This window comes from Centroberyx affinis, unplaced genomic scaffold, assembly GCF_046629955.1.
Source record: "Centroberyx affinis isolate AG114_WGS23_722 - 3 ecotype Tasmania unplaced genomic scaffold, CSIRO-AGI_Caff_v1 ptg000915l_1, whole genome shotgun sequence".
Taxonomy (NCBI): domain Eukaryota; kingdom Metazoa; phylum Chordata; class Actinopteri; order Beryciformes; family Berycidae; genus Centroberyx; species Centroberyx affinis.
This window is the reverse complement of record NW_027279498.1, coordinates 154,957-216,480: the sequence shown is the minus strand read 5'-3', so window position 1 is coordinate 216,480 and position 61,524 is coordinate 154,957. Positions and strand designations below refer to the sequence as shown.

At 44.2% G+C, this 61,524-nt stretch overlaps 3 protein-coding genes and 1 pseudogene across 7 annotated transcripts; 1 reads left to right on the top strand and 3 right to left on the bottom strand.

Moving 5' to 3' along the window:
- Positions 1 to 1,666: 1,666 nt before the first annotated feature.
- Positions 1,667 to 34,982, top strand: dnajc17 (DnaJ (Hsp40) homolog, subfamily C, member 17). Of its 4 annotated transcripts, XM_071521683.1 has the most exons (12): positions 1,667 to 1,687; positions 1,764 to 1,851; positions 7,801 to 7,870; positions 9,543 to 9,601; positions 9,700 to 9,787; positions 10,406 to 10,482; positions 11,239 to 11,359; positions 12,310 to 12,359; positions 14,477 to 14,554; positions 16,318 to 16,398; positions 17,081 to 17,200; positions 34,747 to 34,982. In XM_071521683.1, the coding sequence occupies exons 2-12, from the start codon at positions 1,771 to 1,773 to the stop codon at positions 34,864 to 34,866; spliced, it is 945 nt and encodes a 314-aa protein (XP_071377784.1). In that variant the 5' UTR covers positions 1,667 to 1,687; positions 1,764 to 1,770; the 3' UTR covers positions 34,867 to 34,982. The 4 variants fall into 4 exon arrangements, with proteins under 4 accessions (XP_071377784.1, XP_071377785.1, XP_071377783.1 ...); XM_071521684.1 differs by having other exon boundaries at positions 1,682 to 1,851; positions 34,750 to 34,982; XM_071521682.1 differs by having other exon boundaries at positions 1,682 to 1,851.
- On the bottom strand, positions 21,354 to 26,344 carry LOC139645834 (cdc42 effector protein 3). 2 transcript variants are annotated; one of them, XM_071521686.1, is made up of 3 exons: positions 26,079 to 26,344; positions 25,808 to 25,967; positions 21,354 to 24,265 (listed from the first exon to the last, which is right to left on the bottom strand). In XM_071521686.1, the coding sequence occupies exon 3, from the start codon at positions 24,126 to 24,128 to the stop codon at positions 23,502 to 23,504; it is 627 nt and encodes a 208-aa protein (XP_071377787.1). In that variant the 5' UTR covers positions 24,129 to 24,265; positions 25,808 to 25,967; positions 26,079 to 26,344; the 3' UTR covers positions 21,354 to 23,501. The 2 variants fall into 2 exon arrangements, with proteins under 2 accessions (XP_071377787.1, XP_071377788.1); XM_071521687.1 differs by having other exon boundaries at positions 25,808 to 25,937.
- Positions 34,983 to 37,619: 2,637 nt separating the features above from the next.
- On the bottom strand, positions 37,620 to 39,976 carry gchfr (GTP cyclohydrolase I feedback regulator). The gene is made up of 3 exons (XM_071521731.1): positions 39,850 to 39,976; positions 39,222 to 39,316; positions 37,620 to 38,455 (listed from the first exon to the last, which is right to left on the bottom strand). The coding sequence occupies exons 1-3, from the start codon at positions 39,883 to 39,885 to the stop codon at positions 38,326 to 38,328; spliced, it is 261 nt and encodes an 86-aa protein (XP_071377832.1). The 5' UTR covers positions 39,886 to 39,976; the 3' UTR covers positions 37,620 to 38,325.
- Positions 39,977 to 60,420: 20,444 nt separating this feature from the next.
- LOC139645826 (cytochrome P450 1B1 pseudogene) overlaps positions 60,421 to 61,524 on the bottom strand; it is a 2,707-nt pseudogene continuing 1,603 nt past the window's right edge.

Sequence of the window (61,524 nt, the reverse complement as noted above, 5' to 3'; positions counted from 1 at the left end):
CTCACAACATTCGGTTCAATGAGATGAACATTAATTTGATTATTTAACGTGATTTTGCATATATGAACCATATCGTGATATATATTGATATCGAGAAAAATCCTTATGATTATCATGATATTGATTTCAACCATATCGCCCAGCCCTACTATGAAGGTGCCTTGCTAATTTAAAACAAAAAAGGGGAGACCATTTGATGAAAAATGATCATGCGAAGTTGGAAGTTAGGAAATCAAAAAATACCCAGGATGGCATCTTAAAAACTTTCACAGTAGTGACGAAGGTAAGGCTACAACCTTACCTCTGTCACTACCGTGAAAGTTTTTCTTTCAATGTGAAGTAGTGACTTTCAATGTGAAGTAGTGACAGAGGTTACAGCCTTACCTCTGCCACTACTTCACATTGAAAGTAATGCTTACACATGCCAGGCTGCTTTGTTGAAATTGAGCAACAAAAGCTGGGCAAATATTTGAGCCCATCATGAATAAAATCCATAACCCACTGGCTGAGCTAGTTGGACAGGATCTTGGCAGTAGGTGAGAGCAGCTTTTTGCTTCATCTTTATCTGGCTTAGCAGTTGAAATGAAGCTCCCAATACTTCCAGACATTTCCAAACATGTTCACAAATAATACATAGCTTTTCCGTTAACTTGAATTACCCAATTGTCAGTGGAAAAGGAGAGCTATTACAACACATGCCAACATATGCCAAGACAAGCTTATTATTCTTGTGCACATGACTCCCACTGCTTGTAGGAAATGCTGCAACAATAGATTACCAGGGAAAGAAGCTGGCTCATCTCTTAAAGCCACTGACAGACCCACATCCAGAAAACATAAAGACCTTAAGTCAAAATTCATCTTCAGTGGTCATATACATTTTTTTTTATACCATTTGTCCATTTGCTGTATTTTTTGAAGTTAATAAAATCTGAGATTATGGATGTTGATTTGATTTGCTACAGAACTGTCTATCCTGTAGGTGGGGAAATAACAGTGGGGAGAATAAAGAACAGATGATGACTGATCAGAGCAGTCATAACATTCTCTGTCCTTTATACATATGTACAAATTAATGAAATAACAGTGAAGTTAAACTACTCCTCATTTTGCTGGGGATCCTCTGGAACCATCAAGGACTCCTCAGAGTCCATGGACCCCACTTTAGGCAATACTGGCCGAGAACTTTTACTATACTATACTTTTACTTTTACTTCTTTTTTTTTTTTTTTCAATATAGCTACAAACAAGTAAAACAAATGAAAAGGCCAGGGGTGAAATGTAGTTATTACTTATTAGTAAGTACTTAGTTATTACTTTTTTATTTTATATTTTTATTACTACAAATGTAATAAGTTGATGAAGTTTAAGTAAAATTTAAGACTTTTTCAGGCCAGATAGTAAACTTAAGACCAATTTTGAAAATACACGTGAAAATGAAAACACTTGTACACTACTCAGAATATATGCATGCGTGACAAGAAAACGCAGCATAAACCGTATTTTAAAACTTAAAATACTATAGGCCTACTTAACTGTGTTCAAAACATTTGGAGACTTTTCCAGACCTGAAGAGAAACACTGACTAAAAAAAAAACTACATTTCCCAAGTTCCAATGTGGTGTACATCCGAGGTGAAAGGTCGTAAACGTCAAACTCATGCTGCCGGCTGCAACAACAACAAATGGTGAATTAGCTAAACGTTAGCATCGCGTTTGCCTTACATTCATTATTTTCTACTCTAGCTACGTGGTTCATTGCAGAGAGAAAATGTCGGGAAAAGCAAAAGATCTCCTCCAGATGGACTTGTATGGTTTACTTGGTGTGGAAGGCACTGCTACAGCGAAAGAGGTGTGTTAACCGTTACTGTTTGCTAACAAATTCTTGTTAGCAAGGCTGGAGCACAATATTTGCCTGTATACTAAAGTAAACTAGCTAATTTTTTTTTCAGGTATAATTAAAGTGTAATTGAGGATGTACGTGGAGAGAGTGTATGTGTGTGTGAGAGTATTGTCTGTAAGCAGGAGGTTATTTGGCTAACGTGTGTGTGTGTGTGTGTGTGTGTGTGTGTGTGTGTGTGTGTGTGTGTGTGTGTGTGTGTGTGTGGGGTGGTGGTGCTAGAATTTTCCTTAGGGCTTTTTTCCAGTTCAGTTCAGTGAAAGAAGATTACAGCTAAATAAACCAAACCACACGACCACAGTGGGCTTAAGGGCTAAAAGCTAAATCATAAAGGTGTGATATATTGAAACGGCCACTAGGTGGCGATGCTGCAGTATCAATTTGCGGGACCAGCTGCTGCAGACAAGCAATGCCCTTTGTGTGAGAGGGGATGCGGGATCAAGACCATATGGATATGATATAAAGTTATGGCTTTGACTCTGCAAACTCTGTATTATTCTATTATTTAATACTAAGCCAACCCAGCTGATCACATATGAGATAGAAGTAGGTACTTGTAGTCTTTATCTGATGAACCCTGAGAAATTAATCATTTAATTGGCAGAAGACACCTGTAATGCTCCGGGCAACCTATTTACAAAAGGTTACGATGAGTGTGTGTCGACAACAAGTAGTCATGTATCACATTTGATTGCTTGTTTATGCCTCTGCCTAATTGAAACAGCCAGAATTTTGCCTCAGTGACAATGAGTCAGCGCTGACATGGATTCTGAATTTACTCTGGGAAGGTTCCCCGGTTCTCTCCTCCGTCTCATTTTCCCAGCCCAGAGACATTCACTAAGCTGTCCCCAACCCAGCCCTTTCTCAACGACCACCTCTCCTCACAGTTTCCAGCTTCTAGAATCCACAGGCCAGAAGGGGAATTAAAATCACTGCCAAAATGAGGGAAGAAGTTAATTTCTTAATTGGATTTCAAAGTCCTATCCTTCCCAGAGGAGTATGCTGGAGGAAGTTAGCGGTTGTGGCTTGGGCAGAAATGAGTCTCCAAAATGCAGAAGGCTGGTTCTGTGAGGTCTGTCGATGGTCGGGAGAGATAGTGAAGTTTTCCTGTGTGCAGTGCGTAGAGGCTGGGAGGGCTCAAAACCAATCAAGTGTATGAAGACAGATGTCATCAGATGGGCTACTTAGTCCCAGTTGGTTGGCCCGCTGCTCCACCGCCACTATCAGGCATGTTGTTTATCACAGAGAGAGGAAGAAGCTCATCCCAGAGCCTGTTTATGTGGGCTTAGCCGCAGCTTGTAAAACATTGCCCTGACGTAGGAGATTTGCCTCCTGCTTCTCCTCCTGGTTCCATTTAGCATCTCGTTCTGCTATCACTGCTATTGACCTGCCTCTAAGCTTGGCTGGCTGATAGATGGCTGGGAAACTGGCAGGTCAGAACCTATGATTTAATGAACATGGATGACTGGGGTTTGCTCTATCCTTGTATTGCTGAGGGAGGCTGTTGCCGAAAGCCAGAAGCCATTTATGGAGTCGTGCTCATGCATATCAGCAGGGCTTTAAGTGGGTGTTTTACCTACCACAGATTACTTGTTGAAACAATGTGAACAACCAAGACCACACACCATTTCTTGTGGTTTATTCAACTTCTTAAAATGGAAATGAGGCATAATTGAGTGTACCTGATGTGCTGCAGTGTAGCCTAATGCTTTATGTGGATGCAGTAACTACCAGCCTGTATAGATTACTTGCAGGCAGAGCACTTGAGGACAGGTGTTATCAGGACATCGCAGGAGTGCATGCTGACCTCATTCCACTCGACAAAGTTTTGTCTCTTCGTGTCTGGCTGCTTAGTCAAGGGCAGGTAGATTGTTATTGCAGAGGAGTATGAAGTGACCCCATGCTGCGCTGGCGGTCCGTGTTTCAATGTGCACTCTCCTTGTGTACTCCACTGCCTGCCTGACTGCCTGCCTACTGCCATCTGTGCAGAGGGAGACACTCTCTTCAGGTGGGTGGGCACCTTAGATGGCCCCGCCGCTCGTGATAATTGTATCACTGTCCCAGACAAATGTGCCTGACAGGCAAGTTATGCACGCTCAGTATGGCTTTTGGAGGCAGCACTGGGATTACATCCTGGTGGCGCAGACATGCACGCACCCTTATGTGCACCCAGGTTCACACGCACACAGGCTTTCGGAAACTCAAACACAGGGCGACAGCAACACACATTGTCTCTGTGTCTCTTCATTACATCCAACTTTTCTACTTTCTTTTAGCTCTCCCTTTAGATCTTTGTCTCTCTGTTTAGGCCTATCTCTTCTTTACCTCTGCCCTTGCTTCTCTCCTTCCTTTGCCCTGTTGTGTATGTTATTACTTTCCTCCAGCTGATAATGTCCTGTAAATGGCAGAGCGCTGTAATTAAGGAGGATGGGCCCATGGCAGAGCAGGCAGCTAATCAGCCACACAGGCTAGGGGCCCTGGTGGGGCTACGCTGCGGCTGCACCAGGACCAGTTTGTCAGCTGTAATTGGCACCAAAGACTGGTGTAATGAGGACAAGATGTGGGCATGCAGTTAAGACTGTGGCAGGCAGGCAGCAGGGCGGCACAGAGAGCCTGTTTTTCACCAGGCTCTAACCATTAGGCTACTGTTGGCCTGCTGGTGGAAGATCAGGGCTCAACAGACTTTCCTTGATTCCTTGGTTCCCCCTTCCACAAACTGAATTGTGGGAGTCAGTTGAGATTTCTGTCATTCAGTTTGCCTCAGGAATGAGACAAGGAAAAGGAACACACGACACAGTGTAGATAAATTTGAATAGGCAGAAATGGAAGATATAATAAAATAAGACACTAATACTTTTGAGATTCAGCTTTCACTATTCCGTGAGTAGAAGGGACAACAATTGTTTTTAGCCCAGCTCTTATGGTTGTCTCTTCAGATGGTCTCGCCCATAATTGATTCAAGAGCTAATCCTAAAAGGTCATGGTGAACTGCATAAAGATAATTGCTACAATCATTGACCATAATTGTGTGGCCTGTAGGGGGATGGCACTTGATTTGAGAGCTCATATCCGCTAATGCACAAACCTCTTCCGAAGTTGGCCTGCATTAGCTTACAGTTTGTAGGACCACGGATCTTCAGCGCCAATTAAGGCTCGCGTGTTACAGCATTGATGGGAGCAATCATGCATTATTAAAGAAAACAGCACTGGAGGAGCAGTAGTCATTTAACAGCAGAGAGACAAGATAGTGAAGGATGCTAGAGGGAAAAGGGAGAAGAGAGGAAGAGAAGGGTGGGGACAGGAGGATGGAGAGAGAGAGAGAGAGAAAAGCAAGAGATAGAAGAGTTACAGTAATTAACTGCAACTTAATGCAGACAAGCCTGTATGTTGACTGGATCTTAAACTGAACCCAGTGAGAGGGAGATGATGGTGTAGTGAGTCTCACTGGCAGCTGGATTGAGCGACAGCCTCACAATCACGAGTGTGGCAGCTCTCCACCAGAACAGCATCGATGACAGGTTGTTCTTGTCGGAACAGCTCAGCCGGCCAGACTTTTGTCCTGACAATGTCAAACATCTGCTGTGTTTACGACAGATGTGGAGACGTGTTTATCATGTCAGCTGGCTGCAGGTGATGAAGAACAGGGGATGTGCAGTGTGTGTGAACTGAGGACACGGCTTGACCTCTTAAAGCAGGCTCTCCTTCTTTTTGTGCCGTCGAAGCGCTGATAGGGCTGTGTAATACAGGGAGCTCTCCACCTCTTGTCACTGACTGCCCATTGTTTAGGCCAGCTGCAGCTGATGCTCACACACGCGCGCGCACACACACACACACACACACACACACACACACACACACACACACACACACACACACACACACTCACACTCACACAGACACAGGCGTACACATGTGCCACACACATAGGCACACACTCAACAGGCTGAGAAAATCTGTTGGCCATGTGCTGGACCTTTAGCATTCAGATTACAAGAAGCAATAGATGAAGGGAGAGGAGAAGAAAGCCATAACGGCTTCCCTTCCTTCCTCGCTTCATCTGTCCTTGCCTTCTCGCCCTGTGCTTCTCGCCAAAAGCTTTTGGAGTGGAATGGTGAAAGCTGTGATAGGGGGCACAGAGAAAAGAATAGGGAGAAACAGACAGAGGGAGGAGGCTAAAAGGGGGAAGTATGGCTTGGGCCAACAGTAAGCATCTGTGTTTGGCGCCAGTCCACAACCCTGCGTGTCAGCATGGATCTGTAGGAAGGCTGTGTGTGCCAAGCAGCAAGACTGCTGAGTGAATATGCCTTAATGATGTCTAGTCTCCCAAAGCCCTCCCAGTGAACCCAGGTTCTGATTTACCATTGCAAATCTAGAGAGACAAAATGTGAAGTCAACAGTACTCTATTGCCCAAGAGATAGAAAAAAGGGGTTGTGACATTTAGGAGCAATGTTTGAGCCATGTTAATCTCCAGAGATTTCTGTGGAGGCTTATTACGCTTTCACATAATTGTGTGGAGGCTTCGCTCTTCTCCCTTGGACAGTGGGCAATGGGCACCCAGCCTAATGTGCCTAAGTTTACTATTATGGAGACTCATTGGAGTTGCTGTTAAAAAGTCTTGGACAATGAAGATTACACCATTCTTCTCAGTTCCCTCACAGCCTTGCTTTCCCCCCAGTCAGTCAGCTCTGTATGTTTTGGCGTGCATTCCAGAGATAAAATTGTGCAAAACAACACACAGGGAAACACTGCATATGCCAGAGGACACAGCGTCCAATGCAAACGTTTCCCAGACATGAGGAAAGGAGCTCCCAATTTCTCCGGGTCTTAGCATACTGGTGGGAGATTGATTTGCACTAAGGGGGGTATGTGAAAGCATGCATAAAGTTGGCATGGCTGGTTAGGACTGGTGAGTGTGCGTGTGAGAATTTGAGTGTGTGTATGTGTGTGTGTGTGGGGGGGGTGATGTGTGTGTAAAAGTCTATGCATGCAATGCGTATGTGTGAGTGTGCGTCCAAGGCTGTGGCAGCAGTGCAAAAAGCTCCAACGCGTCCCTTTGCAGCCCCTCTGGTCTCCACAGTCTCCCCCATGGGCCCTGCTTCCCCTCTGTTTCTTCTGAGGAGTTGAGATCTAATGAAAACCACCTTGTCATTAACTGGTCCCAAGAAGGACCAATGAATGGTTAACATTCCATGCAGTGACCCAGAGTTTTAAAAAATCAGCTATAACTAAAACCTCACATGACATTACAGTGCTCCAAAGTATTGTTTCTTTTTTCCAGCTTGGTTCTCCATATTCCCCCCCCAAAAGTTTTGGCTCAGAGCCTAAGATATTAATGGCTGCCTTCCCAATTTTGTGATAGACAATGGTGCACTGTTTGTGTATGTTATTATAACATTTTTTCAAGTTTGAATAAAGACGGCCTAATACTCAGCTGCCAACTCAGGCCACATTTATCTTGCAAACTGGCAATGGGTCTCATGAATACTTTGGAATTCTTGTGCGGGTAATTCACCGTGCAGTATGCGCCTCGGTGGTTAGGTTCCATTAACAACGTGTCAAGAGGACATAAAGCAGAGGATGGGCTCAGGTGTTGATTTGATCCAAACGATACAATCCCTGATTCTCCATTAAATGCAGACCACATTTCACCCCTAGTACTTTCCTATCAAACTTGTATTATTTGTGCCATTATTTCAATGGGACCATCAATTTTTTACACAGACTTTGGTTTTCTGGGCCAAGGACAGCTTGATAAAGAGTAATCCGTCTGGAAGTAAGAGTTTTGACTTTCACATGGCCAAAACTGATTTGTGCTTAAGTGGTTGATGCCTGCTTTGTGCATGCTAATCATCATTTCCACTGTGCATATTACTTCAGGTGCTCTCCTCTTTTTCTCTCAGATCAAAAAAGCTTATCGACAGAAAGCCTTGACGTGCCATCCAGACAAGAACCCAGACAACCCAAAAGCAGGTGAGTCAGTAAGTTAATGTGTTTTTCACAATGTCTGTTCACCGCCTCTCCATTCAGAGTCATAGACCTGACTTAATAACGGCTGTCAGTCAGACAGTAGAATTAGACCGCCAATATTTAGAGTTTGTTTATTGCTGCAATAATTGCATCGTTTCCTGAAGAATTAGGCTTAACATCTCACCAAGCTGCCATCAAGCTCCCTGCTGACATCCCATAACCAAAATCTAAGAGCGGAGCCCACAGCAAGCTCAAACCTGCCAGACAGCCTAGCCACAACACTCCGCAGGAAGGCTAGCCAGCGCCTGTCTTCCCGCCGGCTCTGTAGCCAACCAGGGCCAGCCAGACACCACCAGCACCACCATCGCCACCAGTGTGTCCACACTCCATCCCTCCTTGGCTTTGGAGTCCTTCTGCGGCCTGTCGCCAACCAACATGTCAACAATTAGACAAGGAAATTTCAATGAAGCTTTTTGTCAGGAGGGAAAAAAAATGCACCTTGGACAAAGACTGGTCGTGAGGCATGTTTTCAAGTGAGGTTTGTGCGGTTGCTGGATGGTTCAGACAATTCCTGATTATGTCAGGAAAAAAAAAAACTGGGAAATTGGAGGTGGTGGTGAGAGGAATAATAGAAAAGCAGGGGGTCGGTTTCCCAGAAATGGAAAAGAAGTGGTTTGGAGGGCCTCGCCACTTTAACTCGCACATGGACAGACTCGGTCTCTATTGCACGAGAGCACGGCAAATCTTGGGACTCGCAGGCCTTCGGGGGATGGTTGTACACATGAGAGGTGACGCAGAGGTCATGATTCTTCACCGAAGACACCCCCCACCATCTCTCATTCTCCCCAACCCCCCCGTGTTGTGACACTCTGAGCTGCCTAGTGGGCATGGCGGGTCTCCCCAGTTGGATTTCATTCCAGCCCATTATATGCGTGTAGGTAACCTGACCTCCTCTGCTGGCAGTATGATCCCCAGAGCCTCCTGTTTGTGTGCACTGCCGGTCCCCACAGGGAGTAACTGTATCGGTCCGTTAGGCCTCCCATAAGTGAATGATTAAGCTCGGCTAGTATTGTGCAGTAGTGTGGCGGTTATATGACGGGGAGTGGGATTGTGGTCTCACTGTGTGTGTGTGTTTCAGATGACAACTGGGGAGTTGGAGTCTTGCGTGGCAGTGGTGATTGTGGCAGTGGCCCCTCGAGGTGCTCTAATGGGAGATAGATGGAGAGGCCTGGGGTTTATGTGGGAATGCAGGGCCGTGTCATTGGAGGAAACAGGTTTCGTGAGACTTCAGGCACCTTTTAATGCAGGAAATGTCTCCATTTATGTCAGCCCCAGAGTCCCAGCGCTGGCTTGGAGACGTCACGCTGAGATACACACTGCCTCCTTTCACATAAGCCCCTAGTTGGACTCACATTCTCCTCCCTCTCTCTCCCTGTCACCATCCCCTTCTCTTGCCTCCCCTTGCGTATAAAGTGTTCACCAAGGTACCACTTGGTGCCATTTGTTTGTGCATTGTTAACCATATTGTTGTCTGTAAAGCTCTCATTCCCCATGTAAAACCTTGGTTCCCTGAGCAAGCATTCTCCTCCATACCAAAACCTAAAATCCTGTGTGTCTCTATATTGTAACTAATAGAGTTCTTGATCAATCTTCCTGTTTTGTCTCTTTCTTCCAGCGGAGCTCTTCCACCAGTTGTCCCAGGCTCTAGAGGTGCTGACTGATGCTGCTGCCAGGGTAAGACCATTGATGTCTCTCAGGCTGTCATACATAGGTGTTGACTCATAGTCACACACACAGAAACGGTTCATCATTGTGTCCCATGCTCTTTTCAGGCTGCCTACGACAAGATCTGTGCTGCCAAGAAACAAGCAGAGGAAAGGAACAGGAAACTAGATGACAAGAGGAAGAAGATTAAACTAGGTGAGTCCCTTTTACAAATCTCAAAGCATCTCAAGGCTCTTCAGTAAAACATATCGATATGGTATTGAATAAGTGTTATATAAAAAAGTATTTTTTTTTATTGTCATAGATATTGTAGGGTCAACACACCAAAATGTGATTCATGAGATTTTCTTTTTTATAATGCATAAGAGAACAACATGGATAGTCCAGTAGCAATGCAAGATAAAACAAAAACACAAGAATCATAACAGTTGCTACACGAGTCTGGCACTACACCAGTACACCACAAACCCATTCCAAAATGTCCTACGCCACAAAAGTGCATGTGGCACTTTGTGAAATGTAAACAGAAATTTGGAGATACTTGTCACAGCTGGAGACATTCTGTTTGTAACTTTGTAACTTGTTGAAAAATAAACTATTTGGTTAGCCCTCATGACAACAGAAACTGTTTTGTCTGCTACCTCCTGGAAATTAGATTTTAATGATTTGATGGTTAGCATAAAAATAGCACACATATCTCCAGTGATGGTGTATCTTCAAAGTTTTTAGAAATACTGTATATGAGTGAGATATTGACTCAGATTTTTTTGAGTTGTCCATACCTGTGTGTGTGTGTGTATGTTATTCTGACAGACTTGGAGGCCAGGGAGCGACAAGCTGAAGCCCAGAGCCAGGAGGAGGTGAAAATCACTAGAACACTAGAAGAAGAGGTAAGAGACTATACAGTGACCAAATGAGAGGTGATATCACTGTACCGCTGAATGTCCCGGTGAAGATGCAGAGAATCAAAGACAAAACATTCACAACAGGCCTCAGCCATCTGCTGGGAACAAGGTAGATCACTGCATCCAGGAAATAATGAAGCACACCCAGGTGCTTTTATTCTGTTATTCGTCAAATACTCCCTTCTGATTGAGTTGGAATCCTCCAAAGACTTGGGCCAGGAACAAAGGCCCTATCTGAGTGCATTTTTTTTTTCACTGCCATATCATAATTATAAGTGAATCCATTAGGTGATATTGCATGACTTGGTGCACTTTGTTTGTAAAGCCAATGATAAATAAAAAAGGGTGTGCGTATTTCCGAGGTGAGTCATGGCTCGCGCACAACATGCTTAATGCATGTAATTATGGGGCCATGTGCGTTTGGGGAAGGGGAGATTACCAGTAGGTGGCACTGTTCCATTTTCTGTCTCATGGCAAGGTGTTGTTGCCAGAACTGATTAAATGAGGTGACTTGCTCTCTCTCCCTGAAGCACGCTGATATGGATACCTGTTGTGAAACACAGAATAGGAGAGTGAATGTCTTACAATGGGAGACTGATGCGGTTGAAGAATCAAATATACACTTGGCTAGTTTGAGTTAAGCTATATGATGCACTCTTGATATATGATGCTCTCTTCCCCATCATTCAAAGCCAGTCTGTCTGTTTGTGCACTTTACTGACCGTGTGTCTGTTCCACCAGATTGCCCGTTTGAGGGAGGAGGGTTCCAGGCAGCTTCAGGAGGAACAGAGGCTCATCAGAGAACAGATCCAGAAAGAGAGAGACGGACAGCAGCAGCGCACAGCCGACTACACTCACACAAGTACTGCTACTACACCAGCAACAGCCTAGCCCAACTCAATGTTTAGCCTAGTCCGGTCCGTCCTAATCAAATCCAGTCCAGCGCAGTCCAGTCCAGCCTAATTACATCCAGTCTAATCTAGTCCAGTCCTATCACTACCCCAGAACCCTCGCTGGACTCCCCCCACCCTCCCCAACTCCATCATACTGTCAGTCCAAGCCTGTCTAGCAAACCACAGCAGTCACCAGGCAGCCTGTGGTTGACCAAATATTATTCACATAAAAACAATAACAATAACTGAAAGTATATTTGAATTTATGGTACTTTGGAAAACTGCAGAAAGAAAACATTGTTTGAAAAGGTCTATTTTAGGGTCTTGGCAGTGAGGCGTCTTGGCTACGTAACACAGACATGCCATGTGTCGCACACACAGAGTTGTCCATCAAGTTTTTTTTTTACCTCTTGATAACATATTTGCATTAGAGCCTGAATGTCTCCATCCTGGAGCCATGGGAAAAGACTCTGTAAGAGTCTAGTAAAGTTGGGGTATTTAAGGGAGTACTGGGTCTTGGCCCTACACTAGACCCCTTTTTGCGGCCGGACAATTACTCACGCACAGTCAGCACGTCCTCTCTGAGTCCCTTGTGTTTGCACGCGATCAGGCCTCCCCAGCCGTCTGCTGGACCAGTGCTCTGTTCCCGCTCGGGAGACACAACGTGGGTCATCAGACTGTAACAAGAGCCAGTCTGGTGAAAGGACTGGAGGGCCAAACATTTACCACAGGTTGGCCAATTTAAAATTGCTGTCCAGCCGCTCGAGAATGAGACAACAGCACGGTCCCTTGACTGCAGTGGCAAAAAAACACATCCTTGACCGCACGTCTCGAATGGCATATTTCTTGCCTGAACAATTGTCTCTTTGTTTTTTCCCCTTCTCTGTCTCGTCTCCCTCCTCCTTATGTTTTCTCTCAGACTCAGGAGTGGAGAGATGTTCCAAGAGCAACTTGACCCCCAAATTAAAAGTAAGTCTCTCTGCTATGGACTTCTAGTCAGGGGATGAGGCTGGGACGAGAGGTCAGGGTGCAGGTTGAGATTCTTGGAGAGTGAGAGAGGGGGGTGGGGGTGGGGGGTCTCAACATGCTCAGGAGGAACTGCTCCATCTGAGCGAAAGCGCAGACTGAACGTCAGTGGGGATTTTGATAGAAACGAAGACATTTGTTATTTGGAGACCACATACGCTGTCCCAGCACTGAGCACATTGGCTGTTCTAACGGCCCTTCCTCCAGAGCAGGCCCGCCGTTGTCAGGAGACCTGTCACTATGCCAAGAGAGGGCTTATTATATTTCCTCCTGGAAACCGCCTAGCCTGCGCATATTAACGGACACTGGGGATGTTAGCTAATGTGTTTAGACATTTAATCTGGTTTTAAAATTTGATAGCCATCTAGTGCAGCAATGTATTCCCTAACGTTTGTGTGTTCAGTTAGAAAAACAAACAGCAGCCTTAAGTCAGACAGTATTACATGTCATGTTCACCTACATGGGAACATAATTGCATAGATTGATCTCAAGGGTTGTTGTGACTGCACATAGGAATATCAGTCTGGGAGTTAATAATTTCAGGTTGTTTTCAATATTGGTTGTGAGGCAGTATTGCTACATGTAAATTAAATACACCTGAATTTGAAAGTTAATGTGTTGACACTTATATTGTATCTAGGCTCAGAGCCGTGTTGTTTCTTTGGTTTTCCTTGTCCAGTGAGGCTAACACTTCTAATCCTATCAGTCTTTTATCTTTTACTTTGAGCCAATGTTCCACTAATATCCATCCTCTGTATAGTTGTTTGAACTAGTAGCAAGAGAATGTCTGCAGCAACGTGTTTGGCGTCGGCTGAAATCATGGACATCACCCAAACACTTTTGTGCCTCATTAGAAGATTAATGGGCAAGAAGGTTATCATTGGGTAGAGGTGAGCGCTTTTGGAAGCAGAACGTACATTTTTGGCATAATTGTTGGTAAAAGAGCCTATGTAGACAGGGCAGTTCCCAGAAATCCTGTTCCTCTGACAGTTAGCAGAATGCTGGAGCTGAGTCAACTCTTCAGTGCTTGCCATTTATAATACTGCTCCAAGCAGTTAGTGTGATAAGGGCTCGACCCCGCTGTGCTGTGTAAATGGATATGAGAAGTTGCACAATATCTCTCTTAAGGAGTATGGGAACAGAAATCACCATTTGGTGATGGGATTCCAAGCACATAGCAAATTGAGAAATGATCTTGCTGCCTTTTGTAGAAATTGTTCATTGAGGCTGTTCAACTTCTATTCAGACTTAGAATAATGATAGCTTTATTTGTATATGTTTCCTAAAACAAAATTTACACACTGCTTCACAGTCAAAACAAACAAAAGACAAAGACACAGGGTTACACAAGCAAAGAAGAGGACCACAGCTCAAACAAAGACACAACCATTAAGGTGAGAGTGGAATATGGATCCTGCTTAACGTAAGGGCCAGTAAGGGTCTGATAGGAACCTTGGAAGGGGACAGATACAAACTCTGGCTATTAAATTGTCCAGGACAATTGTCATTGATTAAGTATCAGCATTACAGACATTTCCTCTTGGCCACATACCCGAGGAGGACTGTCTCCCTCCCTGCCCACCACAGAGCACATTCCTTTGGCATCGACCTGGTTTGGATTACTTGGTCGTTAAAGTGGCTGGTGTTGTGCTCTATTCTGTGGGCTTATAGTTAAGCAGGTGAGTCACGGTGCAGTCTCCGGTCCACGGGTCCACGTGTTAATTTTTGCTCTTTCTAGCTGCCCGGCACCTCCGGCTGAATGGAAATTGACTGCAGGTCTCACAGGTGGTGCCAAGGTGATGCTCGAACAGCTTAACAACACCTCCGCCCATAGCTCCGGTCTCTGTCCTGATGCTGTGCTAGTCAGTGTGTCATCAGAGCCAGACGTAGCCGGCGTGTTTTGTCTCCTGATCATAGCTTAGATGAATCAGTTATGTGCACCCACTGGTTAGATATTATCATACAGAGTAAGTGTTTGCATGCACTATTTGAATTCTATAAATCCTCTTGACCAATATTGACTTCTCCTTTCTGTCTGTCTTCTTTCTCCCTCTTTCCAGTTGAAGTGGAAGTGTAAAAAAGATGATGAGACGAATGGGGGCTACTCTCAAGACGTTCTTTCCAGACTTCTACAAAAGGTGGGTATCCCTAAAAGTCAAATAATTAGTGCCGCAGTGCTATAAGGGCCACAAATAAATGGTACAAAAACAGTCTGATAAACTTCACGACTCATGCTCTGCACACAACAGACAGTAACGGTGAGGTCCCACCTTTCTGTCTCCGTGTCTCCCGGACGGGAGAGAGCTCCTCTGTAACAAAACCTGCCTACAGAGTCCGGCCATGTTTGAGGTCTGCATGACATCAGCGTTGTAGATGGTTTTATTCTTCCCCTTAAACAAGGCCCATTAAGTTTTGTTGCAGTGAAAGTGCTGAGGGCAATGTTGTAGTGCCCTTTTAAAGCCATGCACGCCATTGTTAGTGCCCCTGTTACCAGGCGATTTAGCTGTGCCAAGGGAGTCGCTAGGAAATGTGCTCTTCTCATGCAACCCAGTACCACCTTGTGCTGTGATCCGCCACAGGGGCTTTTGGTAGGGCGTAGGTTGGCCTGGAATGAGGATAGGGCAAGTGTCTCTGACGTCAGCCCGCCCGGAAATAGGCGTTTGAATTTCTCCTCCGCACGCACTCAATCAATAGTCCCAGGCAAGGAGGGCCGGGTCAGAGCAAAGACTACGGAAAAAAGAAGATTGTTGCTTTTTAAATTCTTAAGCAAAGGGAGTGAAATTGGGAAAAATATTCTGTTTGAGCTGGCAAGCTATGATGAGTGATGGTTAATGGTTTGGGAGAGTAGAAATAGCCACCTCTGTGTGGGAAAGCAAGTATGTGTGTCTATGTGTACGTGTGTGGATTTGTGTACTTTGGCCATTCAAAATATTACATGTTCTTTTAAGGGAAAAAGAGACATATTAAGATATTTAGATTTTATGAAATGGGGGGCCTTTTGAGAGTCTCCTTTGTCACTGTTGGCCTGCTCTAGAGTGTCCTCAGCAAGCATTAGCATTCCTGGCCCGTCTCGTTCCCAGAGAGCTACATTTCCAGGGAATCATGTGATTCTCAGAGGCCTACTCCTTGCTCCTCTTTGCTCCCAAGCATCTGGTCTGGGTGGGGGGAGAGCTTAATGACAGAGGGCCTTTGTTACAGGTGACACAGGCCCGTCCGCTACAGAGACAGACCCTGAGGAACTCCACCACAGGCCAAAAACCCTTCGCTCTTATTATGACTGCATCTGAGAGGGACCAGGTTTTCAGCCACCCCAGCCAAAACCTGTCCCCAGCGTTCCCCCCTCCTTCCATCTCTCTTGGGCAGAAGTCAGGGAGTGACCTTGGCTGAGACACTCTTCCCCTGCCTCCCTTCGTCTGTCCAACCCTTCGTCCCTGTGCTTAGTCTTAGTGGCAGGGAGCTGGACGAGGGCCATAGCTAATTTCAGCCTCCATACCAGGACATGGTTTATCGATGGTTCTCACTGCACAAGGAGTAGCTAAAATGATGACATCCAGCATTGCTCAGATGTCCCAGACTGGTCTCTGTTGAGATGTCACAGAGGTCTCATTTTTGTACATGATGTTACTTGAATGTTCTGTGCAATGTCTCTGGCTCGTTCCCAGACATAAGAACCCTATCATTAGAGATTTGGTTTTATTAACCAAACACATATTGGATCCTCACTTTTATTCCAGAAGTCTGTTGCATTCACCAGTGTTTTGAATTTTTGAGTCTGCGTATGCTTTGCATTTTCATGGTTATGGTTTGTGCTGTGACAGGAAATACTAATTTGAATGTTCTGCATCTCTCTTTCCCCTCTGTTTTACTTTTCTTTCATTCTCCCTTTCTTTTTTACCTCCAGTACGGGGATGTTTTGAATGTGCTTGTATCGAGTAAGAAGAAAGGAAGTGCTGTGGTTGAATTTGCAACTGTCAGAGCAGCTGTAAGTACCTAACTCTTCCCCGGTCAGTGTCCTCATTCTGCTTATTCCATAATGAAAATCTTTTTCAAAGCAGGCATTTGCGTAGAACCACATTTGTTTACTACTCACTAGCCTTGACATCCAAGGTGACCTGCTGAGTTTGATTATTACTAAGAATGACACCTGTCACAGAGACACCCTCAGGCCACACTACCCGACTCCATAATGATGTTGTTCTAGTCATCTTGTACACTGGAGCTCTCTGTGCGCTGATGGGAACCAGTGGACGGAAGGACTTGAGCCGCCTCATTGTTCCCCAGTGTCTGGGTCCTCGGGCCCTTTGTTGCGATGGTGTGCTGTTTTGTTGTGGTTCCTCCACCACGTCGTGTGGTTTTCCCTCCAGAGAACAAATCTGATGTTCCACCGTGATCCTGGCTCAGGGTCTGTGGTCTGTGCCTGCTCATCTCTGGGTCCCAGCCATGCTCAGGGGGTTTGGGATAGTTAAAGTTCACCCCCCTTCCCATGTTTGCATGTGTTTTTTCACATATGTATATATTATACTACAGCACAAATGCCCAGGTGAAAGATATAACAAAACGTTATGAAAATCACAAGGAGAAAGAGTTGTTTCTGTCCTAATATTATAGTGGTAGAGAAACCATCCTGTCAGCAGATCCACTAACAAATTGTTTTGTTTCTTTAGGAACTGGCATTTAAGAATGAAAGTGGCCTTAATGGAAACCCATTGAAGATTTCGTGGCTTGAAGGAGAGCCGGAAGTTGTCACTCCAGTATCACAACCTGGCCAGTTTATTTCTTCACAGGTATGAGTAAAATACTAACCAGCCAGCAATACTAACGATCCAACTTCTCCACAACCCAAATATGCTTAGTTGTAATTCCCTCCCTCTCCCATGAAGCATAATGTCAGCCCTATGTTACAAAATCTTCCCATGTACACTGCTTCCAACACAAATACTATTTCCTAAACACTGTCCCACAAAGAGAGGTATGTAAACTTTCTGAGGTTTTATTTTCGTATCAGTGGTGCAAATATTGCCCCAGTGCTTGCACCCCTCTCGTCTGGCCTAGAACAATGTGTTTGGTTAAATGGGGCTCAGTTTGTTTGCCTTGGAGTGGCGAGGAGTTGGCCCGGCGCTGGCCCAAGGCCCCTGGTCCGCCACTCATTAACGGGCCTGACCTGGGAGACCCCAGGAATGCTGTGCTTCACACAGCAACCCAAGAGGAGCGGCGTGCTATAATGGTAGCCTGGCACGAGAGGCTGCCCAAAATGTCCATGCTGGTGCCAAGTCAGCTTATGTCCCCATAGCTGCTGACAAAAAAGCAAATAGATTTTTTTTTCTATAAATATTTTTAGTGTGTTTGTGTGTGGTGGCGGTGGGGCCGCTCAGTTTGAATCTGCACTAGTAAGTAATCTCAAATTACAACTTGATTTGTAGCCATGGATTTCTGCAGAAAAGCAGAATACCTTATTGAGGAAAACTGTCTAAAACATTTCCCCTCTGATGAAAATATGTTGCCTCTTGTGATTTGGAAATCACAGTAGTCAGTATTGCAATTTTGAACATTTTTTTTTAATTGATTTTGCATGCCTAATATTTTCTCTTTCACTGCCAGCACACATGGAGGCACCACACACACATTAGCTCCTTTCCTGTCCAAGGATAATCTCATTTCAGCTATATCCATTGAGAATATAGTTTTTCTTTATAGACATTAGATTAGTATGATGTCATGTTTTATTTTTTCTCTTCACCATGTCCGTTGTAGCTCTCCTCGATCTCCGCGATCATTAACTGTACAGTAAGGAGTCTGTGTGGGACCGTGGATCAGTAGACTCTCTCCCTCCTCCACTTTTCTGTTTCCCCAGAGCTGCCGGTGAACTGGGTTTCACCCCTCGACCCAGTGCGGTGTCTCAGGCCCCCTCGTCAGGGCCAGCATGTGGGGCTCACAGCCTGCGCACTGGGACTTGTCACACTAATCTGTTTTAATGTTATTATGGTAACCGGGTTTGCCTTACAGATATCCGAAGCTGATTGCTTCATCTCTATCTTTTTTGCGCTGCGCCCGAGAATGAAAACATGACTATGGCGGGGTAATTTTCACATTAGCCCTCAGCAAGAACGCACCTCGCTAAAGAGGCCCCACATGACATAATGGGTGAACCAGTGTGGATATTAGTAATAATGTTCCACATCTGGCCTGGGGTCAGTGGACTCCGAGGGGGGTGGAGAAAGAGAGATAGATAGTGATGGAGGAGAAAGAAAAAGGGAATAAAAAGAGCCTTGGAGGTCCTATCCCTGGGAGTCTATCAGGAAGCCAAAAGTCAGATCCCTCTCCCATCCTCTACCCCTCTATAGCTCCGTCTCTCCTTCAGCCAGCTGCAATCACATAGGAGCAGCTTGGGCGAAGACTTTCTTCTTTAACCTCATCAATCCAGCTCTAGTGCTGAGGGGGTCAAGGTCTCACTGTAGGGAGCCCAGAGACACACACACATATGACCTCAGCTTCAGCTTCACTTCCAACTGCTGGGCTTAATAAATGAGTCTGGGGCCAGTGTGAGGGACCTGATGCAGCTGGGGCCCCAAACTCCCCTTGAAGACCCCCTCAGGGGTCCAGAGACCTTGAACATGACTTAGTATACCGTGGTGTGTTAGATTTACGCTGCACTCACGGAGACACACTGAGGAGACCTGTTGAACTGTTGAATGCGAACTACATGTTCCTGGCTCTGTTTTTGTTCTACTTGTCCAAAATGGAGACAAGGACATCATTTTATTATGACATGATTTGTAATGGGCCCTAGTCCATTCACCCAGTTTTTCTCGCCATGGATATTAAGATTCAGAATGGGGAGGCCCTCGTCTCCCACAGTATGTGGAATTGCTCCCCATGCTCCTGACTTAATTCAGACCCCTCATATTTGGATTGGATTTAGTTTCACCTCCAGAGTGTGCTTTGTTGTGTATCTTTGCCCCTTGCCATAATAAATTCTCATAATGAAAGGCTGGGAAATAAGTAGGTTTATGAACAAAGTGCCGTAAATCATTCTCATATAAATGCGAGCATGTTTTTTAGACTGCCATTGTAACGTACACACACTCCTGGAATCCTGAATGAGTCATGTTGCCCGACACAAAGCATGAATGAACTTGAAGTAAAACCATGAACAATAATTTAACATTAATTGTGGCTTGTGTGGCAAAAGAAACTATGTACTGTAGGGCTCAAATACATCTAAGTGCAGAGGTTTTGTGTGAGCTGTCCCCAATGAGCTGTAAATAGTTGCTGCATCACAATAGGATTTCACATCTGTGGCCGACTGTAAGGATTCCACACAATATGACTAATAATTCATATGTCACCTCCCAGACTGCCTCGGATATGGATTCAATGTCTGCCCATCTGCCTCATCCCTGTCAGAACTAGCACTCATGCCCCTGGAAGTGTGACACCATCATGAATCACTGTGTCACGATTTATGGTTTATTGTGTAGTTTAATATACTGTATTTTTAAAGTGCATCTATAGCGAAGGATTTAAATCTTGGCTTTGTACGCCTGCTTCTTCCATCTAGAGGCGAAGAGTCATCGCAGGCTTGTCACGACACAAACCAGATGTAGCAGATCAGCTATTCTGGGATCGTTTTTCCAGCCCGCCGGTTCGCTCGTGCTTGAAAGTGCACTCTCACCTAAAATAGCCCCTGAGTCTGGGAGGGATGCATGTGGCTGTGGAGTTGGCGTATCCAACCCTGGAGTGAGCTCTCTCCGGATGGAGATAACGGACTTCTAGGAAGGAGACCAGCACACTTCCATTGAAGACTATAAAGCTATGAATGGACCCAAAAGGAGCAGATTAGTTATTTGTCATTGGTTGCATAGTGCTATTAGGTTTGTGTGATATTAGCTTGTATGGGGTATAGAGAGAGAGGAGGTGCAGAAATTGAACATGAGGTTGGAGGTCTGGGTGAAATAAAGATCTGTCTATGTAACGGGACATCAAAAGAACAAAAGGCCACACAGTCTGTATAAAAGAAACAATCTGATTTAGGATTGCTTTAAATACTCTCCTTAGACATGTTTGCATTAACTCATTAGACATGGAATGAATTCCCTGGTGTGATTATGGTGTGGTGAGCATTTTCAAATATTTGTATGTTTGAACTTATTCCCAACGCCTTGAGATGGGCCTAGTCCATCACGCATATCATGCAATGGGGGAGCTATTGTGAGTTGGCTTGGCCCTAAACTCAACTTTAAATGTAAGAAAAATGTGTGAACAGGGAGTTCTATAATATGTCCTGACATGATACAGAAAGTATAAACAATATCAGTTTCATGAAAAGCCCTCCTTGTGTGAGAACCCCTGTGAAACCGTGCGGCATATTTTGGTAGCGTTAGGTTGTGCTGCCAGATGCAGTTACAATAGAAAAACCCATGTCTCATTTGTCAAAATATTTCTGAAACAGTTAGTACCTGATAGAAAAAAATAACTCATAAAAGCCATTCTTTTTTTTGTGAGATGATAGGGTTTCTTGGTATTTAAGATGATAGCAAGTTTAGATTTTTTGGAGGGGAGAAGTGGTACCAGATGTGATGGGGATACACAGCTTAAGATGCTCGGCCAGTTTGTGTAGCACCAAGATAATTTGTCTCCAATTACAGCCTCTTTCTTCTCACATCACTCTTGATGCTGCCCACTTGTTGAGTTTAAGTTTATGTGACTCCTCGCACTGAGCAGCGCTTGTGAAGACGACGGGGTGTCATAACGGCCAAGGACGCATGTAAGTGTGTGTGACTGTACGAAGCCTCCCTTTTTTCAGCAAATGAAGTCAGTGAATATTTGTTTGAGATTGCAAAATTTATCTTTCTCTATTTAACAAATGATATAAATGAGGCTTTGATCATACAAGCCATTGTAGCAGGCATGGGAAACACTGTTCAAAGTAGTGTGTATGAATGAATGGTTTATTCTCCTGCTTATCAAAGTGAAGTATCCTAGATAAAAAAGGCTGACAAAGTGCCGGCACACCCTAGTTAGCCATTGACTGCCACCTTTTTTGATGCAGGTGTACCTCAGTGTGGTGCATGACAAACTACCCAGCAGTTGCTTCAAGGTTCAGTTCACTGTAATACTTGTGACTCAAAACGAAACCCTGCTTGACATGCCTGTCTAATTTAGGCCTGTGTGTCTCTACCTGGCATGTAATATGGTGCCGCTTGTTGTCTTGGATAGTCCAAGACTATAATTCTTCTAGAAACAGTTAGGTGTAAGTGACAGACAAGGCTTATTGCCTCCACGGCAGCTCCTGACTGTTAGAAAGCCAAACAACTGTCAGTCCATCACAGTATGTAAACAATCTCATACAAGCTCTCTAAAATGTTGACACAAGCAATTCTATCCCCAAAACCACCAATCTTGGAATTTGAAAGTTATTTTTTCATTTACTTCCCAAAAATACAAAACAGTACATATTTCAATACAAAAATGTTTCACAATGTGTTATTGTCATAAAACATACAATAAACAGGGGCAGTGACATCCAGTTTAGAAAGGGAGATGCCCAAAACGGATATACAGTACAGATGTACCCACAAACATAACTGTTTCTGTTTGGTCGTACATGGTGTACTAAATCTATCGCAAGACGTTTGTGAGCAGCATGGCGCTGGTGGTTAGTGGATTTTGCAGCACGGGCCGAGGGGCACCGAGGAATGTGACTGGTTCTCGCTTTGCCCCACAGCCTCTCCTGACAGCCCCTTGCTTGGGCTCAGACTGGGGCTCTGTCTGGACTCTCCTCCTTCCAGAACTGGGGAAAAGGGACCGGGATTGGCAAGAGTAGCATGCACAAATTTGTATGTGAGCATGCGTGCTTATGTGTACGTGTGCATGTGTGTGCGTCTCCACTTGTGTGCCAGTGTATGTGCGAGTGAGCATTTTTCGCGTGTCGGGGGTCTGTTTGTTCAGCAGTTAGTGTTTAAACCCTCATCAGGAGTCGTAATGGATGTCTCTGGTCCCCCTCCCTCGACACCCCCTGCACATGTGGAAGTATCGCATTACCCCTTACCACTTTCCTTCTCTTGCACCACTCACCAGAGCATGGGACTCCGATTTACAGCTAAGAAAACAGCCTTCTCTGGCAATCTTTTTTTTTTTCTGAGGTCTTGGACCTGCGGCCTGGCTTGGGTTGCAGCCCGACCTGCCACCACTGGCTGGCTTTTATTGGAAGCAGAGCGAAGTGTTTGTTTTCACTGTATTGTTGGGAAGGAGAGATGGGGGGTACCTTGGTCTACCTTTGAGTGGGGCCTCTGGGATGCGTGCGGAGGAGAAATTGCCCTCTGCACACAATAGAATGGCAAGCACGCCAAGAGCCAAGACGTCACAGCTCGAGGACCTTGGATTCCAGCCGCAGCTTTTCTTTTCTTAAACATAGAACTCTTAAGTCTTAACAGTCATCTTCAATGCTCCGCCGAGCAATTTGGGGGGATTACAATAGGAAAGGAGGAAAGTTGGAGAGGCTAAAATTGTCTTGCTTGGAGCTTGACATGAGAAAGAGCTCAATTATTAACTTAAACATTGTATCTACCTCTGAAAGTAGTGATGCTAGAAGAACATTAACTTTGTGTCATGATTCAACCCTTGAAAGGGGATTGTGTTTACTCTTTAACAATCCTATTGACCATAGTACACTGCTATGGAAACACTACAACAAATGGACAGAAAACATGGTGCTCTGCGAACATGTATGCAGCTCATCTCAGAAGTTCTCTGAGATTATCTGATTCACAAAGTAACCTGTTTTACTGGAATGTTGAAATAAGCGTTAAACCAGAAATTCCTGTCCTGTGTTTCAGGTTTGCCAGTGGAGTAGATTTATCTCCCTTAAAGCTATGGTGCTGTCAGTTCTGTCCACAGGTCATTTGTTACTGCTTGGTACATGATCATCGTCGAAACAAATGTCTCCACATTTATTTGAACAGTGACAATCACTTTTAGTCAGAGGATGTTGGTTTGTCCATAACATCTGAGCTATTTGTTTCCCACAGCAGTCACTTATCCAGCTTCTATTACACAATGTTCTGTAAGACTTAGCTGCCTTCTCCTCTAATGGTGGAGCTTCTCCATCACCTGGAGAACATCATCCAGGATGGAGGGGCCCAGGTCCAGGCTGAAGGAAAAGCCACTGTCCTCCTCTTTCTGCTGACCTGCGGTGTCGTCAGGACAGGTCGCTGTGGAGTCCCCGTCCCTCCCTGAACTCAAGCTGCCCCGACCGGGGCTGTGGCTCTGGTTGGGGCCAACAATGATCCCATGTCGGTATCCACCGTCCCCCTCCATCTCCCCTTCTCCTTCCTCGCTGTCCAGTAGTGGCATAGAGCTGCATTTCTTCCTCTTCTGGGAGGCGCTGTGGTGGTGGACCGCGGGCCAGTCGGGGCTGTCTGGGGCCTCGGGCTCATCCAGGTTGAGACGAGGGGGCTTGGGTGGTGGAGAGCAGGCCAGGAAGAGATTCTGCTCGCTCTGGGAGCTTTGTAGGAGCAGGCTGTGGCCCATCTTTAGGAAGGACAGGTCTCCGAAGCTGTCTGTATGGGCATCGTTGCCAATATGTGAGATGTGTCGGAAATCAGCCAATGGAAGGCTAATCATGTTGACAGACAGCACCTCCCTGCGCTTGGAACCTTTCCTGGACCAGCGCCCAGAAGCTGGTTTTCGGTACAAAGAGGTCCTCAGTGGCATCTTGGCAGATCTGATTGAGATACACTGAAATGTTTTTATCTATCCTTGCAATTCCTTGTATCTCCCTCAGTTGTTTGGCAGTGAATCCTTTGAATGAGGTGACGCTTAAAAGCAGAACCCCATCCACAGCAAAAACACTGTTTTGGAAAGGAGAGAAGCAAAGAGAAACAAATATTATAACTCTCTGATGTTGAGTTCTTGTCAGAGAAGCTAATTTTTCATCAACACTACATCATAAATCAGTTTTCTGATAATTCAGGTTTGACTCTTATCATGCAAGAGTATGAAGCAATCTGTATATTTGTTTGTAGTGTAGTCCAGCACCAGATGTAAGTATTGGATTATATCAGTCAGCTTGATGTGAATAGGCAGCCATTGTTTAGACAATGCACCTGCTCTGCTTGATTTTGGATTAATGTAATTCAGCAATATTTGGCAGCAGGGGGATGTTCCAACACATGCTTTGAGGCATTCAATTCTAAATATTTACTTTTCAAATCCCAGTTATTTCCCATAAATGCAGGTGTGGTCTGCTGCATGTCCTCCAAAGGAAGTCTATTAGCCTACTTGAGACTTCCAGTAACAAAGGCAACAAAAAAAATGCACATTCCCAAGTGGGAATTGATATCCTGTCCGTATTAAGTACATCATATCTCTCCGCATTTTGTTTTGGGAGAACTTGAGGTTTTTATTTCTCAGTCAACAATCATGATGATAGCTTGAATTTAGAACACATGTTTAGCATTTTCTGAGAAATACAAATAGCTGGGATGCACTCTGTATTTTCTGCTGTGGTGTGAGAGGTGTGTGGTGATTCAGGATGTGACCAAAATGTGTTAGGAATCGAAATGGAATAAAGCTTTCTTATTCCATAAACAATGTCACACTATGGGCAGGCATTATATTTCAAAATAAATAATACATTTTTCACGAAGTTTAGGGTTACATTATTAGTATTTAACTTAAACCAATACAACATGAAAGGAGACATTTTGGCAAATACATAACAAAACAGTTAACAATTTGCACACTTGAAAGCAAAGTCCAAAAAAGAAAAAACCCTAGCTGTGAGGCTCCAGTAATTTTGCATTTCGTGAGCTGTAATCATTTTATTGAGTAAAGCAGAACTCGGTTCATCAACACTGGCATGTCGATTGGACAATCTGCGTGGTTTCTGTGATTTTACGGTCTCCCAAACAACTTTGCCCGCATTAGATCTGTGTTCGTGACTTGAAACACTCACTCTGTAAATTTGTAAGGCACTACAGCAAACAGGTTTTGTTGGCCTGTAAAGGTTTTATCGGCACTTTAGTAGCAGCGGGAGATTGGAGAGTGTGGACACAACAGCATTCCTTTCTAAACATGTCAGTTTGGCCAGGGAGGAGCCTTAGAATTTCAGCCATGAGGATCATGTTCAGGAAACACTTCAGGGCCAACTAAAAATTAAAGAAGCTCATTAAAATAGATTTGCCAAGAAACAGATTTTAAAAAATCTTCCTCTATGCTGCCATTTGTGATCCACCTTTGAGACAAACGCATTAGGGAGCCTGCTACCTGTCCGATTGAAAGTCTAACCAGTGTCTTAAACGTAGTGGACTGGAATTATTTTCTCATGCAGTTGGTTGTCTAGCAGTATAGATAATAATAGAATAGGTAAAGATTGATTAGTTGGTGCTTACCTGTCCTGCTGAGCAAATACTGGATGTTTTAATCCCACACATACACACACGTCTGTGTCAGGAAACTAGGCTGTGGCTGGTACCTGCACACCCTGACAGGCTCTCCCTTGACATGATGGGGCTTGTTCGACTGTTTGAGAGGTGAGCACAGCGCACAATCCTAAGACAGAGAAATGGAGTGTATGGAAATAGCCTCTTCCTCAAATGAAACAACCAAATCAACCTTCACACTAAGACACTTCATTGTAACTATAAAGAATCTGTCTCTTACCTTTGTCTGTACTGCTGATTAGCTGAGCGCTCTCAGTCCTTGAAGATAGACACCCTCAGTATGTGATCTTTTCTCGCTATGCCCTCCCACTGTAATCTCCCACAAGTGCTGCAGAACCTCACTCTCCAGGTGTGTTGACGGTGAAAGTCTTCTTTGACTAACAGATTAGCCAGGTGAGGTCAGAGTACAAGAGGGCCAAGGTATCCAGATTTTCGTATGGTTTTTTTTTTTCTCCCCACTTTAGGATGTTTGCCAGCCGTCAGATGATATCATCCCTGTTGCTGTGTGAGTTGCCCTTTGAGTCATAGGTGTTAAAGTAGGTCCTGCTGGTTGGTTGGCTGTACCCACTACCTAGGAGAGAGAGAGAGCACAGAACAGGGGCTGCTGATTTACCGACTGTGATACTGAGAAAGATGGAACTGTGGGAAAAAAACTACAGCGCACAGCTAATGTCAAGAGTAGAGCGGTGTGTGTTTTGAGAAAGGGGAACGGTGAGAGAGGTTGAGAGTGTATAGGTTAGTGAGTGTATGACTGGTTGTGTTTGTGTCTGCGAGTGTATGCGTGTGTGTGTGTGTGTGTGTTTCAGAGTGTGTGTGTGTGTGCTTGTGTCTAAAAGGAAGTTGTAGGGAGGGTGAGGGGCTACCCAGAGGAGGGGGTTAACTGGTCACTAATCTCCATGTCATTGTCCCTCTGCTCTGCTGATTTCCTGATTTCCTGCCTGCTGTTGGCTTGTCTAAAGCCCCCCAGGCCAGCCCACCCCGCAGGCCCTTCTGCCTGACTGGAGGCCTATAGTTTCACTATCCAATCAAGGCACACAATCGCACACAGGCATGTATGTACAGGCAAGCTGAGTTGCACAAGACGGATAACTTGTTGCATTTCCAATTCTCACGCCTCCAGTGTGTTGTCTTTGCCTTTGGAATGCTATGCCGATACTGTAATGGAAATTGTGTCAAAACAGCGACCTTAATTTTCTGCCATATGGAATATAGTTATGGATAAAGCGTTTTGTTGTGTTCCCACAGGCACTAATTGTGACTTGAGACTTTGATCGTGCCTTTTTTGTTGAGATTTTTTTCTTTTTCTTTGGGCGTACATCTATCTAATCTTCTACACCCTTTTGTCTTATGTCTTAAAGAGAGCACATTATAATCATTATAATATAAACGCCCCACCAGCCTCTGTTGTCCCCGCCAAGCCTCATAATGAACATTGTGTTCCAGCAGAAAGGAGACACGGCTGTGGCTCCCTGTCTCTGGAGTCTGAACGCCTCCCCTCGCTCGCTGAGGTTAAACATCCAGGGTGTGAGGGGAACGGACGAATCTTATCTTTGATTACTCCTCCAGTCCTTTCAAACAGATCCAATAAACAATAGGCCTGCCGCCTGGTCCTCTCCCATTCGCCTTGTCTGCACTCGGCTGCCAGAGCAGTCTGCGAGACCAGACACAATTACTCACGCAAATGAAATTATCATAACATTTATTCAAGACTGGAACGGAGCATTTTTGAGCATCTCTCTTCTGCGAAACCCCCTCCTTCTTCCACCTTCAACCACAAAACTGGTTTCATGCTAGTAGACAATCAGGGTGAAGAGCTGGTGTTATCTGTGGTATTTGGGAATGACCTCACAAGACCTGCCGTTTGACCAGGGTTGGGGATGTAGCCTTGCTCGGCTGGTTATGTTGTCATGCTATGTAGCCTCTGGGCTGATACGCTTGGCCCTCGCTGGCTTTCTGTCTGAGCTTCTCCTCTCTGCCCTGACCAGAGCGGGTACTGTGGTTGGTGCAGCTATGCCGGGCCTGAAATCTGGGATGCTGCGTGTTTTTGTTGTTGCAGGATAAAAAGTGTTTCCAGATATTGCTTTGACTGGCGCTAGAAGCCCAAACTGAGGCTTTAGTGGATATTCTTTTGGCCCTTTGTTGTGTGTTCTCCAGCCTCCCCCTGTCTTGAGGCCCTAAGACAGTCGGCATTTAGAGCAGTTTTATAGCAAGCGGTGTCTGATTCTTCTCATATGAAAAACATTGATGACGACAAACATAGGATATACTGTACTTTCATAAAGTTCTGCTAGTAGTACACCATCAGCGAATTAGCCAAAGTATGTTAAGCATAAGATTGGACTGAGGTCAATTGAGATTTTATAGAACTGTGCCATCCTTTACTGAATCTGTCACTAAAACAGTTCTTTTTTGTAGTATCCACTGTTTGTAATATCCATTCATTCAGTTTTTGAGTACATCCAAGTCCGCATCATTCATCATGCAAGCCAGTGTCGTCACTGTTTATCTCCACATTGATGACTCAATGATGAGCCTTATGGAGTTGCTCCAACAGAAACTCGCCTGTCTGTCTGGCTGGCTCCTTAAGAGGAAGTGCTGAACGATCTGCAAAGGTCTGGTTGCATAACGGCAACATGACAGAGTGATTTGACTCGGATCAAAGTCCAGGTGCCATTACTCAGTGAATCTCAAGTATAGACTAAGGTCTGGGAGGTCTTGAGAAGTCCTGCATTACGTTATTTGGAGATCCAGTTATCTCTTATCTTCTTGTTTTAAAGGTACATTACATAATCTGTGACTTTTATCAACCCATATCGTTGGCCAAGGAATCGCAACAACATTATCAGGTTGCTGGCACAGCTTACGGTGGCCTGTAATTGACACAAACAATAAAGTCACATAGTCACAATAGAGATGAGTAAGCTAGATAATTAGAGCAGAGATCCAACAGAAACGTCTAGTGAAGAGGTAATATATGACGATGCAAAATACTATAATGCTGCTTTGTCATTTGCGTCACATTTTCCCCTGTAGATCAATCAGAATGAGCAATGTAGTTTTTGCAGGGTTGAAAATCTTTTTTTTTAAATATACATATATGTAGCCCATAACATAACTTTTATTCAGTGAATGTGGGCGGTCAGAGAAGTCTGAGAATGAACTACCCTGTGTCTCCTGGCACTGAATCATTAGTAATTATTAATTCATGGTTGTGATATTTAGCTTGCTTTGAAGACTGGGGTTTAGAAGTAAACAATATGCGATATGGAATATGCATTCCACTGGCTGTTTGTTCTGCACATTAAATAGATAAGGAGCCATGTTAACATGCTAGGGCAGAGGAACGCATGCACACACAAACACACAATTAACAGACATTTCAAATTTGTGTATTTGGAACTTTCATTTAGTTTTGTTTTTTTTCTCCCCTATAATGCCTGAACGCTTTTTGGCGTCTCCATGGTTTAGACTCTGCATTCTTACCGGTCCTGTGGCCCCTCTGTTTTAATAGGAAATCTGTTGCAATCAGAGGGCTTTTCCCGGAAGGCTGGGATGTGAAAGACATAATTCTGCTTTTACAACGATGTATTGTTGGATATTAAATAGGCCAAACCCCCACATCTCTCTATTCTAGGATCCCTGAGCTCATCCATCATAAAGAGAAATGCCAGGGCACTGGGAGTTCAGGTCTCCACTGCCATTTCTCTTTCACTGTTTATTTCCTTTTCCTTAAGGGTTTCCAAAGGCACTCTCCCTCTCCATCCAGCGGGCCTCCATCCCGTCCAATACCGTGACCACGTACGCCGACTGCTTTTTCCTTCACACTTTACACTACTGAACTTTAGTGGGTGAATGTGTTGCCCACACGCAACATCCCACCTGCACACAGCTTACATTCAGCACACATGCACTGTACCACCTTCGCACCTGTTGGGTGTTTTTAAAGTGGTAATCCGCAAAATCTGTGTTGTTTTTTGTTTGTTAGAATTTTGCAGTTTGCATATTATTATTATTGTAAGATAATTAGCAGTGACCTGTATTGCGTGCTGTGTTTATGTCACAATCAATGATCTGTAGGATTATTCAGTAGGCCTGCATGTGTTTTTCTGACTTTTTCTGTCAAATGAAAGGAGGTCTGTGTCTAAGCTCCATTCGGACACCAGATGTTCACTGGATGTGTCTATGTAAAGGGTTAAATACAGGAAGTAGATTTGAGCCTAAATCTGTACTTAGTATTTGCTCTTCGATAACAAAAACAACATAATAGACCAGACCTTTGGGGTTTTATGTCTGCCTAGTCTTATAATGAACTATGATTAATCCTCTACCATTTACGAAGCTTGAGTTTTCTCTGCAGAGGAATTTCACCTTGGCTCCAGTGTGGCATGTGCAATACCCCTGCCCAATGCCTGTTTGTTTGAGTTAGCAGGAGTGCCTGGACACACACACACACACACACACACACACACACACACACACACACACACACACACACTCTCTTTCTCTCTCTCTCTCCCTCTCTCTCTCTCTCTCTCTCTCTCTCTCTCTCTCTCTCTCTCTCTCTCTCTCTCTCTCTCTCTCTCTCTCTCTCTCTCTCTCTCTCGCTCCATGCTCTCACACTAATGATCTCTAAATAAGTGTTTGCCTCTCATAAATCACAGACTCCATAGCTCAGTGACACACATACACCACACATACTATACCACACCACACACACACACACACACACACACACACACACACACACACACCAGATAAATAGCTCCTTGATTAACTTCACCAGGGTGCAGACATCTCAGCCTGGGCCACAGAGCAGGGAGAGAAAAGCCTTTTCTGCTTTTGGCAGCAGAGCCTTTTTAGTCATCTCACGGCTCAGTGATATCAGGAGATATTAGGCCGATAGTGTTAATGACTTATCCAGTTATCAAATAAATATTGGTAACCTCTCAAGCTGCAAGGTTAAGAGATTATAAGCATGTAATGGTAGTGGGTGGGGATAGACCCAAGTATTTTGGCTTAAACTTAATATGGAATGTGGCCTATTTGTCTCAGACACCTTTCATCATGATAACAAGTCATCTTTGCTTAGCTTTGATTTCTGAAGAAAGACAAGCACCCAATTTGATGGACTCCATGTTTATCAGGTTGCCACACAAACGTGTTGTCTGCTTGTCGCACTTCTTTCTCCTCTGTGTCTCTCCCCCTTGCCCATTTACATTTACATTTTAGGCATTAAGCCGATGCTCCTACCCAGTTTGAGTTACAATGAGTACAACAATAGAATAAGCTTAAAATCCTAGCTCACCAATTTTACAAGCATCCACTAGTAAGGAGTGCAAGGGACAGAGACACAGCGCCCTCATAATACACGTAATAAAATGATGCTGTGACCCTAGAATGATCCTGTATGATAGAGAAGTGCTAGGTAAAGAAATAAGAGCTGCGGAGAAAAGGCAGAAGGGATTTATGCTCTTTTTCTCTGTGTGTTTCTCTCCTCTTTCTGGTTGGTAATGAGGTTGTGAGGCTTGATGGTTTCCAGTCCAGGTGCAGGAGAGTTGTACAACAGCTGAGTGAGGTGATATAATAGGTAATAGGTGTAGATCCAGTGCTCTCCTGTCTAGGAGGGGGAGGAGGGTCAGCTGGAGGGATCTCAGATTCAGGTTTTCAGTTTTTTAACGCACATCTCCCTTTTATTTTTAATGGGAGATTCCTCACGGTTTTGTCGTGTTCCTCATCAAATGCCTGCAAATGTGTTGCTGTCTGCTGCGCATGTTGCTTTACTTTATGAGAAGAAATCCCCTCTTTGACTTATCAGTGTTTATGTGGTAATATGCCAAGTCAGATGTTGCTTTTCGTTTTCGCATAGTGATTTTGCAATCTCATCTCTCATCGCCTTACTCCACACACTCACTCTCTTGCGTATGTACGCAGGCACATACTCACTCACTGACTCTCATTCGTGCTCACATGCACACACAGATCTCACACACACACACAAACACACACAGAGTAATGGTGTAATGTGCAGCTGATCCGACAACATGTGCCGGGGGAGCACAGTGGCCACCTGTGCGGCGAGATGCCTCCTGCTGTGTGTGGGAAGGAGTGTGAGAGTGTGTACGCTGCCTGACTCACAGCACTGGTGGTACTGATGATGTCATTGCTGGCCTGGGGTCAGGCTGGGGTGTGCTGTTTAGAGGCCGGGCCATGTGACATCAGAGCTGTTACTCAGGCCGTTTGTGTGTATATGTGTGTGTGTGTGTGTGTGTGTGTGTGTGTGTTCTAATACTTACCTCTGTGGTGGCCTTGTCCCCTCCTCTCTTGGCTTTGTACTGGGGCCCATTGTTTGTGTTCTGTGTTTTCCCTATTCACCCTGGGCCCCAGTGTTTCTGGAACACACTCACACTCACACACACACACACACTCACACACACACACACACACACACACACACACACACACACACACACACACACACACAGACACGCATGTATGCATACACACCAAGAGTTTAGTTATAGAGTGATGCACAGGCCAAACATGTACGTGGTAAGTTAGCACCTCGGGCAAGGAAACATCCCTCATCCTGAGAAGAAATGCGTCACACTGCCCATAAAGCACCTGTTAATGCTCAGAATTCCCCTCCAACATTAGCCTGGTACAGTCCACCAGTGACCATACTGGATAAAAATAGGTCATACCAATTCATACTTTAGGTGAGTTTTTGCAGGCGCACTTCAGAGAGTGGCCAGTAGAGGGCAGGGAAGAGTGGAGGTACATTAGCTGGGGGAGGGGGGGGGCACACTTTCGCCGGCTCGAGGATACATGCTTGTATTTTGTTTAATTGAAGATGCGAGAGTTGTTTATTTACCTAATGGTGTTCGCGTGATATTTCATAGTTACGTGTCAGACAAGGGCTTGAGCTCACATTACTGGAATGATAATAGCAGCTTTCCTCAATCCAGGGGCAGAGAGAGGGGGGTGAGGGGGGGTGGGGGGAGTACTTCCCCTCACCGACCCTCTCCTCTCTTCCTCCTCCACTCTAACCCTCTTTCTCTCAGCACATGGATGCTGGAGTCCCCGTGATGTTTTCCAGATGCCTTAGCTCACTGAGCACATTGACAAAACCTTCCTCTCCTCCTCAAATCTCTCGCTCTCTCCCTGTCCCTCATGCGCACACACACTCCCTCTCTCTCTCTCTTGCAGCTCACTGTCTTGTTAAAGAGACACTTCCTTGGCACAACAGACTTCCTGGATCTAATCCTATAAAACAATGGTTTATTCTGTGGACACTTAGCCTCCCTCCCCCTCCACTACAGGATTAAGGACTCTGAATCTGAGTGTGTGTGTGTGTTGTATGTGTATGAGCATGCACATATGAGCATGCTTGCATAACAGAATGCTGTTTAATGTATGTCTGAATTAATAAAGGAAGACCCCTAGACCCCTGACTCTGCAATCAGGGTCTCCTCACTTCTTTGGGATCCCCCTCCTTGTCCCTGAATGTGCGTGTTTGTTGCCTGTGTGTGGTATGCATTTGTGACCGCACAAATGGTGGCTTGTGCGTGTGTGTTTGTGTGTCTAAGCTGGCTGGCCTGCGTTCCACCCTGGCTGATTAGCCATTAGCCAGTGGCTGGCTGGCTGGCTGTGAGTAGCATGTTCCTGCAATACCGGAGGCTGCAGTTTCAGGACCGCAGTTCTAGGACCGCAGTTCTAGGACCCTAGTTTTTTTTAAGTTTTTCGCGCCAGCGCCACCTAGCGAATTGGATAGCCAAGGACCGCAGAAGATGGACGACAATCAGAGTGTGAGTACTGAATGTGAATCATGCAACTCTTAGCAACCAAGTTGAATTGCAAGACAGAAAGTAGTATTTGGGTGGAATAAACCTTTAAAACTAGACTAAGTCGTTAGACGAAGTATGCGGTCCTAAGACTGCGGTCCTGAAACTGCAGCCTCCTGTACTTGCGGTCATCCAATTCGCTAGGTGGCGCTGGCGCGAAAAACTAGGGTCCTACAACTGCGGTCCTAGAACTGCGGTCCTGAAACTGCGGTCCTGAAACTGCAGCCTCCGGTATTGCAGGAACATAGTATAGCTGGCTGTGGCCTCTCTAATTCTCCCCACAGTAAGAGAATCTCTCGCCGTCGTTGTCCCAGCCCAGGCCCTTCAAAGCAATCACACACACAGGGAGAGCCCCGGCCCTGACTGCCAGGCCCAATCCCAGCCCTCATTTTGGGCTTAATGACCTCAGGCAGCGGAATTACTCTGTCACAGTTGCTCTGGGGGCATGCCGTCTCATGCATGCTTACCCTGCTGTCATACGGATGGTAACTGAGATGAAAGCATATGTCTGAGACCGCCTCTTCTCTCCTCTTCTCTCTTCTTCTCTCCCCTGCACCCTCAGACTCGGTCGTGAAAGCAAACAGACAAACAGCAGACGGTGACAGTGGTGTCATTCGCTCCGTGTTCTGCTCTTGTCACGATATGAAATACAGACATGCTATACGAGAGCCTGACTCATACAGTATGCTGTGATTCCCCCGCCAGTGTAGTGGTTTATTTACTGGACATTTTTTTCTTCAATATGGATGCGTATGATGTTTTGAATGTGATGTTATTGTCTGTGGTAAAGCTGTGGAAATAACAGAGATGGGGATTTTTAGAACCTTTATAACTATTAGCATTCGATGACAATAATTTTACGGTCTCATCACTTCAAATCTTACTGAAATCTGCCTCTACCAGCCTCTTTCTCTTTTCAGCCACTTATTTCAGATTTCGATTCATAAAACTTAATTGTCCATCCCATGATAGAAAATCATCTTTGGCAACGGCTCATAAAAAACACAAAACACAAGCTTATTTGACGTTGTGTGTCTGTGTCTTCAGCAGGGCTCCCTGAGCAGCGAGCGCGACTACGAGAGCGTGGTGCTGATGAGGATGAGGCAGGCTGCCGAGCGACAGAGACTCATAGAAGAGATGCAGAGAGAAGATGAGGAGGAGGCCTAGTCCTAGCACGGCACGACCCAGCTTGGGACAACTCAGCACAATCAGCCAATACCTGTGGCTTTAGTTTCATAAAGCCTCTTATGTGTTTTGTTATTAACTTGTTTTTTAAATATACACAGAGCAAAATAAACATCTTTAATAACTGAGGAGACTCTTTTTTTTTTTTTACAAATCTCAGTCACTTTAACCAGTGTGATATGTGTCTTTACTTTTCCTTTATTAAGAATGTAGGATGGCTGAGGGGAATACAGATTAGGGAAGACAAAGAAGTGAGGGAACCCTACAGGATTTGGTCCTAAGCCATGTGGTCCCAGAGGTAGGAGTCTTAATCAATAAACCATCTCTGAGTGCTAATTGATCTGTTTGTAAATTATTTTTAGACCATGAGAGTTTGGAGTTATCAGGGGGCAATTTAATCCTCGTGCAGTGTGTTGCAACAGAGCCAGAGGAGATTGGCCATGCAACGCTACAAGTAATCAAAATAGTATAATGATGTAATTTGCATCTGTCAGTAACATTCTCTGTTTAACTGTGACAACTCATTACTTCATTTTTGCAGCCAAGCGAGTGCAATGTAAAAGTCATTCTTTTCTGTTGTCTGTGTACTAGTTCAGTAGATCTGTGAAATGAGTCGAGTCCTCCACCAATCCAAACCGCAGACCATGCAATGTAACTATGTGGAAATCATGTCTCCTCCATGTTAAACCAGTAATCAGGCATAGATTGGAGCACTAGGTAGGCTTTTATGGGAATTCTTGTGGCCTCACGTGATGAAATGTGAATATACTCCGGAGGCCCTCCATTATAGATCTGGTGGTTTTTGTATACAGTATATCTAAAGCTCTGCTCCAAATTGAAGAGGCCTTGTGGACTGCACAATTTCAAGACTGCACAATGCTGTTCTACATTCAGAGATTTTATTCTACATTCAGAGTTTTTCTACGTTCTGAAATTTGCAACTTGAATATCTGTATATAATCTCTAAGACACCCTCCTATGCAAATCATTCATTGTAGGACATCTCATATGCCAAAACATCATAATATTGACCATCTAGTTTTGATAGAAAAGAGGCATGAGGAGGTAACTTCATGTCGTTATGTATAACAAAGCTGAATGATAGGCTTTAATTTAAAGAATCCTAAAATATGTTCTGTACATCTTATCTTGTGATCATTGCACCAGTACATCCATTTTTTTCATTGTATGATATTGGGCAGAGTGAAGATTTTGAAGCAATTGGTGCATTTTGTTTTGGGGCAGCTCAGTTTTTCCATTTCACATAGTTCACTGCAGCCCTTTCTGGTTCTGTCCGGTCATGTGACAGGCCATCGCCCGGCTTGAATTAAAGAAAGTACCCGTTGCTTTAAAGCCTCTGTCCATGCTCTGACCTGTGATACTGATCTGAATGAATTTCCTCTCAATGGTTCTATTATTGTTCTAAGCTGTTTCACAATAGGTTTATGTAACCAATACCTAGAAGATGCTCTGTATTTCTTGTGAACGCTCTCTGATGAGACACGCTACTGCTCTGTGACCCACATTAAATCAGACCCCTCAGTGCCCGTGCCAGACTGTTGCGGCCACTCTGAGTTTTGTAACAAGGTCTTCTGCCTGTAGAACATCTAACCGTCCAAATAGAATTATTTCCCTGTCCCCTGGGGGACTATGGCGTAATGGTGTGTCTCTATTTGTGGGCCTATGCGGCGGCGCTTCCTCCTGTCATTGTGTTATTTAGGAGCCTCATGGCTGCTTCGCAACATCCAACCCAGTCATCCATCTCCCCGCCACTCCTGTGCCGCCTCGCCGCGGCCCTGTTATACAATGTCCAGCTGTGGAGCGGCGCGGCGCGGTGTGGTGTGGTGGGAGACATCTGCTCCTCTCCTCCTGCAAAATCCCCTCGTCACATGGTTTTGTTTATGCATAGCCTTTTTCATATCCCGGCAATGTGAAAAAAAAGCCCTGAAACACACAAACTCTGTCCAAATGACAACAGAGGAAATACAATTACAGGAAACACATTCACCACCAACCCTGCCCTGAGCCCACAGTGGCTTGTGCTGCATGCAAACCAAGATGGGAGGAGATGCCTGTATGTATGTATGGTCCCTCCAATTGACAACTACGGCACAGCCTTGGACTCTTCGCAGTATCTTCTTCCTCCTCGTCTTCCTCACATTCTCCGCATGAGAGCTGTCATGCTGGTGGATGCCAGCAATACCTGGAACCTCCACAATCGCAGTGCTGGGAACCACCGAGACCTTTTGATCTTTGGATGGAGGTGGAGGCTAAGCCATGTGTGAGGCAGCAGGCCTGGCAAGGCTTTGGCTGTGAGCTGGCTGGCTGGCTACGGGTCTGGTTTGCGGGTTAGTGATCCAGGCTGGCCCCAGACACGCGCTGGCAGACCTGGGGCTGTAAACGGGGCTGTAATGAAACCACCCAGCGTGGCTGGCTCTCACAGGCACACTCCTCTGCTCTGCGTGCCTGCAGCGCCTGCATCATCGCGGGGTATGCAAACATCCCTTTGAGTGGAGCATCCCTATAAGGCGCCACAGAGCTGCGAGGGCTCAGACTGAAGGCTCGCACACATGAGCTTCACATGGGAGAGAAGGCAATATCCTGAGGCCGTGTTTGACTGACTTTATGTGTATATCTGTGATGTGTCTGTGTTTATTGGATTAGGAGGATTCTATTCATCTATATCTGTTCCTTAGTGTCTGCAGTAAATCTTGACAGGATTACAAATAGATTTTCTTTTATTAATAAGTCATTACACAAGCGATTCACATATTTAATCACATGCATGTAATACACTTACAAAAACAGCTTTGCACAGTACTGAGGTAAAAACCCTATGTAGCATAATGTTATATTTACTTTGACAGGACGAAGGGAGAATTTGGCGAGGCCTTGTATGGGCAGAAGGTAGATATTTGCCTTTAAACAAAACCTACTGACAAATTACACAAACTTTGGAACTGGTTTTCGCTCCCTGTACACATGACTCTTAGTAGTAGTACAAGTAGTGAATGGGAAACAACACAGGCAAAAGGCCTTAGAAAATCTCTGAAATCTCTTTTTTACACACTTCAGTAATCCCCTGCAATCTGTGACCTATAACCTATAGAACCTAATCTGTAACCTCATGTGTGGGACATTCTTGTCCTTAGAAATTAACCTAATTATCATTTGAGAAAGGGCTGGTTTTGTAACAGTCAACACAGAAGATAGTGTAGAAGAGAACCAAAGTAACAAAAGTTCATGAGCACAATCCATCCACCCTTTTCAAAGGTTGATAGAAGTATTTAGATACAGTCAAGGTTTAAGCACTGGGTTGATTCACTCTGATGAGAGAGCGATGTTGCAACTAGAGCTATTGATAGATATCTCTCTCTCATCCCAGTACCTCTCTCTTGTCAGGGAAACACACTGGAGACATGTAACTGGCTCCAGGACCGATCACTCAGTCTCCTTGTGGAGGCACCACACCAGCGTCTGTCCCACCCCCGTCATCGTCATCACGCGGAAGCCGAGCTTCTCCAGCTTGTCCAGCACCAGGCGAGGTGGATCATCCACATGGTACTCAGAACTAAATGAGCATAAACACAAAGTAATTCTACTTTCCACAGATGTGGGATTTTCGCTCTCTTTCAGTAAACTTTGCTTGGAAAGTAGAATGCTGTTAATTGTTCTGGTGCTTGTTCACTTCCTTCCACACCTTGGTTCATTTCCCAGCAGCATTTGAATCAGATTGCCAATGACAACACTTCCCTGATCTGTATTCCATCAGCTTGAATGGTTTACTCCAAATCTGCAAAGCAGCAGCCTTCCTCAACCACAACTGAATTTTTCCTCCATCTGCCCTGAGCTCAGCTCTGTCGTCAATATGTAAGAGCAACTGCCAAAATGAAGGAAACACCAATGTTAAGTGTTTAAATACGGAAATGTGCCCCATGTGAGCTTGGAGTAGATTCTACAAGTGTCTCTGTATCGGAGCGATGCCTTTAGAGTTTATTATTCTCTGACGGGAAAAGGTGTTTTGGGGAGTGTCTCCTATAAGTGTTCATTTGAGATGAGATCTGGTGACTGAGATGGTAGTCAAGAAGACACATAGATCATTTTCATACTCATCAAATCATTCAATGATGGGGGACATCATCCTAAAAATGAACACTGACATCAGGATAGAAATGCTCTTTAATGTATTAAGTGGAGCTAAACTATGCCAAGAAATAAACCACCAGCTGCCAGTTTACTTTCTATCACCCAGGTGTTGCTCTTATCTGGGTATTTACCTGCCACACACCTCCTTCATGCCCACCCCCACATGAACTGACTCAATTTCCAATACTCACAAATTGTTTCCCAGCATGGTCGTTTTCCTTGCTCCCAAGTAATTCATGACAACTGGATCAGAGTACTCATCTCCTACATTCGTTGGACCAGTCTCCTGCAAGAGAGCAATTAGGCATAATAATTGAAATGAAACATTTTCACCGCTGAAAGTTCAAATTAGAGAGAAACATGATCTACTGCCTGTTGTGTAACGATATCACTGACTAGACCTGCTGCGCTGGCAGGTGCATATTGCATAATATTATAATAACTAGACAACCTACAAATAGATTATCCAATGCTCACAGAATACATAATTAGGTTGCTTGAGTCGCAGACAAAATGAACATGCGCACAACAACAGGCCGACAACTAGGCTACATGTGGTTTTCATTTAGGACACCATGGCTAAAAACAACCATATACGCACGCTGCTTGCTCCGTTTGTAGCCTTGGCTGTTTGTTGTTTCCAGCATGCAGAATATTACATGCCATTGCATAATGGTATAATTTGAAACCGGCGACCTTGATTGATTAGTAGTACGCACAAGTGTTGCGCAGCCAAATAATTAAATCCCTCAGTGTCAAACTCGAGCGCGCCTTCCCTAAAAGCATTACACAAGCCGTTTATAGATGCGGGATACAAACCAGTCGGATCTGCGTACTGATGAGCATGTAGGGCATCCTTCCTGCCTGGCGTTGGATGGCGATCCCCCTGGGTTTGACTGAGGACGTTTCTTCAGAGACGCGACAGTCCCCTCTCCAACTTGCGCTTCTGCTGACAGCTCTTTGCGGAATGCGGAAACACCCACCGCGACGGACCAATCACAGCGCTTCTCTCAGCATCTGTCAACATAGCTGGCTGCTCACTACAGAATCTTGCTCAATTGATGTGATCAATGGTTTGTTTACATAGAAAATACAGGCTAATGCGCACGTGGCAGAGGAAAATGTTTTTATTGCAGAGTCCATTGACATAGTTTTCATTCATATTAATTAACCAGCTTAACATTTACTACATTTCCTGGTTGATGAAATAGTGATGAATTATTCATGCCTGTCCCAATCTGTGCAAATCTCCCCAGTACAGCTCAGGCTTCTCCGATGATTGTGTCTGGGAAACTATAGATGTTGTCCAGTGTTTTTAGCCAACATGGATGTGAAGCAATCTGCTAAGAGCTACTTTAAAGTTTATAAATTTGATGACAATAAAGTAATAGCTAAGGCATTGAGTCTTTTCCTATACTGTATGAACAGTATTCAGTATTTGCTCAATCTGTCCACAATTATACTACTTTTGAAATAGACAATTTGGATCCTCTTTATATAATATATCACATTTACTAAGAAAGGATATGTGTCATATTCCATTGAACTTATACTGTCTGGAACTCTAATTTCCTTTTCAGAGATTTATTAATTTCCTCTTCAGTGCCGCAATAACAAATTTGGATCAGTCTTGTGACTGGGAGGGAAATGAAAGACATCAACCAAAGCCAAACAACAATGGTGGGGACTGATAAAATCAGCAATATGAATGTAATGTCCTATTGATGCCAAAGGGGGCTGACGGACATTCAGTTTGGCTTTGCATGTCCTGCTCGGTGGGAAGGGTAATTTAAAGCCTCATCACAGCTTGATATTGTGAGGGTGGGCAGACATGAATCTGAGCAAACAACAGCTCATTCAGATATGACCCACACCACAATCAATCTTGGACACATAACACTCGCCAGAGAATTTGATGTGGTTTGGCATATAAAAAAAAAAAGTTTGTAAGATTTTATTATGGGTTTCTTTTCCATGCAGTAGATGCATCACACTGATACAGTTCTGACATTTAACGGGCCTATCCTGACAGCATCATGTGTGGTGTCATGAAATTATCTAGAGCCCATAATCTGTTGCCCATCCATTCAGAGGGACACAGGTGCTTGTTGAGGATTGCTGAGAAGATTGCCACCTACTGGCTTGCAAAATCACTGTCACCCACAGGCTTATTTTGTCTGGAAAAGGGAGAAGATTTATTGGATCAGATCTTTGGCATTCACCAGACATTTATGCATATTTTTAATGTGACAAAAACTTTACCACATTACCTTCCCTGAGTGAGTATATCGACTGGTTGGTTGATAAATGAGTGTTTTGGCTTTCAGTAGACTATAAAATTAATTATATGGCATCTAAATCATCCCTGGTGTGAAAAAGGAAAGGGTGTTCCTGTAGAATGTGTCTTTTCTTGTGTTTTATCTGTCCAAGTGGATCTGAGACCTGCCTCAGGAAAGAAAACAGGAAAGCAGCAGGGTTGTCACCGAGGCCCCAAAAACAAACCAGGGACCCCCTCTCTTGCCAAAGAACACTCTCTCCAAACATGTTCCTACCCGGGCCACTTCCTGTACTCCCGCAGCGACTTCCTGCGCCGGCTCATCTGCTGCTGGTTATTGGAGTCCAAGGTCACCTTCTCTGTGACCCGGGGTGACAGCGGAGCACATCCCTGGTGGACCACAGGAAGTGGTTTGAAGTTTTGATGAGGTCTTCTCCTTCACCTTCTCACTGTGGGGGGCAGCTGAGGGGCGTTGGCCTGTGGCAGGAACACTTCCACTCTGCTGTCCGATGATCCACTGGTATATCTTAGAAAAGGATCATCTGGACCTCACAAGATAAAACAGCATTGAGTTAAACATGTAAATGTTTTTTTTTCCAGTTTTTCATATAAATTCATTCAACTCTGTTGGCCCATCCACAGCTGGAAAACTGTAAATACCATGAGAATTGATAACTGGCCTTACCGTGCAACCCCTTCGAAACAGGCACAGAAACAAACAAAAAGTAATTACAGCGCAATTGTCCATATATCATGATATAATTATTCAAATAGGAGCCATCATTATTACTGCAACACCTACTGGAACTGATCCTGGAAGGCGTTCAGGAGTGAACCTGTTTCTCAGAACAAAAATTCCCCCACAAAAAATGGGGATTCAGAAAACGTGCGTTGTTTCTTTATGAATAAAAAAATTGCACCCAGATGCTGAATGAAAAGCAGTCAATTATGTTACTGTATACCGGAGAGGACAACCTATTTAACACGCGCCACTTGGGATGGAAATAATCATTATTGAAAACACAATTCAAATCCCACTGTCTGCATCCTAACACATATTATAAGGAGGGGGTTCAGTAGTATTTCATACATCCCACACAAACCATTGAGCTTCCTATGAAATATATGGCAGAGGGATGTATTTGCTGTGAATATGAGTGGGTGAAGACCGGGGATAACTGTATTACTGCTAAAGCAATCTGTGTAAATCGCCGAATGGGGCCTGGATGAATTATACAATAGGCAGCCGTGTGTATATGGTGATTTACTATAAGTGTGTGTTGGAATGATATTTGAATATGGAGCAGACAGATTTAAACTGTGGGAGAGCAGAGACAACAGGCAGGTCTCCGGCCGTGTGCTGATAGATTGGGTGTTGGGTTTACTCACCGTATAGGTTTACATCCCCTTAATTGTGATGAATTACTGCACTGTGGAACCAGGCGAAGAACATCTATTTCTTCTTGAGACTTGCTTTTTCTCACAGAGGCTGGAGGAGAGAGTGAGTAAGAGATTGTGCATGTGTTCAGACCTAGTGTGTGTGTGTGTGTGTCACAGAGCGTGCATCTGTGTAGTTCCCCTCCGACTAGCTTCGCAGTCCCTTCCCCTGCAAGGAGATATATCCTTGACCTCCTTTCTCTTTGGGTATTTTCCAAATTACGCCCAGCGGCTTATATAAAGTGTCCACATGCTGCAGATATCGCCCAGCAGCCTTAGCAAGGTGGAATTCTCCTTTCCTTCGCTTTTCCTTCTCTCCTCTATCCTCTCTACCTCACCTCACCTCACCTCGCCTCACCTCACTTCACCTCTTCTCACATCCTACTTATTATTCGCACTGCTCTCCCCGATAGCTGATACTTGTGGTTTGGGAATTACACAACACCTCACAGTTGTGCCTCGCTGTGAAACATTACAAGTTCTGTTACCAGGTTAACATTTCGTTGAGAAATTCTTTCTCAAGTTTCTGTGGCTGTAGATACTGGAAAGGGAGACGTTCTCTCAATGATTAACAACAATGTCATCTCAAATTTGACCCGACGTCCTCATACACTGCGTCGTCTCTCTCATCAGCTCAGTTCAGAGCTTTATTATTTTTGCTCAAGGAATGTATCCCTGTGGGCCACATCAATGGGAACGATTGGACTAATAAAAATGGCGAAACAACATGACGCAGGGAGACAACAAATATCCCCTTTGTTAAATGGGAGTTATCATGAACTGTGAGTCCTTTCAGTTCATCCAAAAAGCACCAGGACCAGTGTTTCAGTTTATGAGGTATCGAAAGTATTTGTTAGCACTGCTAGTGCAAAACTATGGGTCTGACACCACGACTCTGAAAAACCAGCTGCAGCACCTGCCATACAACTTGTCTACTGTTTCACAACATGGTTAACTAAATAGAATGACTTGAATAATATTTTTCAGAGACATGGCATTCAGTCTAATTTCTGCTGAATTTCTGCCTCCAGTATCTGAAACTCTAAAACTCTGGCGGTGGTAGGTTTTGGATGGACTGAAAGGACTCTCAGTTCTTGGTAAATTAGATAGGCTTTCTAAAAATCTGAACTATCCTTTTAAAGCCCACGGCCTGGCCACCACTTTCAGCTCATTCATTAAGTTTTATTTCCCCTCCTAAGGAGAATGAGTGGAGTTTCTTTACCAGATCATAAAACTGTTTATGGCCATATCTTACCACAAGCCAACGTTTGTCTGATGATCCTACGCTGCAAGTGGTTGAAATCAAAATAAATGTAGGTCACGTGATAATGATGCAGGTAACCATTACAATTTCATTTATTACCTTGAAGGTTTATGCAGAACAGTTAATGCAGCTAAGATTAAATTTTAGTGCATATTAAATTAAATATACCCTCATTTGAAGACTGACTTTCTACAAAGAGTTTTGGTTTTAATAGAGTGGTTAGGCTGGAAGCAGTACTGTGAGTATTTGGATTAATTTAGTTATGCTCTAATTAACATTCATTGAGCTTGGCCTTGTTAGAGAAGAAGTTCAAGCCCGAGGCCTTCGTTCAAGACATAAAATATTCTACCACTAAATAGTAATGTGATTAGTTGATAGGAGTGTGCTGATGTGAAAATACTATGTTATCACAGCGCCTTGGAAAGTCCTAAACTAAAGAGGATCATTGGCTTATCCGCCATTACATGTCAGTATCTCAGAAAGCATATAGGGAGATGGATAAATAGCCAGAAAGAGATGGATAATTGGACAGAGAGAGAGGAATGACAACATGGATGCAGAATACCGTTAGGGCTGAGTCACATCATGATTCCCATCAGGCCTTTGGTTATTATCATGTTTTTTATTATATGTTGCAGCATGTGGTTGTTGTTTATGAACAAGTCTGGCAGAGGTAATCTGTTCAGTGTAGCATCACAGCTTCTCTGCATAAGGAATGGGTGCGCTTAGAAAAACAACCACGACAACAAGCTTGGCAAGGGAAAGGGGACAGCTTGACTTTGTTAAAGACATAACAACAGCAAGACAGCAAAATAGCTGTCCTGGCAGTTGCCCCTCATTGTAGAGGAAGCTCTGAGAAGTTCCGCTGGTTTACAGTGAAATATGTCTGACCACTTAGGCCAGCTCTGCAGCATTATGTGACGTGTGTAAGAGCAGCTGCTTTAGCACAGCATTTTGTGGCAGCAAATCAACAAAGAGGATGCAGATCTTTCTCTAAGCCCTCTTAAGGTTGGTGACTTCAAACTACCATGTGTAGCCATATTAACTTGTGTATCTAGTGATAAACTCTACCCTATGTGAGGGCTGTAAGTGTTTGTGATTTATTAAGACGGATAAATCCTGAGTGAGTGTGCGCCAGCTAAGGAGGCTGACATAAAGCGGTCACATTCAAGGCCCCAACTTAATTTTCCATTAATAAATCACTGGATCCTTGAGATGAAGAGCCCCACTGTCTGCTTAATATCCGCTTAGGAACAAACTCTTGCGAACAGAATATCCAGATGTATAGTAGTCCTCAATATTGTACCAGATTTGCAAGCTCTACAGTACAATCATGTGAAAGAGGAAAATCAAAAAAGGAAGAGGAGAGTCAATTATGTGACAATGATGTAATGGTACTACTGGCTCTGATCAAGGCCATATGTCTTAGGGGCTTCCCTTGCTGCGCTCTGTGCCCTGCACCCTTCACATCAGGCACTGTGGACTTTCTGACAGCGTGAACCGGGAGTAATTGGCCACCATACAAGTGACAAGAGCAGATCACTTTCCTGTTGCAGGCGAGGCAGTCAGTGTGACACATACAAATCATGTATAAACAATAATATCGTTTTTATATTGATACATAGCCCAGACATTTCGGTAAAAACAAGTTGTGTATTTGCGCTATGCTGTGTACTGTAGAATTACTGCGAAGCACCACTTTGGTACGGGATGACAATAAATTACAATCCAGCAGTGTGATTTTACTGTCTTGTTGTGACAGATAACACGTAAATTACCATCTTGGGTCTGACTACAGGAAGAGAAGGCGTCCGCAATCCAACCATTGAACACATTCTAGGGCTTTTGAGATACGTAAAACTGGCCCGACTAGCATGAGTAACATGGTAACTCAATGGAACTTCTTGGAAACACACATTCACAGACACACACACACACGCAAACACTGGGCTCTTATGGTTTTACAAGATGATAGAAGAAGTTGAGGCCAGTAAGTCACATTCTCAGATGTAGCGTGGATGGACGGTTCTGCTGTGTTCCCAGACCAATAGCTCACTGACACTTATCTAATTCATAATTTGCCTCTTTTTTTACAAGCTTCAACTGAGGCGCAGGGTCACAGGGGAGGCATGGACACCCAGTCACTGCTGCACACACACAAAGTACATACACAGTTATATACTATGCGCTATTCTTTCATGCATATTCACTGTTTCTCTGTCTCTCTGTCTCTCTCTCTCTCTCTCTCTCTCTCACACACACACACACACACACATACACACACAGCACTTTATTGAAGTAAGTGGGAGAGTAACAAGGCTGAAAAATATCTAAGCCTTCCTTTCTTATCTTTGCTTGTCTTCATCTTCTTATTCACTCTCACTCTTTCCTCCCACTTCTAACCCTTTCAGGGAAGAGTGTATTTTATCTCTAACACATAATACTCCTCTTTTTTTAGTGTAAACAGCACTGCATTCCACATAGCAGTAAGTCAGATGCTCCTTATTTCCTATCAGCACTGTGTCAATCAAACACACAGACAAGATGGGCCATTTAAGCTGTATTACAGTATTATTGCAATAAGTGTCTCCTGATTCAATGTTAAATCAAGCCAGAAGATACTCATTTTAACTGTATTTTGTTGTTTCTCAAGTTTCCCAAGTGTTGCAGTGCTAGGATATGAGTAGGATATTAGTTTTATAATCAACCAGTGGACAAAGATCAGTTTTGTGCTATTTTTCCTGCTTACATGCCTGCTGTATCTGTTAATGTCAAAAAGGAGTTGGGTCGGTGAGGCATGGATAGAGCTCTGTTTGTGTGCAAGATGACCTCAGAAACATTAGCACAATGCATTACTCTCTTCCGTGCTGAGTGGTCCTGCGGTGTTCCAGGAAAGAGGAGCTTGTCTGGGAGCTGTTGTACTGTTGACTCAAAGCCACAGAGGCTCCCCTTTCCCCTTCTCAGTCCCTCCATCTCCCACCCTCCCACCTTCATTCCAGTTTTCCTCTCCTCCAGCTCTGCCCTCCATTCCTCCTCTTGCCCTCCCTCCTTTGCCATTTCGATCTGTCTCCTAACCACCTTGCCCCTCATCACAGTGCGTACTCTGAATGTACCAGCCTGGGGTGAGCGGCTGCTTCTTATTCCATGTAAGAGCGATCCCAACTGGGCCACGGCCTAATGAATCATTTCCTCCAAGATACGGCGAGAAAATCACTTTCAGAGTTTGGAGCAAGCAAGCAACCGATGCAGCATGCAGCTCATATGCCCTCTCCTCTCCTCGTTCTCCTGCCTCTGTGGATGAACAAAGAGAGAGAAGCTAACATTGTGTGCCTCTTGTTGTACTCTGTATCTTACAGTGAGCTACTTAGGCCCCGTAAAGCCACAAACTTGATTAAAATGGTTTTAGCCAAATGAACATATGGATATCAGATGTTCTGCCCTCTCCCTCATTGTGTTCATTGCCCTTTCCTTCCACGCAAACAAACTTGGGCACAGTCCTCGACAGTACTCACGGACACACACCGTACACATGCATACATTCATGCACACACACACGCACATATATCCTCCTGAGAACATTCACAAAGTATCCACTTTGCCTCCTTCAACCTGAGACACACACACACACACACACACACACACACACACACACACACACACACACACACACACACAGCCTGCTCTCTGTCACGTACCATCTCCCCCTGGGTTTCTGGACCTCCCTGCTGCTCAAGCTGTGTGACTTGGCAGTACATACCGTTGCACAGAACACAGCACCCAGGAGGTCACCGAGTGAGTGTGTGTGAGTGTGTGTATGAGAGAGAGAGAAAGCAAGCAGTAGAGATACTACATGTGTATGCGCACATATGAGTGCGTGTTTGTGTTTTTTCACTGCATGTTAAGCACCATTAAGCAGGTGGCTCCATATCGCTGTGCAACCAGACCCTAAATCCCTCCTCAGAGGAAATATTCGTACAAGCCCCAGGTTCCCTCCTGGCTTCTCAGATTCTCATTACTGTGCTGTAATGGCCCCTGTCTCGCCGTGTCCCCTCCACCCTCCATATACTTCATGTGAACTCCCCCTTGCCTGGCCGTGGCTTCTCCCTTGCCCCCCTGGGTTGTTTGGCTTGGCCACCCGCCCAGGTTAGTGCGCACTCTGTCCCCCCAGTCATCATGGTCATTTGGGAAGACTATTTTCCTTCATGCATGTTCTACGTTCCCCTGAAGTTCCTCCATTTACTCCCCCTCTTCCTCCTTGGACCACTCGATTACACCGAGGTCTCTGGCAGCTGGGCAAGGAATGAGGCAGTAAGAGAACATGCCACATGGAAAGCTTTATCTGTTTCCTTCCAACACTTATCTAAAAGAGATGTCACAAGCTGAAAATTGGGTAAGAGTTGCTGCTCCCCGTTCCACATCAGTGAGACTTAGATAAAGTAATTTTGTAAAGAACTACAGATATGGTTTTGTTTTGAAATGCCCCCAAAATGCCCTTTAAAACACAAGCAAATGTCAGATAATCACACACAACATTTTCACCAACAACTATTCGACCACATCAGATGACACGCAGTGTCTAAGAGCAGTATCCAATGGCTTTTGAATCTCAGTCTAAACACAAAGAGCTTGCCAGCACAAACCTTTTGCAAAGCAATTGTTAGGCTTACCACCAGTTTCTTGAAAACGCTGCATATTTCCTCCGCTGGTCCACCATTCTTATGTTACCAAGATGAGGACCTGCCAAAGTGGAATATGCCCCAAGATTTTTTCCTTCCCTTTACCCTTTTAAGTTAGTGACTCCCTTGTCCTATGCCACAAATCCCTGCCTACGCAATTAATGGCTTTGGCTGCACACATTCTTGTATTGGCATCAAACTGCCCTTGTGTTCAGCTATTGCTACCTCCAGTGATAAATGTCCTTGGCCTTTATGGAATTCCACCAATCTAGCTGGATCATTTCCTCAGTGTGAGTGTACCATTTCCCTTGTGTGTTGTAGTTGGCATGGCTAGCAACAAGGTCTGCTTACCTCTAATTACCACTCTGACAAATTAACACTCTTTGTGCTAAACAAATGTCTGCCTTATTTCCAATCACAGCATGAGAGAATGTAATTCCTGGAAACATGTGTTGTGCTCAGCATTGTGCTGGCTCCCCTTGCTTCTCCATTCTTTTTCTGTCTTACTTTCCTGTCTTTTAGTGCTACCATTTTTTGCTCATTGTGTGGCAAACAAATAGCATCAAAAAACACTGCCCACCTGATCAAACTACAGTAGATCTCAGACGAGGAGATCTGAAAAGGCAAAATGGCTCAGCAATGATGTCATGATACATTAATAACTTCTGAAAGTGCCAAGTATGATGGATGACATCACTGGTCTTCTGGGGGGAAGATATCTCAGGCTCAAAATTAGGCTGTTAATGCCATAATTACTGTCCATGTAGGGTCAGGAGGCAACAAGGATGAGTCACAGAGATGCATCTGTCTCTCTCTCCTGCTCCCCTCTACTTTATCAGCTTCATTTAGCCACTAATCCCCCCTAACTAGACTAAATCACCTGAGGCGTGTGAAAAACAAACTACTTGAGACTTCCCACAGTAATGGTGGCACTCTTTTTTTTTTTAAAGATTTATTTTAGGCATTTTATGCTTTATTGACAGAGATAGTGTGAGAGAGAGACAGGAAGCTATGGGAGAGAGAGAGGGGAGGACATGCAGCAAATGACCGTGGACTGGATTCGAACCCGGGTCGCTGCGGGAAGGACTGAGCCTTATATGGTACACACTCTACTTGAGTGTGTACCATATAATTGAAATTTATTGTTGAGTCTGTTTGTTGCTGCTATATTAATGTCTCCATTGTTTTTATTTACTGTGTCTGGGGGAATCTTAATGTAAGTAATCATTTCATTATACCTGGTTGAACAAGACACTAAACTTGAACCTGACAATGTAGGGCAGTTTTCGGTACACTTACCTTGCGGCTAAGGTCTGTGATTATCACTCATAATGAATCAGCAATCATCTGCGCTCTCCGTCTTTATGATAGTGATGGAAAATGCTGTCTTCGACAACATGGCAGAAAATTTCATAAATGCTAAATTGGGATTGTGTCTGGTTTTTGTAATAAGGCCCATGGCATAATGGTTAACATCATTGTCGTGCTATTAAAACCACTGGGTGACCACATGTGCTTTATGAGCTGGGACATGGTCATCCAGAAGTCACCGCAGCCATTTGGAAAAGAAATGCATTATGGGATGAAAGCTAGGAACCCATGTTAGTAGTGATTAGGATATGTCTAGCTCTCTTGGGGATGATTGCAACAACAATTTCAACACAACAAAAATGGCAAAGGACAACGAGGTAGCCTAGTGGTTAGAGGGAGGTTCAAGCCTGTCAGCAAATATCCTGCTGAAGTGTCCTGAATCCCTACCAGCTCCAGGGGCGCTTTTCTTAAGCTGACCCTGACCTCTGATTTCAAGTGGAAAGAGAATTTCCTTGCGGGGATCAATAAAGTATCACATTAATTCTGTCATCTTTGGAGTTGACAGTGTACACTCTAAGGTTAGACCAATATATCAGTTTGCTTGTATAAATACTGGATACAGTTCTTCCCTGACCACAGCTACATCAAAACATCCTATGAAACCTGCCTTTTTTGCACATTTATATATTCATTTAATTGCTCAATAATGTTTTCTGTCAGTTAAATCTTCATTTAAGGCAGTGATGTATCCCAGAGTTTCTTCTACCATTGCATAGGTGGGGGTGGGTCATGCTAGCCCTAAAAGAATTTCATTAGTGTGGATTTCAGTGGAGGGTTTTAGTGTCCCATGAAGGTCTAAATGTTGTTTCACAGGCTTTTCCATCCTGTCAAGAATTAAATTCTGGGGGAAACCGTGATTTTTTTGGCATGAAAATGATCAAATATAACAATACCTTATATCGGCTATTGGTACCTTCAATATAAAAATATTGGTATTGGTTTTCAAAAACCCATACTGGTCAAACCCTAGTACACTCTGTTTCTCATGCCATCCACCTTACATGTGTAATGGAATTGGATGTGAATTCTATGTGCCATGAACGGTATTACCGCTGATGACTCCTCATAAATCGGCCAGTGGTCTACTGCGTATTCACCTCTTCTGTGGGGCATGAGCGGTGGAACTCCATTTTTGGGAATGGGATCATGGCAGTGCATCGTGTTGCGTAGCGCGTAGCGAGGAGTGTTTTCTCAGCTGGTCCACTCAGGAGCATGGAGACAGCCGTCCCTGTGCACTCTGAGATCCACATGTTCACACTGGACCTAAAATACAGATGTATCCATTACGTCAGTGAACATCCACGCTTGACTACATTCAAGTCAGTCCACCGCAATATCGGTGACCCACCACAAGCACAAAGACAGATGTCAAATACGTATGCATGCCCGCTCGCCAGTACTGATTTACTTTATAGTGTGTTCTGGGCTGGAGCTTGTCAGATACGTATGTAAGTGCTTTCAGATCTTTAATAGGAAAGTTACTCATTGGTTGTAAGAGTCTGTAAAATTTGCAGCCATTAAAAGACATGGTGCTGAACTAATTATAGGATTGGTGGTTAAGCTTATGTAAAGATTAAAGGCAAGAGCGATAAACGGATGTCCGGATTTCTCCTTACAATAAAGACCCAGGCCCATAATGACATGTACTGTATGTGTTCTTCTATCCTTCTATCCAAATTTACCAACAAGTAAAATCCTTTAAAATTAGTAAATATTGTCATTATTTTGACAAGGGTCAATTTTACGATTAGAGTTAGAATTAGGCTTGGGTTAAAAATAGGGTAATTATTATTGTAGAGTATAGTGTATTTAATCATTAGGGTTATTAGGGCTTGAGGTTAGGGAATAACTGTGAGTCAATTGAATGTTCTCACACCTCAGTTTGTGTGTGTGTGTGTGTGTGTGTGTGTGTGTGTGTGTGTGTGTGTGTGTGTGTGTGTGTGTGTCTGTCTCCATGTATACCCACGTGCCAATATGTATATTTGCTTTAACCATAACTTTGAACTGTGCTAAGGATGATATTGGCTGGTACATTTTTAAAGTGCTCTCTTGGACTGGCCCTTTCTGTTTTCAAACCTGTGGCCGAGCTCAGATACTCTACTGCCCATGTAATTCCCAATTTCCAACGTAACAACAATAAACGCAACAAGTGGTCTGCTCCAGTGTGTACATAGTAACCTATCTCAAGGAACACACATTTCCTCTCACACTGGCAGGCCCCTATCCACATAAATTTTCTTGGGCAAAGTAAATCTCGTTCTTAACCAGCGAAGAAGAAAAAAAAGGGCAAATCAGAGTGTAGCTGTTGGCAGCGGCTTCTGGCAGCTCTCTGACCACTGTGATGCAGAGCGACTCGTGTTGCTGCGAGGGGATGGGGAGGTGGGGGAGAGAGACAGAGAGAGAGAGAGAGAGAGAGAGAGAGAGAGAGAGAGCAGAATGTCTTATTTTTACTGGCAGAGGAGACAAGTGCTACCTTGGAGGCGGTTCTCTGCAGAGGCCTATACATCTTGCCTCCTGGCAGCCGGGCCAGCGGGGGGTGGTAGTACGTGTGGGAGGAGACAGAGTAAAGGAAGAAAGAGGGGGGGGGGGGGGGGGGGGGGGTTATGATGGGGGGGGGCTACACTGCTGGGGAGTCAGCCAAAGTCCAGGCCTCCCTTAATGGGTTCTCCGCTGCTATGTGATCCCAGTTCGGAGAATTGGAGCAGACACCCCGACTCCTGTCTCCCCTGCTCCTGCCTGCTGCGATGGGGCTGGCCTGTGGACGGCATGGTGGTGAGCAGGGGGCGAGGGTGTTGGGGGGGGGGTGCTTTTCCCGCTTCTGGTGTCTCCTATTCACAGGAAAGGGAACGGTCAATAAAACCACAGCCACCTGTGTCCGTGCGCAGCGATCTGAGTCACACACTGTCATTCATCCACACAGCTCCCCCTTCCTCTGAGTCATCAAATGGCACTTTACAAACTCAAGCTACACCTCCCGAGTGAGAAAACTGCACTTGAAGTTGAAGAGAGGGAGCACACTTCTTTGGTAGATGCACACCCAACCACGTACGAAATTGCAGCCTCCACATCTCGTCAGGTGCTATTTTCCCTTCCCAGACAGGGGGATGGGACACAGAGCCACACTGTTCATGGTACTTACAGAAGCGGAAACATGGTGAAATAGTTTTGATCATAAATTTCCCCTCAATGGTTTCCACTCGTGGCCGAGGAGCTTTTGGACCCCCCCCTCTGAATGTGCCTGGGTGTAGGGTTTCTCACTGTCACCAGATACCTTACTTTATTTTCATAAACTATTCCTTTTCCCTTTTCTAGTTCACATTGTCGGACCACCAGAGTAATGAGAGGAAAATCATAATTAATCCTCCATCACGTTATTGCGACTCTGAAACAAGTAATTTATCTTAATCTAAAATGGTCAGGATCAGATATTTTTGAAGTGATTTTAGTGGGTAAGGGCTTGGGTAAGCGGCTGCAATTTGCACGAACCAGTAATTGTATTTGAAGGCTGCGCTGCAGCGCCATGTGAGAGGTCCCACAGTCACTATGGTTCAGAGAGAGCTAGCTCTCTGCAGATGTGTTAACTCCTTCTCTGCCTAAACTGGACCATTATGTAATCACCAGGAGCTACTGATGTGTAGTCTTGTAGGTACTTTAGTGATTTGAGTGGTTTTGAACTGTTTCTTTAATTTTTCGATTTCATTTATTATGTTGTACACATGAAAGCTATGATTATATCAAAAATGTACCATAACTACCCACCCTCATTTAAAGTTTCGGCTTGGGATTGTTGTTGGGGTAATCAAGTTGAGCAAACTCAGCCAACTATTTCCAAGTATGGCAGGCAGGGAGAGAGCTGCGTGCTCAGCAGCATGCACCTGAATGTCTCCCATGCACTCCATCTCAGGGTCTGGCACGGGCACTGCTCTCTTGCGTAACGCTATGAGATCACCCAGCAAAGATTTAATGCTGTAATAGGTATTTGTTGTCATCAGTCACATTGCATGGATTTACACTCCAGTAAACGTATGGCTTTCTCCAAGTATCCATTCATGTGCAAGCTGGAGCTGAAGTACTGGTATGCAGAAAATCCCCCTATTTTACAAATCGAAAATATTGCCAACCCATGACTTAGACATCCCAAATCAATTTCTTTCTGGAATAGTCAGTTGAAACCATTCCCCTGCGTAAACAATTAGAACATGATCAGCTTCTGTGTCCTCTCCTCCTTAGCAGCTCATTCTTTCCCTCTGCTGCACCGAGCATGGCTCCTTACGCCGGGGGAGAGGAACCGCAGGCCAAGTCCTCTAATGCCGGCAGGCTGAGTAAACGGTGTCTCCGGAACCCTGCGTTAGCCCCAGCATTTCCTTAAGCGCCCTTCATCCCCACAGTGTTATTCTTTACGATCCGCACCTCCGCTCCAGCTCAAGCAGTCTTCCAGGACCTCTCTCTGTCCCGAGGCGGCCCCCTGCGCCTGCACCGACGCCTGCTTACTGCATGGAGCCCCACCAAACAGGCTCCCCCGGACGTACTGCACTGTAGCTCACTGACCCTACATCAAACCGGCAGCTAGCTAACGCGCTGCAGACTCACAGATACATGGCATCAACGCCCACACGCTCACATGACATCAGCAGATTCAGTGAAGGAATGGTTTCAGAGAGAACTGGTTCAGGCCGATGCACACACTGTCAGAAAGAGAGACAAACACACTATAAATGCGTGTTGACCTCACCTGCTTGTCAGTGTAAGCAAGGCTCCCACTGCTACCCAGTGTGTTGTCATGAAGCTAATGAGTAATGCTGAATAAACCATGGGCCACATTGTGTTCTAGTGTGTCTGTTTGTGTCTGTGTGTGTGTGTTGGCTTGCCTATGAAAGGAATTCAACGCCAGGTATTGACTCCTGCTGATGTGGCATAAATATCCATCAGCTGCATCAACCAAGTGTTGATACTGAATTTTTAATCAGACCGGTAGCTGTTCCTCGCAGGGGAGTTTGTGTTTGCAAACCAAATATGAATCAAAACCTAGTGACAAGATGGAAAGCTAAACCAAGAGTTCCTGATCTTATGAGCATGCTTGCCATGATTTGAAATTTATATGTAGCGTACTTAAAATCTTTGAACCAAAATACTCTCTTCACCGCTTGTGCACTCCACAATTTGCCTTTGCATGAAAAGTTACTGTGCTTTTACTCTCTCTTGGAGCAAATGAACCCCCTAAAAACAGGCACAATATAAGACTATGCGAAAATTGTCATTTAGGGTCAACAGGACCCGAAATATCGCATGTCACACACTGTCAACAAGCCTATATGTTCCAAGTTTAGAGAAGTTCCAAGTAACAGAGTGCAAAGTATTTTCAGCTCCAGCAAACGGTTATTCTCTCCGTGAGCGGGAAGTTCTGACAGGGGCAATCAGAGCCCACTACAAAAGGAGAATGTAAAAACAACTGAAAATGAATCCCGAACACAAATAGCTTATTGCTAAATTGTTTTGGTCTGGCTTTAAGCATGGCCAAGAAGAGGGCTTGAAGTGGGACGGCGGGGAGGAGAGGGGTTCTGCTGCAGCGGAGAGCGGGGACTCAGGTCGTTTGTTTGACTCAGGAGCATGTGACATCTTTGTGTTGGGGAGAGGGTTACAACATATTTCTAACCCCAATGCATCGGCTCAGACTCCAAATATAGACACTGTAAAACTGAGAGGAGTTGTGATAGATGCCTGGTAATTACTCCCTCTACTTTATTCATTTCTCATGAATACTGACAATTAGAGGAAAACAATCCCGCCTCGCACTGTTTCTCTTATATTGTTTCTCTGAAACAGTGGATCTGAAAGACCGCATTTCAGCTGGCCTTGATGTCCACGATAGTGACATGTTGCCTTTTCATGCTTACCAATGATTGTAAAACATTACATATTCCACATGGATTCAGATGAATGCCCTGGCTCTGGCCCATGCACAATGCCATGCCACTGTTACAGACCACAGGCGCAGACTCTCAGACTGGCATAGACTCAGGCTGCTCAGTTTGAGATTAACCTTTTGTTGTTGCACAACTGAATGTATTTCTTATAATGAGGCACCAGCTGTAATAAAATCAGAGTTGATTGTTTCAATTGTGATTGGCCATTATGTTCTCTTTTTGGGTGGAATGAAACATAAGAAGGCACATCTCAATTTTAAAAAATATTTTCAGTTAACAAGACGACAACTGCCTCAATACAGCATGACACACTCTTTTGGAAAAGCACGCACGCTGTAATAGTCTAATGGTTTTCCGTTGAGTTCAAACATGTTCTCTGATCCTTCAGTGTTTATTTTGTTATGTTTTGCCATGCTTACCAAGCCGTGGCCTATTTTTTTTTTTTTTTTACATCTGGCCCTTGCATCACCATGGTAATAGGCCAGTTTGTCCACTAGGCCTAATTCTATGATTAGCTGTCATGCGTGCATTGAAGCTAAACAGTATGTTTCTTGCCAAGAGGACATGGCTGGGCATGTGCCATCCCTTACTTGCTCTCTCTGTTTGTACAAAGCACAGGCCAGCATGTTAAATGTTTAAAAGTTAAATGTTTAAAAGGCGTTTAAAATGGCGTAAAGGTCTATCCACTATTCAGCAAAGCAATACTTTACAAATATCAGGTTCCTTCCTGTTATCTTCTTTGTGAAGAAAACTACGTTATGGAACACACTATGGAGTGTGAGTGATTTGTTTTGAAGGATTAAACAATCCAGGCTATTGTTTTTTTTTATTCTGGAAGAACATTTTAATTCAGTTAAGCCATTAAATGTTTATTTTGTTAAAAGTAGTCGTTATCTGCAAGACTGTCATTCTCCTTCTCTGTCTCCCTCGTACGTGGGATATCGCACTGCTGAGCGCTTCCAACCTTCTCTTGTTACTTGAGAAAATATACAGAGCAATAATGCAATTTATTTTCTCCCTTTTCAAAACATAAGAGATTTGTCTGCTTCTCAAAGACACTTCTATCTGCCTCTGGACGTCGGTCCCATCTGGGGCGCTCCAGAGTGGTGCCAGTGGAGTGTTTGTGTCTGAGCAGCCGAGGTCCACAGAGACTCTTTGACACCACTATCTCTGACACTGCTGAAGTTTTATGGCCTCCTGAGGGTGCTGGACCTACAGGGAAGCATCTGAAAGAATCCCACACTCTCTGAGGCTCCACCAGGACTGATTTATCATTAGATGACACCATCAAAGGAAGAAGTATCACGTTATTTCTAAGAGACGGAGTAACGTAATTTGTTTTCTATGTTTGGCAAGTGAAGAATGAGTCTTTGTGTTTGCTGGGGTTAAACCTGGCCGGGTCCTGGTCTTCTTTATGGGAGGTAAGGAAGTACAGCTGGTTAGACATAGGGACACTGAGGAATGTGAATGGTCCCATTGCGGTCTGTTGGCATAAGCTTCTTAGCCACATCACCATGCCGCAATGCACACAGGAAAATGTGGGAAGTCTGTTGTAAATTCTGACATGACCTCTACCCTCTGTATGGGTCTTAGTGATGTAAAGGACTGGGTGACTACAGGAGTCAAGGTACACCTGAAAACAGGCAGGACTAACTCACAGTTTCTGAATCAAACAAAAAGCACCACCTAAACGCTGTGTGCTTGTGTGTGTGTCTATGTGTGTCTAGAGTGTGATGTGAAGATAGATCCAAAGCAACCATCCATGAACAAAAACCACATGCTTGCAGTTTGCTCATAATGACCAACGCGGATCACTTCCGACTCCACTGTCGGAAGTGAAAAGAATTGTTTGTTATATGGAAAGAAATGTGGTAAATGGAATTGCACATTGTGTTATTTTATATCAAAGGTCCTCGCGTTGCCACCGCTCCAAAACACAACCCTAGCATGGACAAAACAACAGGCACTGAACGTCCCACCCTATAATAATGAGTTGGGTAATTGTTTATTGAAAAGGGTCACTTCACATGTCTTTATGACGCTTGCGTGAGGTTATATTCCAAAACGTAATGTGAAGGTTCACAAATTTTTGGGCTCTACATCAGTAATCTGTTTAAATACATATTGTCTATAGCAGGGCATCACAGACTTGAAGGTGGCACAACACTTGATTGTAATGTCAACTGGAACAATATCGTAAGTCCTGCTCAATGTTTATGGCCATGACATAATTCCAGAGGGGGTTTTCAAAAGAGGGGAAACATATTTTTGGGCTAACCAAAGGACCAAATGGAACATCACAGACAAACTCTGGAATACATTACATTGAATTGGAATGCAAATTACAACTCTTTCCATTTTGGATTGGACACAATTAAGTTCTTTGTATGTTGCAAAGTGCTATGATGACAGAGTGACAGTCTTTTAAGACATGGAGCATCTGTTAAGGGATCAGGGTTATTAAAGTGACAGGCAGAAGCTGTCGTTCTCCTGTTTGGGTCCAGCTACCACAGCCAGATAACCTATTAGGCAGAGTTCAGTGTTTATATAAACTGGATCGCATCTTATGATGATGAGAATATCCTAGTATATGCACACTAAATATGTGGAGAGATGGGGCTTGTGTTGGGTATTTCTTGAACTCTGAGCAACCTTGGTTACTTGACTTTTGAAAATGTCACCTTTGTGCAGTGTGTTCTTTGGGAAAAAGTTGGTTCATAGTCATTTTACATGGGCTTGTCTTTTCCCCCAAATGCTAGCTGTACTTAATACTTAAAGCAAGATGTTTAGTGGGTTATTTAGTGTAATAGATTTTTTCCAAGAGAATGATTGATGATCTGCATCGCTATTGCTTTGGGTCAGGTTGGAGAACATGCAAAGTATTGTGTTATGTGTCTGTCACATTCTGGATTTGGAGTGTAGCTGTGGTCAGTCTGTTGGTGTTCAGGGTGGTGTTGTAGGAAAGACTGGCTGAATAAAAACAGCAGGCCGTTTCCAGCCAATGCTCAGACACAATGTTCCGCTGTATTTCAGCAGATGGCACCGGATAGGGGAACAGATTTTCTGGAGAATTGCATTTGTCTGCCTCCTCTCTCCAATTGCTTCCAAGTAACTCTACCTCACTATGGTTACAACTCCATCTAACAAACAGCGACTGTAGCTTGCCTGTCAAACGTCGAGCAGAGAATAGGGCTGAGTTGTGTCTGCTGGTAGCAGAGAGCGGTTGGAGGGAGAACCGGGTGGGAGGTCACTCTGTGGCTCTGTGTACGTGCAAAATGTGAATAACCCCCGAGTTTAAAAACCGTCGGCCGGTACACGTTTTGTTTTCCTTTTCCTGTCAGAAGTAAAACTCGGCAAGTCTAGGGCCTGGGGGGGGTTGTGGAGGGAAGAGCTAGGGACTCGAGGTGAAAGGGAGTCTTTCAGCAGTGGGTGTGCTGGGAGGTGAGGCGGCTCATTCTGCTGCCCTCCACCACCCCCGAGCCCCGCTAAGGTCCTTGTGGTGTCAGAGTAGAGAGAGAGACTGGAACAGGACGTCTCCAGCCTGCTCTGCATTAACCTCAGTGAAAACAAGCCTCCCTCAGAGTTCACCCGCAGTGCTGCTCCTGCATGTCGGCAGGTAGGCTCCGGACTGGAGCCCAGCAGCACAGGGCAGCTCAGAGAGGCAACACATCCACCCAAGGAACAAGGAGGGGGGGCGGATAAAGGGAAGAGCAGGGATGGAAACGATAAGCTGCTAACCCACACTTAAAATAATATTTATACTTGCAATAAGGATAAATGTGGAGTATAGTGTGTTGTCTGTGTTTTAAACTAAGAAGAGGAGAATGGAAGGTGTTATCACCTCAGTCAGCATGGAGAATTTTAGTTGGATTGCTTAACTGGATTTCTTGGAACAGAGAGAAATCCCACATGATTGTCATTAAAAGCCTGTGGCACTGAATATGCAGGCTCTGGAGTAATAGAGTCTAATGCCAAAATGTTGATGTTTCATATTTCTACTGAAGACTTTTGGCTCTCACGGCTTTCATTAGTTGTAATGATGTCAATGAGATAGATGACAAGCCGCTCATTGCTCACTGAGTTTGTTAAATGGGAGTTGGTACCGACTCCGCTGAATCTGGATGTATGTGTTAAGAAATAAATGAGTGACCCACGTGAAATATTGATGAGTGAAGTTTGTGGCTGCTTACTGTCTCCTGTACTGATGTAGTGAGTCAGAGTCTGCGTGGTAGGGGCGGAAAACAGGAGCATGCAGGGCCTATAACCCATATTAATCTTTCACAACAACACACAGACCAGATATCGGGATCTATTATTATCTCTTCAACCTCCCTGGCCTCTGTGATTCTCACCACTGGGCTGCTCTGACTGATATATCCCACAGATGCCGCTATAAATCAATATAAATGTTTATTGTACAAGTGCCTCAGTCAAACTGTACAGTACATACTATATTACAGTGTACATTCATAAAGGGTCACTTTCATTAGCAAAAATTATGTAGCTATACAACTTATCATTTAGACAATGTGGTATGCCTTATAAAGCATGTTGTACAATGATATATTAAGTGTACTAAGGAAATAATACAGTATAACAGATAATTGAATTACGTTTGAAACAACATCCACATGGCATGTGAACACATACAGAAATATCACCATACATGATTAAGAGTACATTAATTTAGATGAATTGCACCCTGTATTTGAATTAACTTTAAACACAAAAATGTTCAATACATACAAATATAAATGAGTGGTAGGATAAATAATTGTTTATATTATTCAATGGGGACCAAACAGCTAACACATGATTCCTCCCCATCGGTGAAAAAAACAAAACACTTATAGTGAAATTTATTCGTGACCACCAGTTTATATTCCAATTTGGGGTGGCTAAACTAAATACCCTCATATAAATAACAATACATACTTACGGTTTATTATGAACTGTGGTTTTGGGCCACCACATCACAGCTTTCACTATATTTTTCTATTTCTTACATAATGTGGCACAGTCTGTACAGATATATTTAGGTTTTCTCAGTCACTTATCGGGCTCATCGAATTCTTCTGTGACAGCATTTTCAGAGTTCAGAGTTTCAGAATAGAATTGCTCAAACAGTTCAGATATGACTCACTTTCAATTTCTAATGGAATTCTTAGAGAAATCACTTTTTATACATGAACTGCCAGATATTTTGGGATTGAGGGAAATTACAATGCAGTGTCTTTGGTCAAAATTTCAAATGTCAGCAGAAGTCAGAAAGCTTATCATTTGATCATAAGTGAGCACAAATTCAAATGTATTTCCAAGAGGGATAAAATAGCTTATTACATAACAATATTTACTTTGGGACACATACCTTATAGTGCATTGCTGTTCTTTAGTGGGAGAACTAAAAAATACAGCAGAAATCAAAAGGCTTTTTATGGGCCGTTAAGTAATTATCCTCTGAGTTTGGCAGAGATCTTGTAGTCTAAAGGCTTCAGTGTTAAACCATAGGAACAGTTTAAAGACAGGTCCTGATTGGGATTTTTCTCA

Bases quoted from the DNA above. Each gene is read 5' to 3' on its own strand.
- dnajc17 (XM_071521683.1), top strand. From the start codon at position 1,771: ATGTCGGGAAAAGCAAAAGATCTCCTCCAGATGGACTTGTATGGTTTA. The intron at 9,602-9,699 runs GTAAGACCATTG...TGCTCTTTTCAG, and splicing joins TGACTGATGCTGCTGCCAGG to GCTGCCTACGACAAGATCTG. The intron at 14,555-16,317 runs GTGGGTATCCCT...TTTTACCTCCAG, and splicing joins TTTCCAGACTTCTACAAAAG to TACGGGGATGTTTTGAATGT.
- LOC139645834 (XM_071521686.1), bottom strand. From the start codon at position 24,128: ATGCCACTGAGGACCTCTTTGTACCGAAAACCAGCTTCTGGGCGCTGG.
- gchfr (XM_071521731.1), bottom strand. From the start codon at position 39,885: ATGCCCTACATGCTCATCAGTACGCAGATCCGACTG. The intron at 39,317-39,849 runs GTTTGTATCCCG...GCTCTCTTGCAG, and splicing joins TCAGTACGCAGATCCGACTG to GAGACTGGTCCAACGAATGT. The intron at 38,456-39,221 runs GTGAGTATTGGA...ATGCTCATTTAG, and splicing joins ACCATGCTGGGAAACAATTT to TTCTGAGTACCATGTGGATG.